The sequence below is a fragment of the Aotus nancymaae genome, unplaced genomic scaffold (genome assembly GCF_030222135.1).
Source record: "Aotus nancymaae isolate 86718 unplaced genomic scaffold, 86718_ANA_hifiasm-v0.15.2.pri h1tg000095l, whole genome shotgun sequence".
In the NCBI taxonomy this organism is placed as follows: Eukaryota; Metazoa; Chordata; class Mammalia; order Primates; family Aotidae; genus Aotus; species Aotus nancymaae.
The window spans coordinates 3,560,761-3,632,701 of NW_026988510.1; the positions used below are offsets into that span (position 1 = coordinate 3,560,761).

The window sequence follows — 71,941 nt, forward strand, 5'->3', positions numbered from 1 at the left end:
GCCTGGCACGTCCGTACGAGGAGCTGGGGGGCTCGCCAGCGCAGCCTGCCCGACTGTGGCTTTCTCCTCCCCGGCAGCCGCGCTCGCGGGAGAAGAGAGTCGCCTTCCCCGCGCTGCCCTTCTGCGGGCCTCTCTGGGTTTCCGCGCGCAGACAGCCTGGCCCGCCTAGGGAAAGAGTGAGTGTGGGACGTGACCCGTGGTGTGTGATTGTGCATTAATGCAGGTAAACGCTCACTGGCAGACCCACTTCTACTTCACACAACCAGCTCAGCCACCGCACACGCAGACACGCTCGCACCGCCCACAGCCTCGAACACCCTTCCCAGCGACCCTCACACAGCTCGGTGCCCCAACCCTCTGACAACACACAGGCCTGCCCACCGGGGAAGGCACACCTTGGTTTAAGTGCACACCTCATGCACGCCTACATGTTTTGCACTGCGCGTTCGCCCACGCATAGCCAGGCGCCTGCACACACAATCATAGGTACCACCGCCCCACACGTCCGCACGCGTCCACGCACACAGGTCCACGCACACACGCATTCTCACATTCCCTTCTCTCCACTTTTTTTTTTTTTTTTTTTTTTTTTAAAGCAAATGGCAGTTGCAGATGGGGAGACCCTGGCCTCCAGAGGAAAGTTCTGTTCCCAGGAAGGGGTGGCTACTGCCGACTGCCAGAGCACATCTGGCCTTTAGCAGAGAAGTGAGCAGGGGAGGCTGCCCAGCTCTTAAGCCAGCTAGGGGTGCAGGGCGCACCCTGCGGCTGGGCTCTCTGAAAGTGGAAATCTCTCCCTTCCGCTCGCCCCTCCCCCACTCATGGGGTGCCATCAAAGTGAGGGGGTCTCCAGAGCATGAAGTTGGGGAGCCCTTTCCCAGCAGCTTTCTTCACTCTTAGGCCCTCTTCGGTTGGGAAAGCCAGGCAGCAGGTCCCATCTTTGGCTAATCCGGAGATCCATTTTTCCTCTTTTTCCACCCTCCTTTCTGCCACCCCCCTTTCACCAGCTCTGACAGCAAACCAAACCTCGCAGAACAGCAAGTCCTGAAGCCCAGGGAAAGAGCAGGCCCAGTAGCCCGGGGAGTCTTGGCAATGCCAAAAGTGGAGGCTCTCCCCAACTGCTACTCTCTACTGCGAGTGTGTGTAGAAGTGGGGGCATGAGAGGAGGGGAATGAGCTCCCAGCTCTGTAATTTGGAGGGAACCCCCTGAATTCTGGGGAAAATCACAGCTATAGCAAGAAGGGCTTTCCTTCATACCCAGAGGCTGCATTCTCAGCTCTTAAAATGTCCCTGAGAGGTCTCTCTTAATCCCTTAATCCTACATTTTTAGGGTGGGGAAATGGAGGCCCAGCATGGACGTGGCTTGCATCAGCCAGCGCTGAGAGGTGAACATCTCTCCATCTCTCCTCTCTACCCGCAAGGACAAAATACCCTGGCATTTCTCCCAGGTGCTCTGTATAGGCTGGGAGTAGATAGAGTGGGGCTTAGGAATGCCTCTGCGGTTACCACACCACACAGCCCAGGCTTCCCAGGTGCAGGGGGCCAGAGAGGCCCATTGGAGAACGGATGGTGATAAAATAGCAACGACAAGTACAAATACTGTGATCATAACAGGGTCATCTCCTGCGGCCCAGGCACCAGGCTCTGCTCCTCACTTCATGAACTGCCCTTGTCTGCTCCTAAGCTTTCTCTTGGCTGTCAATCCTTTGAAAACTAGTCCCACCTGACCCCACCCCCAGAAGGCACGTATCTGTGACATTCATAGAATGATTTTGAAGTTTTCACCAAATGCCTGGAGCCCATCTGTGAACCTGTGACGCACTAACCATGAACACAGGACCCTGATTAAATGTCCCAAAGAGACTTGTTTAATATTCACCGGTGCCCCTACCAAGTGAGTATAATTTCCCTCCCCATTCACAGATGGAGCTGGGCGAGGTCACTCCAGGTCCTAGGTCACCCTGCAGAGCCAGTATTCAAACCTGGCCTGATGGCAGAACCAGGGCGTTAGGTGTCCTGACCATCGGGTGAAGCCCTGCGGCGCTCACGGCAGAGGGGCCCCTCTACCGGGAACCACAAAGGCAGGGGTATTTGAACTGTCCCCACGACACAGGGATGACGCAAAGCTCTCTGTGCCTTTGTTTCTTTATCTGAAAAATGGAACTAATGATGGTTCCTATTTCTTAGGGTCGTAGAGAGGGTTGGACAAGCCCAAGCAGGGAAAGTTTAGGTTGTTAAAACAGAAGCAAACACCCCAGGGGCTCAGCTCCAGGGACGGAGGAGAAAATGCAGAAGGGACAGAGATCGCGGGCAGCGTTTTGCTCTTGGATTAAAATCCACGAAGATCGGCCCCCTCCCACCCCAAACCAAATCTGCGCCCCAGCTCCGGCCCCAGGAATCCTGAAATTGGCGGAGCGGGGTGGGGGTGGGGGTGTAAAAACAGGCGCGTCTGCGAGGTCTCCCACTCCCCAGGCCCAAGGTATTTTTACTGGCTAATTGCTTAAGTGAAGCCGCCGGGGCCGCGAGCGCGCCGTAACCCGAGCGGGGAACCAGATCCCGCTCCCGAGGAGCCTGGGCCGGCCGCGCGGGCGGGGCTGGGGGCCGCCGAGACCACCCACCGCGAGGGCAGCCGCCCCGCTGGCCGCCGCCGCTCCCGCTCGGCAGTGACGCTGGGCCCGCGCCCCGCTGGCCCCTGCTCCCTTCAACTCCCTTCGAGGCGAGGTTCAAACGATGCCTCAAGGTAGGGCGGCCAGCCTGACCCGACCCGGGCGCTGAGCGGGAGGGAAGCGGCCTGTCCTGGGGGCTTCGGAAAGGAGGGAAGGAGGATCCGGCAAGGGTAAAGGAAACTTCGAGCCCAGCGGAGGGGCGCGGGAGGGATATTTGTGTGTGAAAATGCAGCCCTGGGGGCTAGGGGACTGTGGGGAAATATCAGGTCCGGCGGGTGGATTTTAAGATGATCTGTGTCCGGGTACCTGAGCGACTTCTTGCACACTCTAGATGTGCACACGCCATGCTCCTGGCCGGTCCTGTAGGCAGAAGAGTGTGAGGTGGGCATCCAGTGCGAGCGGCTGGGCACACAGGGCAGCGAGAAGTGTGCACATACGTCCGTCTCCGCGCGGGACGTTCCGGGAGGATGTCAGTACCATGTGGTGGTTTCACGTGTAATGAACATTCTAAGATGTGAGCAATATAACTTGTTATGGAAGCCAAATATCTGAGTACAAAATGAGGCACTTTCCACAGAATATGAGGAAATGTGTGCACAGCATAATAGTATTACATACACAGACTCCTTCAGATGTGTGCAGGATAGCACGCTACACGCACATGTTACATGTTACTCTGGGGGGTGTGGACCACATAACTCATTCCAGACACAGAATATGGTAGGTTCTGTGGGCACAGAACCTAGGGTGTACGTAGACTGCGCGTGTCCTGCAATGGGTTGTATGCATGGTGCATTTAAAAATGTATACAGTGCAGTGCCTGAGGGAACAGCACTCCACGGGAGATCCGTGGATGCCAAACGAATTCTGGCTACAGCAAATTGCAAGGACGGGGTCCATGTGGTGACCAGTACTGTCCCCACCCAAGCACCGGGCCATGTTTGTACAGGGGTGCATGGCTGTGTGAAGGGAAGACTGTCCCAAGGTTACCATGCCGCCTGACACGCGGCTGTCGTAGTAAGAACACAGTAATGCAGTGACTGCACAGCAAATGTTTTAGGAGGCTGCCTGTGTGCCCTGGCTAGGAGCCTCCAGGTCATCACCAGCTCACAAAATCCCACCACAGTGCTGTAAGGAAGATTCTCTCTTCGATCTCAGGTTCCAGGGAAGCAAAATGACACTCCTACTTTATTTTTGTAGCCATCAAGTGACATTTACCTGCTTTGTGGCTCTGGGAGGGAAGTGTTGGCGGCGCCTGGTGTGGTGTGGAGATGCTGGGAAGGGGTGTGTTGGGTTCCCAGTGGGCCTGTGGGAGGCTGTGTGCTCAGGACATGGAGCCTCCTATCTGCAGTGGGCAGAGGGAAGACGCAGAGGCCCGAGAAATGTACAGAAATGGCAGCAGAAGAGGCCTGGAATCCTGGGGTCCCCCATGCCTGAAAGCTCCTGGCTTGAGCCACACATTTTGGGGTGCTGTCTTCACTTGTACCTGCTGCTGCCTGATCAAAGTCAAACCAAGGTAGTCAGTCAGTAGCAAGTAGCAAGCCAGGCTCCGGGCTCCTCCCCAGACTCTTCATGGGGGTACCCCAAGGTGAGGAGGAGAGAAAGGCAGCACCCCCTGGCCTGCCCAGCCCTGCCACACCCTCTTAGCACAGATGGGGCTGGGAACCCACCTGTGGGGACCATCAGGGTCAAGTCTGGGAGCAGCTGTGACGAGGGTGATCCCTGGCCCCAGCCTCTGGCAGTGAATCCTCTCAGCTGTACAGTACAGAGAGGTTCATAGTTTCGTTAAGAAAAAAAAAAAAACAATAAAAAATAAAAAGAAAAAAAGTGCTTGTGCTGCGGCTGGAGCTTGCCCCCTTCCACCGGCCCCTTTACCCAAAAGCACGCATTTTCCATGACGTTCTTCAATGAAATATTTGACAACGAGGCAGCTCAGGAATCTCCGGCCCTCTTCCCGGTGGGCTTTCAGGAGATTTCTTGCAGCCGCAGTACATGTGGCTCTCAGAAACAGAAAGTGCCTGAGACAGTGAGCTTCCTGGCACTCCCTTGCGGGATGCCTGGCCCATCTGCAGCTGTCTTCCCACAGGGGCAGTGCCCAAAGCATCCAGATAGATTTTTAATCTCTGCTGCCTGGACAGTTGTGCTTGGAAAGATGGCGAGGATACTTTCCTTACAGCATGAATGTGTGTATATGGGGCGTGTAAGTTGAGGGGGGGTGTTGAAGGGGCTCCCAGAATTTGTTTCTGAGTGAAGAGTCCACATTGAAGGAGATTGATGATAAAAGGAGGCAGCAGAGAGAGAAAGGGAGTGGGCCTGTGACTCAGTGGCTCTCTGTGGAATTATAAGTCCCCCTGAGACAGGGCAGGAGCGAGGCAACAAAGAGAAGACAGATTGGAATGTGACTGATTTCCAAAAGACAAGCCAGAAGGAAAATGTCGATTAAATTTCAGTGGGCAGGTGTGGTGTAGTTTCAGAGATGCAAGAGGGAGGTGCGACAGGCATGCATGGTCACCCCACAGCGGGGAGGGAACCCGAAGCTGGAAAGATCCCTGGAAATGGGGATCACGGAAATAGAGGTGAAAGGGGAATGCGCTCAGGTTTGTTTCTTAACCAAAGGCAACAATTTGCTCCCAGAAACCTGCCAATGCGGACACTCAACATGTGCCCATCGGTCTCCATTTACAGCTTGTAATGCTCTGTCTTTTCCCATTTAGAGGACGTTGAAATGATGAAATCAAGTTTTCGTTTTGCTTTATTTTGTTTTAAGGGAGAAAACAAAATCCACTCAGCCAAGCAGTGCCAGCCTTGGGAAGGGAGGAAGGGGCTTCACCAGTTCAAAGATGCTGCCCCCAGTCCAGGGTTCCCTGAGAAAATGGAGGTGCCTCCGTCTTCCCACACCCTCCTCCAAGGCTAGTTTGGGTCCTTTTTGTCCCAGCCGGGTTGTAGTTCAGCCGCTCCAGGGACCCCTTGAAGGATTTACACTTGTGCGTGTGCAGACATGCACAGACCCGCCGGCCTGTTTTGTTTGTTTGTTTTGCAAAATCGATTGGAGAGCCAGCTCCTGTGTGCCTGGCGTGGGCAAAGTTGACACAGCTCCTGGGAAGTCAGTAAAGAAGAAAAGTTCAGAATGGAGCCAGGTGGGGTGTATGCAGAACAGAGGCACAGGGAGGCAGAGGGAGCCCCGCCCACCCCAGAGAGAGCCCGAGAATGTTCCCTCATCAGAATTCAGAGACATCTAGAGGCCCAGGGATGGGGGCGAGGCCCCAAGAGACATATGCACAGATTGTGGGAGAATCAGGGACTCAGCACAGTGAGGGAGGCATGGATGGAGGGCAAAGATCTGCAGCGACAGCAACACACACACACGCACAGGCACATGTACAAACATGCATACAACACAGAGAGCACACAAATACACACATAAACACACACAGAACACACACAGAGAACACACAAATACACAGGCATACACAGAACACACTGAAAACACACAAATACACACACAGGCGCACACAGAACACACAAATACCCAGGCATGCACAGAGAATGCACAGATACACAGGCATGTACAGAACACACACATGCACACACAGAGAACACACACATACACAGAACACATTCACATGGATGGATTTCCTTGGTTGGCTGCAGGGCAGTCCCTGAGGAAGAAGTGGGGTTTGGGGTGACCGGAGCCTCACTCCAGAGGGCTTCAGCCTTGGCTCAGAGTTTAAAACCTTGCTTATGCAGGAGAGGCCCCCAGGGGTGGAAAAGGGTTCAGTCCTGCCGCCTGGCACTAGATCTGAGCCCCTGGCAAATGCTTTAACCTCTCGGTGCCTCAGTCTCCTCATCTTACAGTGGGGATAATGTCAGTCCCCGTCCACAGAGCTGATGTGAGGACCAGGGAAGGAACACCCCAAGTGTGTCATGCAGGGTCTGGCAGGGGTCGGGGGTTGGGTACCGTAAACTGAAAGCATGGCAAAATTGTTAAACAAACAAATATAACCATAGTGATTGGGAGCGTGGGCCCCGCCTGGTTAAGACTCCATCCACTCCGCTGCTGTGTGATGTGGGCCGGTGGCTTTACTTCTCTGCGCTTGGTTTTCCTCATCTGCAAAACAAGGACAATGACAGCACCTCCTCTCTGGGTGGCTGAGCTGATGAAATTCGTTATAAATTGTTAGCTGTGGTCGTCATTGTTGGGGGCACAGAGCCCCTTCAAGCCTGGCAGTTTAGGGTCAGGGCCTGGAGTGAGCGTAAGTGGGGAGTTTAAGCTCTTGCGTGCTGGGGGATGAGTGCCTTCTCCTCTGGGTTCTGGGAGGAGCTAGGGGTCAGCAACTGGTCTCCTTGAGCCCTTTGAGAACTCAGAACGACTTCTTAACACCAAGAAGATGTCACAGTCTCAGATGTAGCCCCCATGCCCTCCTGGCTGGGCTTGGTCCTCATTCACCCTCTGCAGTCAACAGAGCCCCTCATCAAGGCACCCCCCGACCCCCCGCCGACCGCATTGCACTGGCTGCCCCAGAGCTGGGTCAGAATCCCACCTGGCTGCCCCATCTGCTGTGTGGCCCCTGGCCAGCTTCTTGACCTCTCTGAGCCCCCTTTCTCTTTTGCAGGATGGCAAGAATAACAGTTCACCGTCACAACAGTCCACCCCACAACACCTAATAACAAAATAACAGTCCACCCCACAACACCTAATAACAAAATAACAGCTTCTAGGCTGCAGTCTTGCCTGGAACCACCACCCCCGAAATTGGGAGAAATCTGAGGCCTTGTGGGGAGGCCCTACCAACTCCCACCACCATTTCCTGGCCTTCACTCCCCTATAGTCCAGTTTCTGAGAAATGACCTTGATGGTGAGGGGTGGGGGTTCCATCCTGAACATCCCCTGGACATCTGCATTCTCTGTTGCTGTTTTGCTGTGGGGTTGGAGGAGGCGCTCATTCACCCCTTGACTGCCCCTCCTGGGTGTTCATGGAGAGTCTTTACTGAAGGCTCTTTTCAAGTCATAGAATTGGAGCAGGAGGACTTTGAGCAAAGCGGGGCCCTTGGAGCAGCTCAAATTTAGCTCCTTGGAGGTCAGAGGGGCCCCTGTTCCCCACTCTGCAAAGCAGACCTGGAAGGGGGATTCCTTGGAGTAGGGGCCCTGACTGGCCCAGGCAGTATCTCTACCTGGGGGGTCATAGCGACTGCTCCACTGCTCTGCAGCCTAAGGCTAGGAGCGCTCTGGCAATGTGAATAACACACGCGTGGTCCCCTTCTTAACGATGGTTATTTTTGCCTCTCAGTGCTCACTTTGTTAACGGCAGCAGCTTTCTACCCTCTAGAATTTAAAAATCAAATGGAGGCAAACGCACAAAGTAGCCACTCAATTTTTCTAGCTCTTTTATTTTGAAATGTATTTTCTTAATGTTTGAAATACACCAAATCTTTAAACGATTTGATCACACACAGATTCTAGCGCCTCTTCGTTTTTAAAGGTAATTTCTGTGGCTCACTTGGTTTTCATATATGCACTTTATTTCTCTACCCCAGTGCCGGTTTATTCTCATCCTGAGGTTTTTTCTTAATAGTTAGCAATTAATTACCTGCAAAAATTCTATCCTTGACATGGGTAGATGCCTAAGGCCCCCTATTTTTAAAAGCATAAACCTCAAAATATTTTAAATAGTTTGTTATATACCCAAGGTCAACATTGATCCTTTTATCTGGCTTCTCCTCCCACCTCCCTTAGCGTTTAAAAACCACTTGGCTGGCACTGTCAACTGCAGGCAAAGCTTTCTCTCCGCGGGGTCATTGTTTTTCCCCCAAAATTGAGCTGAGATCCATTTAATGCACCATGAAAACGAACTTAATTAGGAATCAAATTCACTCTTTTGAGAGACCAGCGGTAAGCGGCCAACACTCCCTCCTCCGCCGCCCCGGCGTTTCTCTGTGTTTTTTGCAAAGCCGCCTCCGCTGGAGAACGTGGCTCCCGGGCAGCCGCCCCTCCACTGCCGCCCACCTGCCCCTGACTTCTCTCTCTCTCTCCTTTTTAAGCAGCCGAGGCGCACTCTAGTTTTGCAAGTCTGACATTCTTTACGCTGCCTTGACGAAAAAAAATTGTCCAGGGCTGGCGTTCGGCCGAGGCGGTGCATCTGACGTCCGGAACAAGCAGCGCGAGGACCTTTCGGCATGGACCTGGGACCCCCGCGGGATCCGGGGACGCCACCCCTTGGGGTTGGCGTGGGGAACTGGCTGCGAGGCGGCTCGGCGGCGGTGGGAGGTGCCAGGCAGACCAGGCTGCTGCTGCAGTTCTCGCTCTGCGACCAAGCGCTCCTTTCCACTGCGATTTGGGCTAAGGATGGGTCCTGCCCGCGTGAAAGCCGTGTTTATTTTACCTTCACCAGCCCAGGGGAGGGGTGCGTGCCTGAGCACCCAGGGTCCAGGGGCGCCGGAGCTGCAAATCCGAAAACTTCTCAGGCTGGGGAAGGGTCTTAGGGCCCCCTCCTACCACGCCTTGTTTGCACTCGCTTCGCCTTGCCTCTGTCAAGGGCGGATTGAGCCTGTTCTCAGGCTGGGGAGACTCGGGGTGCCGGGATAAACGTGGGGCCGGCCCCCTTGGGGAGGCACCTTCTGGAAACCAAGGCCCCCGAGCGTCTCCCGCCGGGACTGCCCCTTGGGCGATGGTGAAACTACCCAGGTCCCAGGTATCAGGATCAGACTCTCATCCCAGCCCCTGCTCGCCCCAGCCAGTAGGGGTGAGGGTTGAGGGTAGGAGACCTCGGTGTTATTCTGCGGATGCAACTTAGATTGCCACTAGAGGGTGACGCCTGGGTCGGAATCCGAGGTTCACGAATCTGGGGTGCCTTGAACTTGCTTCTCCCCAGAAAACCCAAGAAATGCACTTTACAGTGCGAGATTGGCTGGGACGTGTCTGCAGGGGCAACGGGAAATAGCAAATACTACGGATTATTTGCTAAGGGAGGAAAAGCAGATCGAAGGTCCATTGCACATCACTACTAAGATTCAGGGCCTGAATCATCCAGGAAACCGGCTTTGTACTCCATCTGCCTATGCCAGTGTAGACAGAGTCTGAGGCCAGCGCCAGCTGATTTTCCATTGCAGTCCCCGAAACCCTCCCAATATTTAAATTTTGGGCGAGTGCAGGCCGAAATTGGGGGTACAGGCGGTGCGGGGGTTTGGGGGACGAGCAGATGTGAGACTCCCGGGTTACTGTAGTAAGCTCTGTTTGGGGCGGGGTGCACCCGCGGAGACCCTGTGCCGCAGGAGGGACGCGTGCACAGGCGCGTGGGGGTGGGGTGGTGCTGAACCGGGAAATGCAGACCCCTGAGAACCGCCAGATGGTCGCTGTACCCACTTAACCCGGCGGCAGAGACCCCTCCCCATGATTGCTCTTCCTCCACCGAAAGCCCACCCCAGCAAGCGTGGGCCTCCAACCCCAGGCCGGAGGTTCCAGGCAGCGTGTCACCTCCCGCCCCCTTCCCCCGTCTCCGCCTCGCGTCCGGCTTAACGAAGACCGCTCCGGTTCCAACTCAATTAGCTCGCTGCAGAGGCCGCCGCCGGCGTCGATCTCCTCCAGCAATTAGTGCCGCGCCGGCTGTGGCCCGGGCCGGGGGCGGGGGCGGGCAGGTAAAGACCGAACCAATTTGCCTAGAGGATTTATCAACAAGTGGCTTAACTAGGAATTTGCGTTGACAACTCAGCACCTCCGTCGGGGCTCCGGCGGCGGAGGGCCGAGGTGACAGGCTGAATGGAGCGGGGGTGGGGGGATGGGGGCGTCCTGGGGAATGGGAAGCCCGAGGCTTCAAAGCAAACCCGAAGCCACCTCGGCCAAGCCCCTTGCGCGGCGTGGACTGAGTGGACCCGAGCACCCGGGGCGCCGTCGGGACTCGGGGCCCGGCAGGCGGGCGAGCACGGGCCGGTGGGCGCTGGACTGTCTTTCCCGACGAAGTAGGTGGCCATGTATATTTTTGTTCAAGTGGTGTTTATGTTAATGAAAAAAGGATGGAATTACAAACAGGCAGCCGATCGCGCCGCGGCCGCCGGAGACTCGCCGCGCTCTGGTCCCAGGCCCAATCAAAGGGCGCGCGCTCTCGGCCTCTCGCTCTGGGACCTCCAGCAGAAACCTTCTCCCCCCTCCTCTAACTGGGTGAAATTGTCCTGTCCTCTCCCACAACTTTCACCAAATCGAGAACTCTGTTTGCAATCAGCCCCCTCACCTCGCTCCCCTCACCAACCCTCGGTAGCGCAATCAGGTTTGTGGATAAGAAAAACCGTAATTGAAGTCCCGCAGCTCCTTTTTTTTTAAAGGAGCATTCAGATAACGCTTCCGGGAACCTCGGTTGCGGCTAGAACACAGTCTCCCCTCTCCCCTTCACCTCCCTGCTCATTTTCATTTTCACTTTTTTTCTTTCTTTTGAATAATATAATCAGCCCGGATTTTGACATTATTTCCTGGCCAGCTGCCCTTTCCCCACTCCACCGGGGAAAGCAATTAGATTTTTTAAAGCCCCATCCAGCCCTTCCATCCCCAGAGAACATTTTTCCTCTCCCCCTTTTCCGGAACCCACTGCAGTCTTTTCCTCCGTTGATAGGAAAGGACCCTCCTCCTTTGCTTTGGTTAGAGGAGAACCGCCAACAGGGGAGACAGCCCGACCTGCAGCCACGGGAGAGAGTCCGACCCACGCGGCTGGGTGACTTGGGCGGTGGCTGTGGCCCTGGGACAGGGTCGTTGTTACCTGGGCCAGGACAGCTGGGCTGATGCGGGCACCGCCCTTCTGCCACCCCAGCCCCGCGCTTCCAGGTCGGGTCTGCTTCCCAGACACCGCAGAGCTGCGCCTCCACAGACAAGGTGAACAGGAGACTCAGCGGGTGTCTGGTCCAGGGGAACTTTCAGGGCTGTGTCTGCTATTTTCCTAGATGACCTTTGCCTGGGGAGACTTAGGTTATCCGCTCTATTTTCCCTCGTGGTCGTCTTAGTCTGCTTGTATCGATGCTGCTTCCTCCCTTTCTGGCTAATTCTGCCCGGGTGTGGGTTACTGGACCTGGGCCGCCTGCAGAAGGAAGGTAGGGCCCGGAGAACACCTGGCCTGGGGTTTCCTGGGGAAAACTGGACCTCCCGGCAACTCTGGGGCGCCATATCCCATGTCCTGTTCTGAATCTCTGCTTTCCCTGTTACTACAAAGGAGACCGACACCGCTTCAAAAACACTTTGAAGGCGGTGCTCACCAGCCTGGTAATCGGATTAGCACCCCAGCGGTAAAGAGGCCAGTCCATCCCAGGAAACAAAACTCACAAGGAAGAGGAGACGTCGAGGAATTTGTGTTCACAAACGCACGATGGAGATAGTTACTAGCCGAAACTAAAGTCCTGCCTGTAAACTTTCTCCCCACTGGAAGGAGAGTTGTGCTGAGGGTGGTTCCTTCCAACTCCTCCGAGGCTGACAAAGCGGCACTGCTCACAGCGTATGGAGTGAGTTACATGGGCGTTTCTTTGAGGACTTTCTCCCACTTTCTCCTGTCTGCCACCTCAGAGGAGACCAGCAGACCCCTTGATTGGGGACCGGGAGCTTGCTGCCCCCAGTCAAGGGTCAGCCTGGGGGCTGCTTCCAGGGCCTTGGGTAACAGAGTGGGTCAAGCAGGGGGAGGGCGAAGGACTGTGTTTTTAACTCCCGATCAAAGGATATTGAAGTGGAAGGTGCAAACCTAGGTGTGTAGGTGCATTTTTCGGAATAGCAGTATCATAGTTTCCATCAGATACAGCAAATCCCTAACACATCTCCCTCCCAAATGAGAACGACCCAGACAGAATGAAGTGCACCTAAGTCACAGTTATCGGGCACACCGTTCTTTCAGCGAGCTATGATTTGGCAAACCCGTGCGTACCGCTGACACTCCCTTGACGTGTTGTGTAGCCTTGACATTGAGCAGCCCCGAGAAAAATCTGAGAAGAGACAGGGGTGGGTGCGCTAACCGCCGGCGCAGCCCTAGGCCTGAATGTGCCCTCTCTCCTCCCGGTGGCGGAGGCTACAGGCTCCGGCTGGCCCATGTTTTCCGTAGGGAAGCGCTGGAGTTGCAGAGCCCGGGGTGGGAGGCCCGGTGCAATTGCTCCGCGGAGCACCTCCAGCTGGGCCAGCTGCCATGCTCAGCTGTGAGCGGTAATTTGTCCGCCAGCGCGGGTTTCATTCTCTGAAGAACCTTCAGCAGGTGTCAGGGCTGGTCCTCATTCCTGCTCCCTCTGGGCCTTGGCCTGGTCGGAGGGATAGACACAGATACGCTTCACACCTGTGTTTAATATGTCCAGTTGGTGGGATGGCGTGCGCCCAGGTAGCCGGCACTGCATTCGTTCAAGGGGGTGGGGCTGGCCTTTTCTCCGGGTGCTTTGAAAGGAAAGCCGGCAAGCTAAAGAGGGAGCAAGTCTGGAAAGGGGCGCTTCCCAGGGGTAGGAGGCTCCCTAATCCGGCCACACCGGTGTGTGCCAGGAGCAGGTCTAGCCATAGACTGCACCCAGCTGCTCCAGGGCGCCTGCGCTCTCACGCGTCTCAGCTCCCCGGGCGCTGCGGGAGCCGCTTTCTCCACCCGCACCACTTTCTCTGGGGCTGGCAGATGCCAGATGCTGAGCCCTGAACTCGCCTGCGAGCTGGTAGGGCCCCTTCCGAGGTCCCAGCCATTTATTCCATCCTGCAATTAAACCCGAGGTCAAATATCTCCTTAACGACGCTATCAGGCCAGTGGCTCATTATGGCGTATATTTAGCCAAAAAATATGGGTTGTAGTTAGGAGGAGATGAAAATTATTGTGTTCTGGGAATGAATCCTTTTAGCAGAAACCAGAGCTGTTATTTCCCACGAGAGCTAAGTACAGGCTCAGTCTTCTAGGCGGCCCCAGCAGGATCAGCCGCTCTTCCAGGCCCTTTCCGGCTGTGCCTGCTCCCCCGCCACGGGCCTGACACTGGCGCGCGGCCTCCGGCCACTTAGCACACAAGAAGGAGCGGAGGAACAGCATGGCTGTGGAGCCTGAGGGGCTTACGGATGGTGTTCTGTCTCAGTTCCCAGGTTCAGAGCTCCCTGCAGCCGGCTCACCTGGTTTGTGGTGGGAAAGCCTTTGGCAGGATGGTAACAAGATGATATGCTAGCCGGGTCTTGCTGTGAAACTGTCTTGAGCTTGGTAGAGTCAGTACATCTGGCTTCTAGGGAGGCTGTACTTCTGGCTGCCATGGGTGGGTTAATTAACCTCTCTTCACTTCAGTAACCTCTTCTGTGAAATTAGGGAAAGGCCGTGGCTTCTCCCAGAAAGCTTAGGAGAATTAAATCCGACGTTAATGTGAAACCCGTAGCCCAGTGTCTGGCACAGAAAAGTTTAGTCCATGGTGACTAAATGACAAAATCACGATGATGCTGATAAAAATAAGATTTTGGGCTGCTGATATGAATGAATGAAACCAGTCATGTAAGGGGCTGTGATTTGGAGTCCAGGATTGGACAGCATCAAATTTGGGTGGGGCTCAGATCATCCCCAGCTGTGCCCGCCAGCTTGGGTAACTTTTTTCCCTTGCACAGGATTCCCAGTTGCCTGCAGGGTTGGACAGCCGTAGGTTCAGGAGGAGCCCAGATGGTTACCCCGGGCAGTACCTGCCCCAGCAACCTGCTCAGAGTTGCCATGTTGCTGAGATCCTGCTTGTTGGTGATCAGCACTGCTCACCATGAGTGGTTCACACGATCTCGTTTTCTGCTGCCGCCCCCTGCCAACGTCTTGGATGTCGAAGTGGCCCCAGTTGGAACCAGAGGCCTCCAGACACACCAGCGATGCTCAGCTTCACCCAGGCAGTGCCGGGGGGATGGAGATTGTGTGGACAGGGACATCCCCAGATTTCCCCTCTCAGGAAGTGGCTGGGTGACCCACAACCTACAAATATTTGGAGAAAACAGATGAGGGAGTCCCCAGTCTAAATGTTTGCCCAATGCCTTCAAAGGGGCAGATTCTTTATAAGGCTAATGAGCCCCCCAGGCAGGACAGTTGTGTCCTAGAGGAAAGTGGCCATGTCCCCTACCCCCACTGGCCAAGGCCTAACTTTCTTGGCTTCCAAGCTGGGCAAGACACCAGACCTTCCTTCCCTCCCCCATATATGTCCTGCTTAGAGATTCTGGGAGTTCCTGCCAGATAGATGCGGGCTGTGCTGGGACAAGAACAGATTCTTCAGACCCTCTCCTCTGGACACACACACACACACACACACACACACACACACAACCCCCAACAAGTACCCTGACACCACCTTCTTAGGGCAGCCTCCTCATGTCCATCTAAATACAGAGACAGCAGCGAGTCTTGGGTGGCTTCCTGAACTTCGGTTCTGGCAAGGAGAGGGGTGCCCGTGGCCCTTTCTGGAGTTGCTTGCCTCTCTGAGAGGGAAGCACTGGGTAGCAGTGCTCTGTGCTCGTGGCATGTCCTGCTCCATCTCTGGGTCTCTGTTTCTTCTTCTGGGAAGTAGAGATTCTTCGTTAGCTCTTTAGAGACCGAGTCTTCTGCCTGGAGCACTTGACGTTGCCATACTTTTTAGTTTAATCATCTTGCCTCTCTCTGGGGTGTCACCATCGTCACCACCACTGCCACCTTTGTGAAACACACACCAGCTGCACACCTCACCAAGGCAGGTAGTATTGTTCTGCTTTTCCAAGTGAGGAAATTGAGGTTCAGAGAGGTTGAATAACTAGCCCAGGGACACACAGCTAGTGAGTGATGCCACACTTGTTACCTCTCTGCATCCTTGGTGCTCATGGATTGGTGATTAGAGATCTGAGTGGAGAATTTGTTCTAAGGTAAGCCTGGCCCCCAGGCTTTTCTGATGGCTCCATGGCTGGGGCAGGGGTTCAGGGGAAATGCAGCAGGTTTACTTATGTAGATCCGCCATTTAACCTAGAGTTTCTATTAAGTGATGCTGCAAGATGTAAGTTTTGTGGGTCGATTATTATAAATATATGGGTTATTGCTCTAAAAAATGTGCATTCAGGGCTTGAGTTTCATTGCGTTGCATCCTTTATTCCCCAGGAACTCCAAGGAGGGAAGATGGGCTGCAGGCAGCCATGGCCTGGACAGACCCCTGGGTGCCTCCGCTCGTCTTCCTTACCCGCAGGTGCGCCTGAAGCTCCAGCTTAGACCAAGCCGGGGCCGTGTCTGAACCAGGCATTGCTGCTTAGAACTGGCTTCCCTGCTACTGTTCAGGTTGTTTTGTTGCTGGGAGGGTCCCCATCTGAGATGACAAATGTGACATATACTCTTGGAAGCACTTGGCCTATTAGTCACAGCAAGAGAATCTCCCACCCAAAGGTTTTATTTCATTAGAAGCTTGTTTACCGTCCGGCGAGCTGGCTGCTCCGACGAGGAGCCACCAGTACAATACCCCGATTGTGCCCTTCACGACCTCAAAATTGCAGTTCTTACACAAATCAGTTCTTGCTGTGAGAAAGATTTTCTCTATGCTGCTTCCTCTCCAGGAGTGAGATTGAATGCTTTCCTTGTGTCAGGCTCAATCAAGCAGTGGACGAAATAACGGGAGATACAGGAGGATTAGCCTCGCTCAGGCAGTCTTTTCCCTTTGGGGATCATACTTGCGCTTGCTCTCTGGGTTTAACAGACGCTTACAGCTGACCTACAGGGAGCCTGGCACTGGGCACAGCCAGCCAGCGTCTGGCCACAGGGAACCCTCACTCAGTTTGGAAGGCAGTGTCGTGATGTTTGTGAGGCACTCACTCCCTGCGGTCAGGCACCAGGCAGAGTGCTGAGCCTGTGATCTCACACAATCCCCGAAGCAGCATAACGAAGGGCACTTCAGATGAGGACGTGGAGGGGAGGAGAGGCTGTGACTCACCCAAGGGCATACGTCAGTGAGTAGTGGAGCTGCATCTCATGCAGGCATTCGATTCCAGAGCCCGAGTTTGCAGGGCACCTGGTGTGTGCTCATTGCCACCACTGACGTTGCACATGAGATGCAGGGCACGTGTGCAGGATGAAGGAGCGTCAACAGTAGTGCAGGGGTTTGGGGCCGGGCTGGGCCATGTTAAGCTAAATGACTAAATCTACACATCACATTTATGGTCAGCAGTGGACTGCAGAGCACCCTAGGATCACTCCTGAAGTTCTAACAGCTGTTTTCCAAACGAAAGGACGGGCGTGCCTGTTTGTAGTTGTGTTTTAGTGCTTGTGACTCATCTGCAGCGTCTGTTCCTCATAAGAGCACTTTTCCAAACAGGATTTGTGAAGAGGTGACCCAAATTTAAAGACAATGTTGGATGCAAACCGATTTGCCAGCAATTGCGTCACCATCAAAACCAGCTCTGTCCGTGTCTTCCGAGGATACCAAGTGAAATACGTACAGATGGGATTTACGTCTGAAAAACCAAGGCAAGAGTCCGTGGGAAGGGACGGAGGTGGAACAGGACTGGACCAGAACAGGACTGAACTGGTAAGTGGTTGTTGCTGAGTACTGGGCAAATGGAGGTTGGTTATACTATTTCCTTTACTTTCATATATTTTATTTTTTCTGTAATAAAAACAAATTAAAAGTGTCTGTCTTGATCTCATGGGGTGGGGGGGCAATGTTGCTGGGTTTTAGAGTGGGACAGGAAGCTCTCCAAAACCTAACGTTGCTGGATTTTGGAGTGGGACAGGAAGCTCCTTAATTACAAAAGAAAGCCGGGCATGGTGGTGCATGCCTGTAATCCCAGCACTTTGGGAGACCGACGCAGATGGATCATGAGGTCGAGAGATCGAGACCATCCTGGCCAACATGGGGAAACCCTGTATCTACTAAAAATACAAAAAGTAGCTGGGCGTGGTGGCACATGCTTGTAGTCCCAGCTACTTGGGAGGCTGAGGCAGAAGAATCACTTGAACCCAGGAGGCAGAGGTTGCAGTGAGCTGAGATCACACCACTGCACTCCAGCTTGGTGACAGAGCAAGACTCCATCTCAAAACAACAAACAAATGGAAAAAGAAAAAACAAAAAACAAAACACCCCGCAAACACCGAGAGGAAGGGAAGGGAATCCTGGACATTTAAAGCAACAAAGAAACTCGATATGGTCTTGTCTCCTCCTCTCAATTTACAGCGAGAAACTGGAGACCAGAGAGGGTGAGGGGCTTACCCAGTTGGCACAGTCATGTTAGTGGTAGCACCAGGACTAGATTTCCTAACTGACATAGACCACTGGTCCTTTTAAAAACCATGTCATGCAGCAGAAAAACCTAATTTAGTGTTTGCTGTTTGTCTGGCTCCAGTTGGGCTGCCACAACAAAGTACCATTGACTCAGCGGCTTATAAACAGCAGGTGATTGTTGTCTTACAGATTTGGAGGCTGGAAGTCCAGGATCAGGGTGTCAGCACTGCTGAGTTCTCTTCCTGGCTGTGGGTTTCCATCTTGCCGTGTCCTCATATAGCAGAAAGAGCTCTCCAGGGTCCCTTTTATAAGGGCACTCATCCCATCATAGGACGCCACCCTCATGACGGAATCACCTTCCACCAAGCCCCACCCCTCCACACACACCAGCACACTGGGGGTTAGGATTTCAACAGAGGAATTGTGGGGACACAGACATGCAGTCCAAAGCACTGTGAAGTCATGTAAGACAGGCAGCCAAGGAAGTCTCATGCAGCATACCTGGGTAAAAGGGTGAGCAGCACGGCAACCCCCCTGGACATTCCACGTATCCAATATCTTGTTTGTGATGAGAGCTTCTAAGTAGTGAGCTGGAATTTTTCATTTTCTTAGGCTGTTTTGGGATTTGCGGACATATCTGTAGACGCTGTGACCGTACACGATAGTCACACCTCTTCATCTTTTCAGACACCTCAGATGGGGGCAGGTGACATGGCTAACACACTACTGGAGGTGTTTGAGAAGATAGGATTTGATACAGGGCATGAGGTGCTTCCAAAATCACTGGAAAGGCTGGAAGAGTGTGTTCCACACTGGGCTTCCAGAAATGACTCTGGGAGCAATGTAGGATTGGCACCAAAGAGCTGTAAATCAGTGAGAGGCAGAAGGTTGTCACTGGAACTGCTGGGTTCAAGAATGCAAGCAAGCCGGGCGCAGTGGCTTATGCCTGTAATCCCAGCGCTTTGGGAGACCAAGCCTGGGAGTTCAAGACCAGCCTGGGCAACATAGGGAGACCCTGTCTCTACAAAAAAAAAAAAAAAAAATACCAGAACTAGCCAGGTGTGGTGGTGAGTGCCTATAGTCCCAGCTACTTGAGAGGCTGAGGTGGGAGGATTGCTTGAACCCAGGAGATTGAGGCTGCAGTGAGCCATGATCACCCTGCTGTACTCCAGCCTGGGCAACAGAGTGAGACTTTATCTCAAATAATAATAAATAAAATAAAATGAAAAATAACACAAACAACTCTGGCTGCAATCCAGGGTCAGGAGGGCTCCGTTCACTGTTCCTTGGCACCCCAGGGTGCCTGGATGCTGGAATGCTACCACAGAAAACCTCGAGTTTCCATGCTGTGACACCAGCTGGTCTCTGCCCCAGGTCTCCTGTGCCCGTGTCTAATTGGCTGAATCTCATTCATCTCCAGTCCCTTGGTTACAAGGGAGCCTGGAAATTTTTTTTTTAATTCACTTTCTAGACTAAGAAGACACATCCAAAAAGTGAGTGATTGCGCCACTGCAACCCAGCCTGGGCGACAAATTAGCTGGAGGTGTCAGCTGCTGTCTCCCTGCGCCTCGTCCACTTCGTATCTCCAGCACCTAGTGCAGTACCAGGCACACACTATACATCAAAAGGAAGCACTAGTCTGCATTAATCTTCATCAGTGCATCCATCTCTCTATTGTCTATTCATGCAACAGGTATTTAGTAAGCCCCAGGCATTGCCCTCATGGTTAATGAGGAGCTGTTATTCTGGGTGGAAGAGGCAGACAATAAGCAACATGAAAGGGCAAGTCCACAGGAAAGATGGTTTCCAACAGAGCTCAGTACAATGAAGAAGGTAAACCAGGTAAGGAGGTAGAGGGTGATGGCATGAGGAACACACCTGCCCTGGTGTCGTTTGAGCCAAGGCTTGCATCATAAAGAGTCAGACAGGAAACAATGCAGAAGAATGTCCTAGACAGAAGGCATAGTGCATGCAAAGGCCCTGGGGTCATAGCAATGTGGTGTCTTCCAGGATCTGGGAGGAGGCCAGTGTGCTGGGATTGGGGGAGCAGAAATCTGAGAAAGCAGAGAGGGTGGAAAGTAGGGGTGGGAAGAGTGGGCAGGGGCTGTGGTGATCCTGCCAGGCTAGCGAGCCAGGAAAAGCATGCATTTTATTTTAAAAGGGATGGTTAAGCATTGAAGCATATTAATGAGAATGACATACTCTGTTGGTGCTTTAGAGACCATGTCTGCAAACTCTTTGATGCTTCTTCTCTGGATGATGAGGTCTTGGACTCCTTCCCTTGAGTTGGGCAGGCCTTTGAGATCTTTCGGACGGCTAGACTGGCAGAAATGACACTGTGTGACTGTCAAGATCAGGTGAGCAGAGAAGCTTCTGCTTGGGCCCTTTCTCAGGATGCACACCTTGGGAGCTGCCTTGTAGGGAGTCCAGCTATCCTGAAGCCCCCATGCAGGAAAGCCCATGTAGAGAGAACACAGAAAGGTAATAGAGAGTTCCAGAAGCCTCTGCCACTCTAGCCTCTGCTGTTTGGGTATTCCCAGCCCAGGTGCCAAACAGGGGAGGGAAGAAGCCTTCAGATGACCTCAGTCCAGCCCTCCTTGAGGACTGAGTACATGAGAGATTCTGAGCCAGAGCCATCCAGCCTTGCTTCTCCAAGAATTCCTGACCCATGAGAACTGTGAGAAGTAATATAAGACTGCTGTTTAAAGCCACTGGGTTTGGCATGATTTGTTACGCAGTCATAGATAACCAGACAAAATTTGATTTATATTTTAAGGTAGACTTTTTATTGAAACATCACAAACATACAGAGAAGTCCACATATTGGCTCAATGAGCTTTCTCAAAGGAAACACACTCTATGGGCAGTGTGCAGATCCAGACATATCATCTCCATCCTCCGAAAGCCCCCTCCTGTCACCGCCACTCACAGGTCACTCATCTTCTGACTAGGAGCCACAGAGAGAGTCCTGCTTAATTTTGAACCTGGTATAAGTGGGATCATACAGAATGTGCTTGGCTTCTTTCACTCTGCGCTGTGTTTATGAGAATCACCCAGATTGCTGCATGGAGCCATAGTTCATTCCTTTTCACCACCATGCAGTATTCCATTGTTGTTGGGACACAGGCTGCTTATTCCTTTTACTGTTGAGGGAAACATAGTTATTTCCAGTTGGAGACCATCATCAGTAGTGCTGCTATGCGTATTCTAGGATGTGTCTTGGCTACCTTCTGCATGCATTTCTGTTGGAGATTGTTTCAGCTCTCTCTAACGTGTAACAACAGACCATTCTAAAATTGAGTCCTTAAAACAATAACCATTTTCTTTTTTCTCAAGATGCGGTGCATGGGATAGGCTCAGCTGGATAGTTCTTCTGTTTCATGTGATGGTGCCAGGGCTGCAGTCATTCAGAGGTTCAAGGTGTCCTGCTCATGTGGACATCAGCGGTGCCGGCTGCTGTTGGGAGCTCTGCTGGACTTTTGAGCAGAACTCCTCAGCTCACCTCTTTGTATCCTAACCATGTGGCTTAGGCTTCTAACAATACAGGGGCTGGATTCTAAGAGGAGGGACGTAGAAGCTTCCAGCCTTCTTAAAGCCAGGCTTCAGGTGTCCCAGGCCATCACTGTATTGACCGGAGCATTTACAGGCCAGCTCAGTAATTTTTCCACCTCTGGGCAGGAGCGGTGGCATGTGCTTGAGGTAGGGGTAGCATTGTTGGGGACCATTTTTGGAGCTGTGTGCCAAGGAGTAAATTCCTGAGCTGCATTCTACCTGAGGAAGTGCACTGTGCTTGCTTGTGGAGAGTAGGTTGTGTGCTCGGAGTCCACCAGGGTTTAAGAATCAGCTGTGAGCCCTGCTTCCCTTGCCTTGGCCTGTGCATTAGGGCTATGTGGTGACAGCACTGAGCCATTGTGAATCAAAGCCTCTCCCTCTGCCTGCATATGGACATGCCAGAGGAGCTGGCTTGATTTTGGTCCTGGGCTCCCGCCTGTGGGCTGGATTCCAGGGGCACTCCTCATCCACAAACAAGACTATGGCAGGTGCAGTGCCTCCATGGGAATGGCCCACACTTCACCCTAAAGACAGGTCCTGCTGTTCAGCAACAATGTGAGTGATGTGGTGACAGCTCCTCACATCTGTCAGCATGAAACCATTTGCAAATTTCTTTTCGGTACACAGTCCCATTAGCCAGTCACGTCGCCACGACAGCTCCTCAAAGCACCTTTTGGTTTGCAGTTGTGTAGCTTAGAAGTAGGAGCCTGCACAGCTTCAGGACTTCACAGGAGGAATACACTTTGTGCTTCGAAAAGTCAATTATGGGAATATCCTGCGACCTGCTGCTCTGAGCCTGTGCACCTCGGGTTTGTCCCCACAGGTGCTATGTACGAGGATAGTCATCAGCATGTGGTTTGGGGAAGCCTAGCACTGGAGGCCACCTAGATGGTCCTTTCCAGGGGAGTGGGTGAGAGCCCCACAGTGCATGCATAGGAGGGAAGCCTATGCAGCAGTGAAAAGCATTGAAGGAAAGGTGTGTTCTGTTTCCTTCTACAGAACTCGCCCTTGGCCGGGCTTGGTGGCTCACACCTGTAATCCCAGCCCTTTGGGGGGCTGAGGCGGGTGGATCATGAGGTCAGGAGTTCGAGACTAGTCTGGCCCATATAGTGGAACCCCATCTCTACTAAAACTACAAAAATTAGCCGGGCATGGTGGCATGCGCCTGTAGTCTCAGCTACTCGGGAGGCTGAGGCAGGAGAATTTCTTGAACCTGGGAAGCAGAGGTTGCAGTGAGCCGAGATCGTGCCACTGTACTCCAGCCTGGGTGACAGGGTAAGACTCTATCTCAAAAAAAAAAAAAAAAAAAAAAAAAAAAAACTAGGGTAGAGGCACTAGAGCACCATAGATACAAACTCAGACTCTGAAGGTCAGTGTCTGGGTTCAAACCCAAGCCCCCTTGCCAACTCACCATGAGTCTTCCAGGTCACCTGATTTCTCTGTTTACATCCTCAAAGGTAAGTAGTCAGGAAAGGGGGCTTGCTGCATGGATGGTTGTCACTCTGCTTCACAAAGTGTAGTCCCCAGAAACAGGTGGAGGAGGGAAGGGTCCATTTAGAAGCCTGAGTACCAACTGCTGTGAGTGTGCCAGAGCCACTGGCTAGTGAAACCTAACTCAGACTTGGTGGGACAGCAGAACTAGGGAGATCGTTACATCCTAGGACAGAACAGATGCCTGTTGTCCTGGCTTTTTATCCAGCTTAGACAAAGATGGGCAAATAAAGTAATTCAGAAAATGATAGAGACTTACACAGAGAGAGGCACAAACAGAAGGCCACATGATAGTGGAGGCAGAAATTGGAGAAATGCCTTTGCAAGCTGGAGAATGCCCAGGATGCTTGCAACCCTGGGAGTGTGAACCTGGAACACTCTCTCCCTTAGAGATTTTAGAAGGAGCCAGCCGGCATCACCTTTTGGAGCTCTGGCCTCCAGAACTGCCCAAGAAAACGTTTCTGCTGTTGGGGGACATCCAGTTGGTGGTCATTTGTAATGGCAGCCACAGAAAAGGAATACAGATTTAGGCATCTAATTTGCATATATAGATGTGCATGTACATTTGTTAAATGAAAGATAAAGCATTATGACTCAATGGGCAACTATACCATTGATTAAATTTCGTTGGTTAAAAAATGACAGATATCATCCACACATTTTATGTGCTGATAAAGAGAAAAATCCAAGACTACATAGGGTTTCTCTTGTTTTAATTATTTTATTCTTTTAAACAACAATGTGGCTAAAGCAAACAAATTATATTTTTTTTTTCCTGAAACAAACAGAAAGGGTTCAATGCACTTAAATGATCAACCATTCCCACTAGCTTGGAGACAGGGCTGAGGCTGCAGGCAGTGATGTGTGTGGTGTGCATCTGTGGGGTTTGGGGTTTTGCTTATTTGGAGGGATGGGAGTAGGAGCCTTTCCGAGAAATGCACACCCCTGAGCTAGTTTCTGGGCCACAGTGCTGGCTCTCTGCTGACTGGTTCATGGTGCAATCTGGGTTTAGGGGCAGCTTTGCTGCAGGCAGGAGCCTCGACCCTTTGGAATAAGATTCCACTTCTGAGACCCCATCCGTCCTTGAGACTCAGGACATGCCAGCTGGAACCTGCAACCCTTCTGTGTCAAGCAAACAGCAGTCAGGTCTTTGAAATTCCCCAATGTTCCCAGCACACCTGCATTTGGGAACACTGTTCTCAGTATTCTCTGTGTGCTTATATACTTACTGCTCCAGAGTTCCAGCATGCCAGACTATTGTCCTCCTCATTCTACGTGGGAAACTGAGGCACGGAGAGGTAAAGTCACTTTCCCGCTGTAGCACGTAGAGGATTAAAACTCCAGAGCTTCACCATCCAGCTGAAGGAGGAGGAAGGGGGCTTAGCAGCCTGGAAAGGGGGCTGGCCCACTGAACTCGCCCTTGGCTTCATCTCCACCTGTACTTGACCGGCTCCTTTTCCCCTTTCCACCTTCCTGGGCTTCAGTTCAAGTGCCATTTCCTCAGAGGGGCCGTCCCCACCCTCGTGCTCCCCGTTGTGCTCTCTGCATGGTACCCTACTTGTCCCTGAAGTTCTCCTGCTTCTTCAGTGTCCAGTGCCCCTCTGGTCAGGTCCTGCGGGCGGGGAATATTCAGTGCCCCTCTGGTCAGGGTCCTGCGGGCGGGGAATATTCAGTGCCCCTCTGGTCAGGTCCTGCGGGCGGGGAATATTCAGTGCCCCTCTGGTCAGGTCCTGCGGGCGGGGAATATTCAATGCCCCTCTGGTCAGGTCCTGCGGGCGGGGAATATTCTTTCTTGTTCCCAGAGGTTGCTGCCTCCACAGCACTTAGCAGAGTGCTGGCTCCCAGGTCCTGGGTGTGCATCCTCGTGGACCAAGCACACACTGCCAGTGGAGACACGTGGGACTTGGGCCCCGACCTCGCTGCTGACGTTTACGTCCAAGTGTGGAGTGCCAGGCACAGCATGTTTAACCCTCAGTGGGAACAAGACATTTGCCCCATTTCATTGTGAGAAGAGGCCAAGTCACCTTGCCCAGGTCACACAGCAACAGGTGAATCGAGAGTCAGGCACCCCTGACTCCTGAGCCCCAGGCTGCAGCCTGGCCTTAGGGCTGGGAAGACTTCAGGAAATTCCAAGGGAACAGTTACTCTTTTTGTTAGGAGTCAATAGCCATGAGACCAGGTTGCTGGATGCCTGGGATCTTGCCATCTGGACGTTTAGACAGAGGCTCCAGAAACGAGGCAACAGGCATGAAGTCACCCCACAAATGTGAGGTCATTCAAGCAGGACACCCCATGAGAGGGAAGTGGGTCCTTCCCCTGCCTCAGCCCGTAAGAACAGGACAGCAGGGCAGAGGAATGAAGAATCCCCATCCAAGGGCTCTGCAGGGCTTCCACTCCATCCCGAGCCATCTCCTTGGGCCTCTGGTGAGCACATGTGCATGGGACACTAGAGCCCTATTTTTTTTAAGCCACGGTGGTCAGGTCTCTCCTACAGCAGCTGCAAGTGCTTGGTAACTAACACGTTGCTTGAATGTCTGACTCCTTTTGCATTTCCTTGAGAGGCAGCAGTTCACCCCAGGAAGGATTAGGATGTTATGGTTGGAATGCAGAGAGAAAGGATTTGATTTCCAAAACAGGCTATTTGAGTCTGTGTCATCCCAATAGCCCCGAGGTCTTGAGGAGACAGTCCTGCATTCTGACCACCCGCCTTTTCCGTAGCAGGAGTCAAGACCTCTGCAGCAGGTTGAGTTTCACAGAACCCGCAAGTAGAGGAATCCATGCCTGCGCCTGTAGCGGGAATCCTTCAGAAGGGAAGGCTGAGAGGAGCAAGGTGAGGCTGGGTGGGTGTGGCAGGGCGGGGTGAGGCTGGTGTTCTCAGGGTTGAACCTCATGGGGTAGATGCAATCTGAGAACCCAGGGGCGTCTGAAGACTCTGGGACCACCAAGCAACTACCCTGGACTACTCGTCCATGCTTTTTACATAGAGACACACTCTCCTCTGCAGGAGACAAAAATGTCCGAGATGGCAGAGAAAAATGTCACCGTGGTGCAGGAGAGTGCGCTGGGGCGGCCAAAGAAAATTACCCCCACAAACTTGGTGGCTTAAAACAACAGAAAGTTATTTTCTCATAGTCCTGGGGGCCAGAGCCTGAAAGCAAGCTGTCAGCAGGGCTCTATTTTCTCTGGAGTCTCCAGCGTGGCTCCTTCCTGCCTCGTCCAGCTCCTGGTGGCTCCAGGCACTCCTGGGCTTGCGCGGCCTCACACCAATCTCTGTCTCTGTGTCTTCCTCTTCTCTCTCTTATAAGGGCACTGTCATAGGACTCAGGATCCTCCCCAAACAAGATGATCTCATGTTGAGATGCCTAACTGATAATACGTGCAAAGACTCCTTTTGCAATGAAGACCTCATGCACAAGCTCAGGGTTAGGATGTGGCCATCTCTTCTTGGTGAGTAGTGAGTGAAGGCTACCATTCAGCCCACTACACCCAGCAATAGCTGTTCCATGCCCTGCAGCTGCACTGAGATGACAGAAGCTGTTGTAGGAAATTCTTCCATTTTCTTTTCCTGGAAAGCAAAACTAGTGCAGGAGGAGAACAGGAGAGAATAGATGTGTCTGGAGTATGGGCTTGGCTGCTACCGTGCAGATCCAGAACAGCACAGATCTGAATAAGAGAAAACTAAGTCTCGCTCGTTCACAGCACTCCAAGTGTGCAGTGTGCAGGGCTGAGTGGTAGTCCCCTGTGCCAGGATCCGAAATCTCTGTCTTTCTGGTTCCTCTGCCAACCATAGGCTGCTGTCCCCATCTGCGTGGTTTACCTTCAAGTCCTCTTTCTGACCAAAGAGAGAGTTGTCCATGGCTAATGGTGAGGTTGGTGCACACTGCCACGGCTGAGAGGCTCCTCCTGGTGCCATGTATTCTTACTGCCTGTATTCTATTGGTTGGTCAGTGTTTGGGCTGCCACCCCAGTATATCCCTTCCCTTGAGGGCATGACCCAGAAATTATACCTATCACTTCCTCTTCCACTCACACCCCATTGGCCAGTGTTTGGTCATATGACCACACTAGCTGCAAGGGAATCTGGGAAATGTAGCCTTTATTGGCGATGGCCATTTGCCTGGCAGAAAATTCTAATAATGGATATTAGGGAAATGGATAACTGGGTGATAACAAACATTCTCTGTGAAGGAGGGGTCTGGCTTTCTGGGACTAGGCTCAGCATCTCCAGACTCTTCCACTGACTGGGATATTGCTGCAGAAAAGCTGATGGGTCTTTGCCTGGAAAAGCCCTAGATCTTATGGTGGCTTGAATTCATAGAGAAATGCTTGCTACAGTGCCTAGCACCAAAGTGTACAGTCGATGCAAAAAAAAGCCAGGGGCAGTGACTCAGGCCTGTAATCCCAGCACTTTGGGAGGCTGAGATGGGTGGATCAGAAGGTCAGGGGTTTGAGACCAGCCTGATCAACATGGTGAAACCCCATATCTACTAAAAACCCAAAAAAAAACTTTTTTGGGGGGACCAGGCTCAGCATCTCTTATTTGCCACTCAGCAAGGAAGAGTATGTGCTAAGGGCCAGAACATGTGCTAAATGTGCCAGGCATCATCTCTGCAGCTAAGCAGTGTGTGATATTATGAATAGACAGACACAGACACAATGCTATCGTGCTAAACTGCTATGTTAAAAATAATGTGAATTGGCCAATAAGGATATGAAAATAGGTCCAGCCTCACTAGAACTGTTGAGAAAATGTGAATACTAATGCCCCAGACACCTTTTCTGGGTGTCTAAAGGAACTGAAAATGGGGCAGAGCTTGGTGGCTCGCACCTGTAGTCTTACCTACTCAGGAGGCTGTGGAGGGAGGATCTTTTGTGCCAGGAGTTCATTGCTGTAATGGGCTGTGATCACACCACTTCATTCCAGCCTAGATGATAGAGATAACCCATTGCTTAAAAAAAACAAGAAACGAAAAGACAGAAACTGGATCTCGAAGAGATATTTGCACACTTAAATTCACAGCAGCACCGTTTACAACAGCCCAGAGGTGGAGGCGACCCAGGTATCCATTGATGGATGAATGGCGAAACAAAAGGAAATAACATTTTTCACCCACTGGACTAAATCTATTATTGCTGAGAGTATCAGCAGCTGAACTCTCCAGGTTAAGTAATTTGGGAACAACCTTAAAATTGTAAATGCATGAATCTTGTGATACAGCAGTGTCTCACGTGGAAGTGTTGAGAAACGAAAGGAGGTGACGAGTTGGCTTAAATGAGACAGTGGAACCCCTTAGCACTCTGCCCAGCAACCAGCTAGCACTCAAGAAGCGGCATAGAACTTTATCATTCCAACAGTGATGAGAAGACCTCCCCTCACACCTCCCACCCAGCTTAGTCATAGGAGCGGTATTAGCAATCAGGGTTTCCAGAGAAACAGAACACACACACACACACACACACACACACACACCCAGGTTCACATGGCTATGGAGGCTGGCAAGTCTGAAATCCACAGGGCAGGCCAGCAGGCTGGAAACCCAGGCAGAAGCTGATGCTGCAGTCGTGAAGCAGAATTCCTCCGTCCCAGGAATACCTTGGATTTTGCTTATCAGGCCTCCACCTGATTGGGTGAAGCCCACCCACATTGTCGAAGGTAATCTGCTTTCCTTAAAGCTGACTGATGGAAGAGGTTAAGCGCATCCACCACATACCTTGGCAGCAACATTGAGACAAGTGTTTGATTGAATCACTGGCACTAGAGCCTGGCCGTGCTGACACATAAACCTGCCCATGGCAGGAGCTGAGGTTAGATCACACTGTGCCCGACTGGGTCCCTCTTCCCTGCAGGCCCAGGCTCTGCCTGTGTCCCAGCCTTGTAGCACCACCATGTAGGGATATACTGAGGTGCTGACTGACACTTTAAGGTTTTTGTCGTTCTCTGGGTCTGAGCTTATCAATGGGACAAAAAGTCAGAGCCTTGGCCTTTTGCTGGCCTTTCAGCCACCTGGCAAGCCCACAGGTGGACAGCCTCCTCCAGAGAGTGGCACCTTGCCATGGGTGAAAGAAGGGCAGAAAGGGAGGATGAGCATAGCAACACCCACTGGGCATTTATTATGCACCAAAGGGCTGGGTGCAGTGGCTCACACCTGTAATCCCAGCACTTTGAGAGGTCGAAGCGGGCGGATCACAAGGTCGGGAGTGTGAGACCAGCCTGGCTAACATGGTGAAACCCCTTTCTACTAAAAATACAAAAAAATTAGCTGGTGTGGTGACAGGTGCCTGTAATCCCAGCTACTCATGAAGCTAGGACAGGAGAATTGCTTGAAACCAAAAGGTGGAGGTCACAGTGAGCTGAGATTGCACCGCTGCACTCCGGCCTGGTCAACAAGAAACTCTGTCTGAAAAAAATAAATAAAATAATAAATAAATACATATTATGCCCCAAGAGACTTTCACCCACTTCTGAGTATTAACTTCTTTAAGGATATAGTTAGATATTATTACATTATTACACCCATTTTACAGATGAGAACACAAAGACCCCCAAAGGTCAGGTAACTTGCTCAGGTTTTCATGGCTAGAACAGGGAGGGCCAGGATTTGAACGCATGCCCTCTGGCTCTATCTACATTCTGTTCTCTTGATCCCAGAGTGCATGCCATCATATGTCACTATCTGTCCCTGTGTCAGCCTTGGGGCTGACAGTTGGGAGCAGGACACACACCCGGGAGCCTTTGCCTCAACCTGAATTCCTCTTTTGACAAATGGAAAACTCGTTCCACTCTTGCTGATGCATCTTCTTATCCAGAGCATAATATAATCCCCATCTCTTCTCTCTGGAATGTTGGGAGAATTTGTGTCTGTCAAATGCTTTGGAGAAATGTGAAAAGAATGTTTAAAATGTCAGATCCATTTTTTCAAAAAAATCAATTTTAAGTTTGCCTTTGGGATAACCCTAAGACAACATAAAATCTCAAACTTTCATCCCACTGGAGTGAATGAAAATAATTACTCTGTCAGGTTTTCAGTGATCACGGAATTGCCCTGGATTTTAGATTCAAATTCCAACCAGTAGAGAACTGCGACCTTGGAGAGAATTCTGAAGAAATGCTGCAAAGGCACAGGTCTGTTCCAAGGCAGGGCCCGGGCCTTGGAGACAGCAGAAACTTTGCAAGTGGCATCTGCAGTCACAGCAATTCTGACAGCTCCTCTGGAGGGGTCTGCTAACTAGACTCTCTGCAAACTGGAAGAAATTAGCTCTGACCACAGACCATCTGACAGGCCCGTATTTAATAATACTTCCCAAATGTGTGAAGCACTTAGTTTTAGAATAACAGGAAGAATGGAATCGCCTGGAACTACAGATTTGAGATTTGTTCTGGCCATCACACCCTTTTGGGAGCCTTGCTCCTCCGGCGGCCAAGAGGGGTGGCCGAGGCCTGGTGCTGCTCCTCTGTGGCCCCCGCGCCAGGGCTGGCCTGTCTTGGAGAAGGGTGACATTGAGGCTCTGTGCTCTGCACCCCTGGCCTTCTCGAGGCGGAGGTTGGGTCTGCCTGGGGAGGGAGCCCACTTGCCAGCTTGGGCCTGGAAACGTGAGTCTCCACAGATTCCACCAGGCCGTGGGGACGGCTGCAAAATTGCTCCCTTCCTTCTCAGCTGCTCCTGGACAGCTCCAGGAGGCCTTTCCGACAAGAGAGCATTGTGCCCCATTGGAGCCCTCCCCTGTCACAAAAGGGGCCTTTCACGGCTGCGATTGGGGAGGGTGGAGACCTCGAGGCCCGCTCATTAACCAGCTCTGGGCACAGTGGCTGCGGCTCCAGCTACTGCTACCTGGAACGGGCCCTCCTTGGAGACAGACCCTTTATTTGACTTCCAACAGGGAGCTCTCCTAAAGGAGGCCACTTGTTTGCTGGGAAGAGAAGTGGTTGCCTACTTACCAAACAGATGATACAAAAGGCTCACATATCCCTTCTGGAATAAGGATTGTGGAGGGATAGATGGGCTTGTGGTGTGAATGGTTTTCAGAAGGATATGCAAGAGATTGACAACCCTGGTTGCATGTGGGGAGCTGGGTAGTGTGCAGAAAGGACAGGAGGGAAAGAAACTTACACTCTGTCCTTGTGGACTTAGGCATATTGGACTATGTGAACAAATATCTAATTCAAAAATATCCTCACCCTGCAAAAGGCTAAATATATACTCCCCTCTCAGAGACGGAGGGTGGGTGGGGATGGGAAGTCCTGCTGGCTGCCCCTGGAGGCTGGGCATGGCACGTGTGTGTGTGTGTGTGTGCGCGCGCGTGTATGCGCGCGCCTGTATGTGTGTGAGAGAAGATCTAAAATGTAATTGCTTTCAGTGGAATACAGCCCCACTGTGTAATTAAACCAGGGGGCTGTCGGCTCCCAGAGTTTAAGCGACTTCATGTGCGTTTGGTGATTATGCCCCTCTCCTTGGATAAAAGTGCTGCTTCTATTTTAGCCATACAAAATGATTCCCAGACCAGGATGAAGGGTCACCTTCCCTGCCTACCTCGGCATGAGGCTCCCTCCAGCTGGCAGTCCCAGAAGCCCAGCCTTCGGGAACTCCAGGAACCTCCGCCACTGCCTCGGCCAGAGACGGCATCGCAGCTCTGGGTTTGTCTGGACTGCCGGGGCCACTGTGTGTTGCGTCATCCAAGGACTCCCGTGCTGGGCTGAGCCAGTCTTCTATTGCTGGAGGCGTAAGTGTCCCTGCTCTTTGATCCACCGCTCCCCTGTGGTTTCTTCTGTGACCCATGGATGATGTGGAGGAGTGTTCCTTCATTTCCAAGTCTCTTGGGATTTTTTTCTAGATATTTTCTTGCTGATTTCTAACTTAATTCCATTGTGGTCAGGGAACATATTCTGGACGTTGTCTTCTGCAATGGATTACAACTCTTTTTATGGGCCAGCATATGGTCTGTCTTGAGGAATGTTTCACATGCACTCACAAAGAGTGAGTGTTCCATGATTGTTGAGTGAGTGTTCTATACGTTCTGTTACGTCAAGGTGCTTCCTAGTGTTGTTCCCGTCTTTTATGTTTTTACTGATTTCCTTTGCCTACTTTGATCAACTACTGAGAGCAGGATTTTAGCATCTTCAATTATGATAGTTGATTTCTTGGTTTCTCCTTTTTTACTACAAAATTTTGCTTTATGATCTTTTCAGGCTCTGTTATTAGGAATATACACATTTACCTATTCACATAGGTTAATGTACATACACATGTATATTATAATGTTAACAAATATACATAAATAAATTTAACATACATTAATATGCATTAATTGATGCATATTAATACACAAATATGCATTTATATGTTAATGTATAGTAATATACATTATACCATTATAAATTAATATATGTTAATATATTAACAAACATTAATATATTTTTATATATGACTATTTATTAATATACATTAATAAATGTACAAATAAATGCATAACATTAGTAAATATAAATATGAATGTCTTATTAATTAACATGTAATTAATGCATTATTATAACATTATAGTAATATATAATTATAGAAATATATAATATAAATATAAAATATTTAATAATATATTAATTATAACATTAATAAGTATTAATGTTTTATTAATATTTAATCAATAATGTGTACATGGATGAAATTATGTATACATCATATATATATAATATATATGTACATATAGTACACAGACACACATGTAGAGAGAGCTCACTCCCATCTCTGTGCTCCATTTACTCCGTTTTTAGTATCTCCTCCTCTCTGCCCCCTTCCTGGATAACCACTTCTAGTCTTCTGGGATTACTTTGTGCACATAAGAGAAAATGCAACTGCAGTGGACCCTGAACGATGTGGGTTTGAACTGGTTCAACATGGGTTTGAATCCACATATCCATTTACATGTGAATTTTTTTCAACCAAACAAGGATGGAAATACAATGTTCATGGATGCACACACAGAGGGCTGACTGTTGGTATCGTGGGTTCCACAGGACCAGCTGCAGGACTAGTATATGCACAGATTTGATATAGTCAGAGGTCCTGGAACCAAGTCTCTGAGTACAGCAAGGGATGTCTGTATGTATATTATTCCTCCTACACGAAAGTTAGTGCATCATACACACCCTTTTGCTTCCTCCTAACAATATACCTTGGTACTCCTTCCCTATCAGCCCCCAAAGAGCTTCCTCCATCTTGGTGGCAGCTGTGTGAAATTTATACCATTTATTTGACCAAGCCCCACTGACTGACCTTTGGCTGGTCACACTCACTGGCTGTTACATCATGCAGCCTCTGTCTGTCCCACCTTCCAGATCCCCACCACCCTGCTTTTCTTGTCCCCACACCACACCCCAACCCAGGAACCAGCCAGGTAAAGGGAGGACCCTTTCTCTTTAAGAAGGTGGAGCAAGAGGATGGTGGCGAGCAGTCATCATTTGACATTTCCTTCTTTCAGGCACAGATGCCTTGGAGTTGTGTTTGCTCACATGCAGCTATGCCCTGCAGCCACCATGGAATGCTCGTGTAAGGAGCCCTTCTCTGCACATACCCTGACACTGTGATGGCATCTTGCAGCCGCTGCTTCTACCCAAGGCACTGCAGTCTAGTGGTCGGAAGCCCGAAGCCCAGCTCTGCCAGTGATGTACTGTGTGCTCTTAGGTAATCACCTTGCTTCAGGACAATGGGATAGTAACAGCTAAGCTATGTACCCGGCACTGCTAATGAGAGCATTGCATATTTAGCCTTATTTACTTAAAACAACATTTTGAGGTGGGTCACACGATTTTCTCCATTGTGTCTTTCTGAGTCGGAGGTTAAGTAACTTGTGCAGGATCACACAGTTCAGCAGAACTAAGATTCAATCTTAACAATCTGGCTCTAGGTTATTACGAGGGTTACATGTATCAGTGAGCAGAAGGCCCTTGGACAAGGACCCAGTACATAGCATGTGCTCATTAAAGCTTAGCTGTTGTCATTAGGACTTGCCTAAGGAATTGGGATATGGCTGGTCTTGCCTAGGTAGGGAGGAGGGAAGACTGAAAAATACTACTCACACTTAGAAAAATCAAAGATTCCAATTTACTCTGTCACTTTTTTAAAAGTTCTGTATTCACAGGAGAGGAGGAGGAAGAGCAGCTCCCACTGGGATCAGGTGGGAAGTGAGCCCGGGTCACCCTGTTATTACAAGCCCCGCCCGAGGAGCCTGGCTTCCCGTCCGGCCTCTGGGATCATGCTAGCACGGGGCTCTGTCAACGTGAAATGTGCAAATGATTTGGCGTCCCCCTCCCTTGCTTTTCTTTGCAGCAAACAGAGAAGCAAAGAAGTTAGCAAGCTTGTTTTGGCAGAAGAAAAAACACAAAATGCCCAACCACAGATTCTCAAAAATATTGCTAAGCACTAATTTTGCTAACATGTTAGACAGCCCTCGGATCTAGGCAATCTTGTTCCTCGGCTGGGAAGAGTTCCCGCAAGCCATGTGATCCCAAATCCACCCTAGGGATAATGAGAAAATCAGTTCCGGCCTTCCCTGGCCTTCCAGCCAAGCTGAACCAGGGCATCCCCTGGTACTTCAGCCCAGGGCCCACCCAAAGGATGCTAGCTGGCTTGCAGAGGCCTCAGCCCTGCCCTCTGGACTCAGGTAAGACCCAGAGGTTTCCATGACCTCAAAATAATTGATCAGACAAAAACTCACTGCCCAGGTCAAAGTCACAGCACCAGAAAGCCAACCGGAGGACGAAGACAAGGCTCCTTGTTGCCACAGTCCCCTGACCCTTCAAGGTCAGCATCTCCATCAAAACAGGCTCAGTACTGAGGTAAGAAGGAGAACATCACTGTTAAGAAGGTAATGAGTCACAAATGCTATTTTGATGATTTTCTTTGAAAGAAATACACATAACCTAACCAATTTTAATTAAAGATCTTGTCTTTGTAATCAGTCAGCCACAAATGAAGGCAAAACTGCTTTCATGTGGCATGATATACACAGAGCTGAACTAGTTTTCCCATAAAAGGGCAGGTTCTTTTTTTCAAATAAGAAAATAGTTTGTTCCTCACAATACGGGGGATGCAACAGAAAGCTGTCTTTTGCAAAGTATAACATTGCAAATCCTCCCATGGAAGCCACGTGTTGATGCTAAACCAGCGCGAACATTTGCCAAATGAGCATGCCAGCCGGGATTATCCTGCCCTTTGAGATTAGACATGTGATCCTGATTTTTAAGTGAAAAACGCAGCCCAAGACCAAATAAACATACCTACAAGCACATCGAAAGCTCAAATGGTTGAGAAATGATTGTAACACACCCCGGTGTGTATTTCTGAGGAAGAATCAACATGAACATGGAAACTGATGTTTTGAGTTTTGGTTTTAAAACTACAACAGAACTGAAATACTGCCCCTAACTATGTCCACTGGAACCAGTGAGGAGATAATCATTTTCAGTTAAATATGCATATAATTTAATAACCCACAGAAGGCAAATGCATTTGAGGTGGCCTGAACACAGTCAGGAGTTCTTATCAGCAGTGTTGAATCCTGCCTTTATTGGAGAAAGTTGCCCTGTGACCCACTGTAACCAGAGGGCATCCTGAAGACCACTCCCCCATCACACTGCACTGACTGGACTCCTATTTAAGCATTTTCAGGCAAGTGACTGTCTCTTTCGCCCAGGCTGGAGTGCAGTGCACGATCTCGGTTCACTGCAACCTCCGCCTCCTGGGTTCAGGTGATTCTTCTGCCTCAGCCTCCCGAGAAGCTGAAACTACAGGTGCATGCCACTGCACCCAGCTACGTTTTGTATTTTTAGTAGAGACTGGGTTTCACCATATCAGCCAGGCTAGTTTCGAACTCCTGACCTCGTGATCCACCTGCTTTGGTCTCCCAAAGTGCTGGGATTACAGGTGTGACCCATTGTACCCCACCATATAAGCAGTTTTAAGCTTTAGTCATAGAATTTCCATATGACACAGCAATTCCACTCCTAGGTATCTACCAAGAGAATGGAAAACATATGCCCACATGAAACCTTGTCATAAATGTTCACAGCAGCTTTATCTACTGTGTTTAAAAAGGAGAAACTCCCTAAATGCCCATCAGCAGGTACACGGATAAGCAAGTTGTGGTCTGTGCACACAATGGAATATTATTCAGTCATAAAAAGGAATGCGGCACTGATCCACAGCTACAACACAGGTGGAAAGCTTCACTGGGAGTGCAGGCAGCCTGACACAAAAGCATGAATGCTGTCTGATCCCACTTGCATGAGGTATCTAGAGTGGGCAGATTCAGGAGACAGAAAGTAGATTTAGGGTTATCAGGGGTGGGGAGGAGGAGATGAGGAGCTCTCATTGTTAAATGTTTACGGAGTTTCTGGGATGATGGAAATAGTTGGTACTAGATGGCGGTGATGGTTAGAAAGTATTGTGAATGCAATTAATGTCACTCAATTTTACACTTAAAAATGGCTAACTGGCAAATTTTATATATTTTATATTTATATATGTTTATATATATATATTTAATATATATTTGATCACAAGTGTTTTGTTTTTTTAATGTGGTGAGCTGTGATTTTCCTTTTCAGGACACACAAGCCAGTGTTCTTCTTGTGGTGGCTTAATACACACTTCAGCTCCTCTCGCCTTATGACCAAGCTGCTTCATTGTCTGAAACACAAGCACAGCATCTGTCAGAGCCAAGGGGCCACCTCGGAGCTGGGTTTCTGCAGAACCCCTAGCCTGGGTGTTTTGTACTGACCACGCCCCAAGGAACCTGTATAGAGCTGTCTGCTTACACAGATGGACGATGCCCACTGTTCTTCAGGAATACAGACTCGTGCAGACCTGACACGCTTCTGTGAGTGGAGACGTGTCTGCACAGAAATCTTACTGTTGTACCTGTCCGACCCTGGTCTCCTCTCTCCAGTCTCCTGCGCCCACATTCCAGGCTGTTCTAGGCACTCCTTTCTGGAATGCCTGGGAGCATCTGGAGACCTCGCTGGATGCAGGGCGGCTGAGCTGCTCTGGCCATGTGGGTGGTCTGCTTGGCCTCGGGATGGGCCCTCCCCACAGCCTGAGTGGGCATTGCAGGCATGGTGAGGGCTGCTGGTGGCTGCCACCAATCATGCTTTTAGTATTTTTTTTTTCAACAATACATTTAAAAAATGTTTGCATAACTCTAGATTCACAAAAAAAATTGAGCAGAAACTATAGAGGTTCTACATGCCCCTTTCCCAATCCCCCCACCTTCTAGTTTTTTCTATCATTTATATCTTGTGGCACTTTTGTTACAATTGATGAGCCAATATTAATAGGTTATTATTCACTGAAGCCCACAGCTTACCTCAGGGTGGGCTCTCGGGTCTGCACATTCAACGGGGTTGGACAAACATATGAATACATGTGTCCCAGCCAGTCGTGGTGGCTCACACCTATAATCTCAGCACTTTGGGAGGCTGAGGCAGGCAGATCACCTGAGGTCAGGAGTTTGAGACCAGCCTGGCCAACATGGTGAAACCCCATCTCTACTAGAAATACCAAAAAATGAGCCAGGCATGGCGGCACATGACTGCCATCCCAGTTACTCTGGTGGCTGAGGGATCCTGGAGGCGGAGATTGCAGTGAGCCAAGATTGCGCTATTACGCTCCAGTCTGGGTGATAGAGTGAGACTCTGTCTCCAGAAAAGAAAAAAACAAGACATGTGTCCCCATCAGAGTGTCATATAGAGTAGTTTCGCTGCCCTGAAAACACACTGTGGTCTTCCTATTCACCCCTCCCTCAACCCCAGAGACCACTGATCTTTTGACCATCTCCATGGTTTTGCCTTTTCCAGAATGTCATATGGTTGGAATCATGCACTATGTAGCCTCTGCAGATGGGCTTCTTTCACTGAGCAATGTGCATTGAAGGTTCCTTTATGTCTTTTCAAGGCTTGATGCCAAACTGTCTTCCAAAGTGGCTGCAGCATTTTGCATTCCCACCATCAATGAATGAGAGAGTTCCAGTTGCTCCACATTCTCACCAGCATTTGGTGTCATCATTGTTTTGGATTTTAGCCATTTCATAGGTGTGTAGAGGTGTCTCATTATTTTAATCTAATAAACATCTTATTGAAGAATAATGCACAAGCAGAAAATTTCACAGATAAAAAGGAACAGCTTTTTCAGCAGTCACCCACTGGATACAGCCCTGTGTCCAGCACCCAGGCCAGGAAACAGACACTAACAGGGTCCAGTGACCCCCTCAGGACCCATATAGAACCACTTCCAATAATTCATTCTTGTCTTAGGTAATTTGCCTCAGGAAAGTAGAGAGAGAGAGAGAAATCAAAAGATAGAGAGTCTCACAGAATGAATGAATGAATGAAAAAACTAATGAAGAATAACAAAGCAGAAATGTCAGCTCTTTATGGTTGCATTTATTACTACAAATAATTCTGGAAACATGTTATTTACACAGAAATAAAAACAGAGATGTGTTGATTCTGTTCGATGACAATGGGGCTCCCTGAGGCAATGGATTCATTTATTTGTATGAAGGCTAATCTGATAAAAATGATTCCCCAGAGCCATGCACAAGATAAGAATTTGGAGTTGCTGGTGCTCCTTTGGCATCTGGCCAGGACCTCCCTGGCCAGTGTCGCTGGATGCACCTGCCGTCTAGCCCAACGCCCAGCCTGCCATGGGCTGGCCTCATCCTGGCCCCTCACCTTCGCCTGTTCTTGGGTACTTGCTGGCATTCTGAAAGGGGACAGTCTGAACCTAGGGACAGGAGGGGGCTTAACATCTGGCTGAGGAATATGTCAACCATTGGGGCAGGAAGACAGGACAAGTCATCCAGTCCTGAGCCGAGCTGAGAAGTGTCTCAGCAAGTCCAAAGTGACTGGTGAATTTCTGCAGGTGCAAATTTTCAAGGATCCTAGAATCAGGTTTTTACTAGTCTATAAAGTCAGAAGTCTAGGCCGGGCATGGTGGCTGATGCCTATAATCCCAGCACTTTGGGAAGCCGAGGCTGGTGGATCACTTGGGGTCAGGAGTTTGAGACCAGCCTGGCCAACAGGGTGAAACTCCTTTTCTACTAAAAACACAAAAATTAGCCAGGCGTAGTGGCAGGTGCCGGCAATCCCGGCTACTGAGGAGGCTGAGGCGCCATGACCTGCTGTGTAGGTTTTGATTATCCTCAGCTGGAAACAGTGGAAACCCCAGGTCACAGTAGCTTAAAGAAGGTAGATTTTGTGTTTTTCTTTTTCACTCTGAAGTCTGGAGGAAGGCAGGCCAGGGTAGAGAGGTGCATCTCCCTCGAGCTGTCCTGAGATGAGGTTTTTCTGTCTGTGGCTCTACCACGTGGGGCCTCTGTTCCCAGGAACCTTCTCAAGATTGGCGCCTTCAGCTTCAGCCCTCACATCTGCCATTTCAGCCAGCAGGAGCGAGGAGCACTGAGAGGAGGAAACCCAGGGGCTTGGGCCCACTGCGCTTCTGTTTTTGAAGGAAGGGTCCCCCACACCGTGTGTAGTCTTGTCGGCCAGGGTGCAATCACATGGCCACAGCTAGCTTCAAGAGAGGCGGGAAGTGCAGTTTCATGCCTAGGTGGCCACATCCCTGACCAAACACGGGTGTTTATTACTGTGGAGTGACAGCGGACAGGGCGGGAAGCCACGGTCCTGGCCACACCATCCATGCACTCCTAGGCTGCAGCTCAGCACCAGAATTGTTAGAGGTTCTCTGTAAACAAGCAAAGCTTGAACGAGCGAATGAGCAAATGAATGAATGGCCAGGTGGAGCTATTCAGACACGGGGCTTCTTTCTGGAGGGGGTCTCGCGGGACTGCGTGTCTCTGTGAAGCAGCCGCAGAGAGCCCTGCTCTGACTGGAGCGTGTGAGGAGGCCTTTGGCTGCTTTGGTTGGACAGAAGCCTCGGGTCGGAGGCCTGAGGTGGCCTCCAGGGAGGGATTATTCCTCCCCCAGTCCTTGCCTCTCCCATCTGAGCATCCGGCCGCCGCCTCTGACTTCTGCAGTCCCGGCCCTGCCCAGCGTGTCAGCAGGTAAGCCCATCCTTGGTCTGCATTTCATTTATCCCGAGTCAGCGGGACCCTGCATCGTCTTTTACAATCCAATGAGCAGCAGACCCCCGCCCCACCGCCCCGCCACCGACAATGGGGAGGCTCGAGGCCGTTGCAGGGGAGGTCAAGCTGCTTGGTAGCTGGAGAGAAGGAAAGAAGGAAAGAGACAAGGGGAAAGGGGAGGGGAGGGTGACTGGATGTCCTTGCAGGGGCAGAGGAGGGATGCTCTTGAACTTGGCCAGAGGCAGGAAGGGCGGGAACCACCCACACACTTCCCCCACGTGGCATCGCAGCTGCGACTCCTTCAGCCCTTCTCGGGGCCTCAACACGCTAAGGATTCGTGTTCCTCTTCCCCTGGCAAAAAAAGGGGGAGGCGTCTTTGTCTACACCTGCCACCTCCAGCAGGGGTAGCAGGGAGAGTAATCTCCTGAGTGCTGAAAGGGACTTTGAAGCTCTCATGCCGAAACTTCTCTTTTGATGGAAGAGGAAACTGAGGTACAGAGTGAGGTCCCAGGAGAGGTCGGGTTAGATGCACGACCTCTTAACTTCCTAGTCACTGATGGAAATTGTTGGGTCCCCCCAGAAGGGCCTGTCTCGAAGGACTTGTCATCTTGCCTCCATGACGTTTGGACCATGAGCCAAGTGCAGTATTGGATGTCAGGATTCCACCTGCTCCCCATCGGGAGGCTCTGCGTGCCTTGCTTTATTATTTCCTCCACCCTGTTTATATCATCACAGGGAATCCTCTGAGCAACCAATCATTCCTCCTCGAGATGAGGAAACTGAAGTACCAATGAGTTGATAAGTAACTTTCTTGAAAAAAACACCTTCCAACCCTGGGACATCCCACCCTGGTCTGCTCTGGAGGCACTGGCCTCCTACATCATGGTGCTTTTCATGGCTTTTGCACTGCAGGCAGCTCTTCCTCAGCTGACGCCTGGCATTAAAGTCACCAGGAGGCATCGCCAAGAAAATAAGCTTCTTTGAGTCTCAAAGAACTGAGTGACCTGCCTCCCTCAAAATCAGAGAGAGAAGGCTGGACTGAGGGAGGGTAGTCAGCCTGGCTTCCAGCCAAGAAGGGGGACACTGTGACTGCAGACACTCTGAGCTTCTTTTTTTTTTTTTTTTTTTTAAGGTGAAGTCTCCCTCTGTCATCCAGGCTGGAATGCAGTGGCGTGATCTTGGCTCACTGCAGCCTCTGCCTCCCAGGTTCAAGTAATTCTCCTGCCTCAGCTTCTCAAGTAGCTGGGATTACAGGTGCCCACCTTCACACCTGGCTATTTTTTGTATTTTTAGTAAGGACAAGGTTTCATCATGTTGACCAGGCTTGTCTGGTACTCCTGATATCAAGAGATCTGCCCACCTTGGCCTCCCAAAGTTCCGGGATTATAGGTGTGAGCCACCATACCCGGCCTGAGCTTTGCATTTAAAATGAAGTTTATGGTTATATGCTGATCACCTTTCTGCAGACCAAAATCATTATTTTAAAAATTCTAAGTAAAATGCAAAACCTTCTCCAGACCTACAGGTCCGATGTAGCCTCCGCCATCATTAGCTGATCCGAGACCCCCAGCCCAATGCCCCTTGTGGTGTCCTCCCCACCAGGACTGGGGTGGGTCTCCCAGCAAGTCTCCTGGTTTAGTGGGACAGGCTTCTGAAGTTGACCTCTTGCTAATTATCCCTCCCGGTGACTCGGCCTGATAACTGTTGCATTTGGAAATAAATGACACACTTTTCCTACATCTGCTCCAAATTTGCATTTCAGAAATGAGAGCCCCGAGTTATGTGGTATTATATGGCAATCCGGGCCGGGCCTTGGAGTATGGAACTGATTGGATATTTTGCCTAAATAAGAGGAGTTTCAAGCTCTTTCCAGGAAATTGAGTGGAACACCAAAACTGACATCCAATATTAAATGTTCTATTGGTAGAGCTGTTATGTAGAGTTCCCTGGCATCCAACATCTGGGAGCAAAATTTATAAATGGAGAAACTGAATACCTGGTTGGAATGATGCTCATCAGAGCTGAGAAATTAAAATATTACTGTATACACTCCAAGTCAGGCCGCTTGTAAAGGTAGAGCTATTAAAATATGATTAGCTGAGCTGTATTTTGCCTCAGAAATGTCATACACCATTAAAGTTGAGAAGACTTTGATGCACATACCCCTGGCAAAGGCTCTGCCCAGTCAGCATCAATGGACTCAAGAAGGTTCTCTGCAAATATACAGTCTCACCGAGCGAGAAGAGAGCCCACAGGAGCCACCCTAGACGGCAGAACTCCTGTGGCTGCTGGGACACCCAGCGCCTGCGATTTCGTCTGGCCAAGCTCACCAGCGTCTCACTGTGGGATGTTTCTGGCCAGGGCAGGTTCACTGAAGTGTGGGAGATTGGGCAGGACTCACTGCAAAATTTAACTGTGCACCAAAAATCTTGAGAAATAATACTTTAATATTAAAAAAATATCAAACTGGCAAACTGCTGCTTGCTGCTACTGGCTAGACTGTTATGAGAAAGAAAGTTTTATTGAAACCAGGGCCAGGATTAGGGGGTGGCCAGCAAGGCAGAATCATGCAAGGTCAGGGTCAGGTTCTGTGTTTATTTACAATTTTAACATTTTGTTCACTATAGTTTTTTCTAGTATTAATTTTGATATAAAAAACTATCACATTCAAGACCAGCCTGGTCAACATGTTGAAACCCTTTCTCTACTAAGAATACAAAAATTAGCCAGGCATGGTGGTGCACGTCTGTAATCTCAGCTACTTGGTGAGGCTGAGGCACGAGAATCGCTTGAACCTGGGAGGCAGAGGTTGTAGTGAGCTGAGATGGTGCCACCGCACACCAGTCTGGGCAACAGAGCAAGACTCTGTCTCAAAATATATGTGTGTGTATATATATATAATCTTCATCATTGGGTTTTTGGGACATCGATTTGAATTTGTGCCAGAGACAAATGCCTCTTGGGCCTCACCCTAGTCCTGACTCTGGCTGCGGATCAGTTTGGGTAATGCACGCCCAATCCCATTCCCCAGATGAGGTCTCCAGGTTCTCAAGCTCAACTCCTTCCCTCCCTGCTGCGTTGAACAGAACTGGGGCCTCCCTCTCACTGCAGGAAGGAAAATGAGCTTTGCAGTTGCAGGGCTGGGGTGGCAGCCTCTTGGCCAGGCCCCACTGTAACTCCCTACTCCCGTCATGGTGACTGTGCTCAGAATCCCACACCCAGAGAGGGTGCAGAGGGTGCACCAAAGGACACACGCTCTCAAGGAGAACGTGGGCCCAACCCAGAGGCCACCTGCCCCATTGTGATCCTGGCTCGATGGGCTTGCTGGGTATCCACTTTTGTGGCCATTCTAAAGTGCAGCTTTGAGGCAGTGCTCCCTTCTCTCCCAGGCCAGCGGAGGGCTCTGGGTGCTGGTTGCTGCTGGCTTTTGGGGACCACAGCCCAAGGTCTTGGGAGTCATGCTGTGCAGCCTGCGGGGTTCTTGGAAAGTCAGTATTGATCTTGACAATGATGTAGGCTGACTCTGCAGGATGGGGTAGGGTGTCCTAGACCTGGTGGATGGCAGGACAAGACCCTTCCATCATCTGCTGCTGTGTCTGCGCAGGTGGTGGCACAGCTCATCCAGCCTCCATTGCCTTGTCTGCTGCTGGGTGGGTGGTAAAACTTGCCTGGCTTATGCCCTTGGGGTTCAGCTTGGTGAAGGTGCCCCAGCTCGGAAGGGGTGCACACATATCAAGGATCCATGTTGTCTTGCACAGATGGGTTCAAAGATGCTAAGCATCTTCTCCAAGATCACACAGCTGGTGAGTGGGGGTGAGTCCTCAGGAAATCCCAGCCCAGATCCTCCCCGCTTCTTCTAAGTTAGTGTTTCTCCAACTGGAGCCTGACTTGGGATACACCAGGGGGCTTGTTAGAGCAGATGGCTGGGTCCCACTCCCACACTTCCTGGTTGGGTAGGTCTGGAGTGGAACCCAAGAATGTGGATTTCTAACAAGTTCCTGGGTGATGCGGGTGATTCTGGGAACTCTCTTTGGAAGTACTCTTCTAAGGGTGATTGGGGAGGGGGAAGAAAGAAGAGAAAGCCCAGGGCGAAAGCAGGGAAGGCTGGTACCAGACTGTGTCCCCTTCTTTGCAGGGGAGGGGCACCTGGGCCAGCAGTGTTTCCCCAGTGCTGACCCTTCCTCCTGTGCAAGAAGGTGCTTTAAAAAGCTGATTCCTGGGATCCTTCCCAGATCTCCTGACACAGAAGTGAGATGGGGGCATGAACACTCATCTGTGACCCCCTCCCAGGTCACCCGCAAACCAGAACTGCCCGCAGTTGTCACCCAGGCTCCTCTTAGCAACACGAAGGGCGGGCCAGGGCCATTTTAAGATACCAATTCCTGAGCCCCACCCCAGGGCCACCTGAGCCTGTGTTTCTGGGGCTACCGTAGGCATCTCTAGCTTTTCTGGTGCTCTGGATCATTCTAATGCATGGCCAGGATTGAGAAAGTCTGAGCTTGAGGGTTTTTTCTCTGAGCAGCAATCATCTGAGAGAAAATGAACCACGCTGGATTGAGCTTCCCAAGGACAAGCTAAGGGACAGCAGTTGGTGATAGCTGGTGAACAGCAGCTGGGCGCATGGCCATATGGAAGGCGGGCAGATTTAAAGAGTCATCGAAGAAAGTTGTATCTGGGGACATGGGGCGAGGCGCTGTTATTCTCTAGAGCTGGTTTTCCCTTCAAACCACTGAGGCCTGGAATGGGCCCAGATATAATAGAATTGACCATACTGCCCACTTATGATACAGACCACGCAGCCTCATAAACTGCCTCAGAGACCTATAAACCGAAATCACAGCCCGTCGCCCCCGCCACCACCCCTCCCTACTGGGCCATTTGTTTGGCTTGGCTGAAACGGAGTTCTTGCTCGGCGCTGTTATTACTTCGCTGTTTTTCACGGTGACTCACCTCCGCGTCGCGGCTTTCCCCTCGCTGCCTGTGAAGGAAGGAACCCTCTCTGACATCTGCATCGTCAGAGGTTCGGCAGGGCGGTCGGAGCCCTTCTGCCTGATGGGGCTGCTGTCTTATCATCCTGGCGGCCTTGGCCTTCTGTGTGAGGCACACGGTGTGAGTTTCATGGGTGGGTTTCGGGTCAGGGGTGGGATCCTCAAGTTCTGGAAGGACTGCAGTCACCTGGGGAGCTGCTTCTGACTGAACCTGGGCACAGCATTTGGCCAGGCCATGAGTTTTGCTCAGCAGAGCCTGAGGAGGAAGGGGAATGTTGTTAACCTTAACCACTGGGCAAGAGGAGGTGCCTCAGTGTGGGGCAAGACGGCCTTGGCTGAAATCTGAGTTTGCACACAGACCTGCTGAGTGTCCTTGGATTAACTACTTAAAGGAAAAAAATACCCTTTCACCGTGCCTCAGTTTCTCCATCTGTAAAATGGGAATGCTAACCATAGTGCCCCATAGGGTTGTTTTAAATATAAAATGAAGTCAGCCACAGAGAGCAGTCTTGCAACAGTAAGTGCTCAGAAGTATTCACTTTACCAGTACATCTTGCCCGCCCTAAACCCATGGGTTTTTTTTTTTATTTTAATTTTTTATTTTATTATTATTTTTATTGTAATTGTACTTTAAGCTCTGGGGTACATGTGCACATCCTGCAGGGTTGCCGCGTAGGTACACACATGCCGTGGTGGTTTGCAGTCTCTGTCCCCGCATCGACGACATCAGGCATTTCTCCCAGTGTTTTCCTTCCCTAGCCTCCTCTCCCCCCACTGTCCCTCCGCTAGCACCCCACCCCCCAACAGACCCCAGTGTGTGATGTTCCCCTCCCTGTGTCCCTGTGTTTTCGTTGTTCAATACTCGCCTATGAGTGAGAACATGTGGTATTTGGTTTTCTGTTCTTGTGTCAGTTTGCTGAGAATGATGGTTTCCAGATTCATTCATGTCCCTACAAAGGACATGAACTTGTTTTTTTTTTGTGGCTACATAGTATTCCATGGTGTATATGTGCCACATTTTATTTGTCCCGTCTCTCACTGGTGGGCGTTTGGGTTGGTTCCAGGTCTTTGCTATTGTAAACAGCGTCGCAATGAACATATGTGTGCATGTGTCTTTATAATAGAACAATTTATAATCCTTTGGGTATATACCCAGTAATGGGATTGCTGGGTCAAATCAAATTTCTATTTCTCAATCCTTGAGGAGTCACCACACTGTCTTCCACAATCATTGAACAAATTTACACTCCCACCAACAGTGTAAAAGTGTTCCTATTTCTCCACATCCTTTCCAGCATCTGTTGTCTCCAGATTTTTTAATGAATGCAGTTCTAACTGGCATGAGATGGTATCTTAATATGGTTTTGATGTGTATTTCTCTAATGACCAGTGATGATGAGCATTTTTTCCATATGTTTGATGGCCGCGTAAATGTCTTCTTTTGAAAAGTGTCTGTTCATAGCCTTTGCCCACTTTTTGATGGGGTTGTGTGTTTTCTTCCTGTAAATCGGCTTTAGTTTTTTGTAGATTCTGGATATTAGCCCTTTGTCTAATGGGTAGATTGCAAACATTTTTTCCCATTCTGTTGGTTGCTAGTTCACTCTAATGATTGTTTCTTTTTCTGTGCAGAAACTCATAAGTTTATTACATCCCATTTGTCTATTTTGGCTTTTGTTGCCATTGCTTTTGGTGTTTTAGTGATGAAGTACTTGCCTATGCCTATGTCCTGAATGGTACTGCCTAGGTTTTCTTCTAAGGTTTTTATTGTGTTAGGTCTTATGTTTAAATCTTTAATCAATTTGGAGTTAATTTTAGTGTAAGGTGTCAGGAAGGGGTCCAGTTTCTGCTTTTTGCACATGGCTAGCCAGTTTTCCCAACAGCATTTATTAAACAGGGAATCCTTTCCCCATTGCTTGTTTTTGTCAGTTTTGTCAAAGATCAGATGGTTGTAGATGTGTGGTGTTGCTTCCGGTACCTCTGTTCTGTTCCCTTGGTATATATCTCTGTTTTGGTACCAGTACCGTGCTGTTTTGATAACTGTAGCCTTGTAGTGTAATTTGAAGTCAGATAGCATGATGCCTCCAGCTTTGTTCTTTTTGCTTAGGATTGTCTTGGCTATGTGGGCTTTCTATTATGATTATTATTATTATTTGTTGTTGTTGTTGTTGTTTGCAGGCATCAGGTTTCACCTCTGGATCCCAATTAATGTAGCCCAAAAGCATCTGTTTAAGGTTTCAACAATGCAAATTTGGAGCTCCCTATAGAAATGCAATTGTCCCTTGGTAACGCGATGGGCAGACTCAGAACCTAGCAATTTCTAGGTGAATAAAAAGAAGGAGGAATGAGAGGACACTCCAGGGAAAGGGAGCTGCACAGGCAGAGGTGCTTTTGTGAAGGTCTGATATTGTTAAACACTGAAGTGGAATCACTCATCCATTTGTTCACCCATTCACCCACCCATCTATCTACCCATCCATGCACTCAACCACCTGCCCATCCACCATTCCATCCACCCATCCATTCATCAATCCACACACCCACCCACCCATTTATCCATTCACTCACCCACCCGCCTGCCTGCCTATCCACCATTCTATTCACCTATCCATCCATCCATCCACACACCCACCCACCTTTTTATCCATTCATTCACCTACCCACCTGCCCATCCTCCATTCCATCCACCCATCCATTCATCTGTCCAAACACCCATGCCCCCATTCATCCATTCACTCACCCATCATTTGCCCATCTACCATTCCATCTACCCATCCATTCATCCATCCACACACACACACACCCATTTATCTATTCACTCACCCACCCATCCACCCATTCATCTATCCATTTGTGTAAACAGCATTCATTCAGTGCATCACGATTAGAAGTCACCTAGTCATATGCCCCTCATTGAATTCTTACAACGATTCTCCAAGAACTATTATTACTTTCTTTGGACATGTGCAGAAGCTGAGGCACAGTAACTCATTGAGAGTCACATGATTCCAACTGGCAGCACTAGGATTTGACCTATCAGGCTCATGGACCTCCCCATACCAGTGCTTGGGGCTGTTCTCTTCTTCCTTTGAGAATGACTTGGCATTTCCAAATGGAGAACAGAAGTGGGTGATGCCTCCATCACTTGTGTGATAATGGCCTCAGAGTATGATATCACTGCCCCCTGAAGAGTGCTGGAGAGCCCCCCCAAGTCTGGGACTTTCCTTCCTGGGGAGGTGGGATTTGGACCTGGGATGGCCTCAGGGGCCCTACCTGCACTGGAATCCAGGGAGGTCAATTTTGAGGCTGAACTCAGGGCCTTTTCCTGGAAGGAGCATGTCACACCCATCAGAGTCTTGAGTAGTCATGTCTGGAAACAAAACTGCATTTCCTGTGTTTACCAAAGCTGTTATGTAGGATGAGCAAAGACCTAGGTCACCCTGTGTGCCTGTGCATATTCCAAGTGACCAACCATCTCAAGAAGTAATTTAGGGGTGGTAATGGAGAATTCAAGGTGAAGATGTTGGGGTAGGGGCCAAATCAGAGGCACCCTTGGGACCAATTGCGACTGACCATCTAAAATGATGGAAGGCAAGTAAAGAATGCTGCTGCCCTCAACTCATTTAGAGAAATGAGGAAGGAGGCTCACTATTAATAGGATTAAATCCAGGACTGGAGTTGAACTCCTGCAGAGCCTGCATGTTCTATAATGAGAGTAAGACCAACCACCATCATCATCACTGTCACTGTCACCACCACCATCATCATCGTCATCATTGCCACCATCAACATCATCACCATCATCACCATCACCATCACTACTACTACCAACACCATCACCATTATCATCACCACCATCACCATCACTATCATCATCACCACCACCACCATCACCATCACCATTACCATCACCACCACCACCATCATCACCATCACCATTATCATTATCACCACCACCACCATCACTACCATCACTATCATCACTATCATTATTACCAGCACTACCATCATCACCATCACCACCACCATCTCCACCATCACTACCATCATCATCATTATTACCACCCTACCACCACCAGCATCACTACCATCACTATCACCATCACCACATCACCATCATTACCATCATCATCATCAACACCACCATCACCATCACTACCATCATTATTACCACCACCACCATCACCACCACCACCATCACCACCACCATCAGCACCATCACTACTATCACTATTAGCACTACCACCATCACCACCACCTTCACCATCACAACCATCATTATCATTATTACCACCATCACCACCATCACCACCACCACCATCATCACATCACCATCATCACTATTACCATCACCACCATCATCACCATCACTACCATCATCATCATTATTACCACCACTACCATCATCACCATCACCATCAGCACCACCATCACCATCATTACCATCACCACCATCACCATCACCACCACCATCACTATAATCATTATCATAATTACCACCCTGCCACCGCCACCATCACTATCACCACCACCATCATCCCCATCACCATCATGACCATCACCACATCACCATCATTACCATCACCATCATCAACACCATCATCACCATCACTACTACCATCACCATCACCACCACCACCACCACCACTATCATTACCATCACCACCATGATCATCATCATCACCACCACCACCATCATCACCAGCACCATCATCACCACCACCACCATTACCATCATCACCATCACCATTATCACTATCACCACCACCACCATCAGCACCATCACTACCATCACTATCATTATTACCAGCACTACCACCATCACCACCACCATCACCATCACAACCATCATTATTGTCACCACCACCACCATCACCACCATTATCATCATCACCACCACCATCATCACCATCACCATCATCACTATCACCACCACCACCATCACCATCACTACCATCATTATTATTACCACCACTACCATCATCACCATCACCACCACCACCACCACCACCATCACTATCATTACCATCACCACCATGATCATCATCATCACCACCACCATCACCATCACCACCACCACCATCATCACCATCATCACCACCACCATCAGCATCACCATCATTACCATCACCACCACCACCATTATCACCATCACCAACATTGTCACCACCACCATTGGTATCAACTTCATAAAAACAACAGTGGCTTCTGCTGTTGTTGGAGTAACTTTTAAGGGTCAAGCATGTGGCACAGTTTATCTCTCTCTGAGGCAGGAGTGCCATCACCCTCATTGCATTAACAGGGAAACTGAAGCTTCCAGAGTTGAGTAACTTTTCCCAAGTCATGTGGCTGGTGAAGGGTGCAGCCTGGACCAAAGGAGGGGCTGTCTGAACCCAAGCATCTCAACCACTGCGTTGCATGCTAGGGCTTGACAGACCCAGGCTTGTGAATTCCATCAACAGATTGAGAAATTGAGGCTGGGAAGAGGGTATTGCCTGCCCAGCTTCTGTCTGAGTAGATGGCAAGGAGTGAGGCTTGTTCATCCCTGTGGGTGGTTTTTCACTTCCCTATACCCTTTTCAGCCTGAGTCATTGTTTAGCCCCCTCTTTTTCCTTCTGTGAGTAGGGCTAACATAGGCTGGCCTGTGCTCATGCGATCCAAGTTCCTGGATTAGGGCATTGTTGGGGACTGAGAGGCAGGATACCCTGTTGGGTTTCAGCCCCTCCTTAGGTGAGTCCCCAGTGTGCAGCCACCTGCTCTGTAAAATGATGAGGGTTAGACTAGAGAACACAGGGCCTAGCCCTGGCCCACAGCAGGTGCCTAGGAAACAGCTGCTGCCTCCTCCTGTCCCTGGCCTTCACCACACTCTCATCCATGCAGGGCTTCCCCAGGGCCAAATCTCCTAAGCCAGTGGGAGGTCAGGCCGTCTTCATGCCAGAAGGCAATAACATAATGATAAATAAAATGTAATGGGAAGTATACTTTGGGTAAATTACTATGTGCCAATAAGGGCTGGTTCAATCCATTTCACAGGTGGGGACATTGAGGCTCAGGGATGTTTACGTTTCCCAAAGCTGCCCAGCAGTGAGTAAAAAGTCTGTATTCCTTTAAGAAACTGCCTCTGCCCTCTCTAGGCTGTCCTTCTAAGCCATCCTTGGTGGTCTGGACCTCCCACAGTAGCCATCCAGGCCACCAGAATGATGGTCCCAGCATTAACCCTGGGCCAGGCTGTACCATCAGGGTGCACACATGGGGGCCCGAAGCCCCATCCACATTATCCTCTTGGTTTAACCAAAGCCCAAGAGAAGCCTTAAAACATGGTCTGACCATTTTCTGGGTCTGGGCAGGATCCAAACTAAATCCCAAAGACCCACAGGGCAAAGAAAGAGAGGAGGTGGGGAGCTCACCCTTCCAGCCCTCCCAGCTGCTGCCTGGAGCCACTTTGTGGGAAAGGCGGCCCAATCCTCCATGGACTGACACTACTGGCCCCTGCGTCTGTGGGTTGGGGCTGACCGACCTCAGCCTAAGGCAGTGGATCACAAACGTGATGGTGCGTCAGCAGCATCAGGGGATGCTGGAAAACACAGATGCTGGGTCTTCCCCCAGCTCACCCCCCGCATCCCTCTCCCGTGGAGCTTCATGATGTCTGGGGTGATGCCTGAGGGTCTGATTTCCCAGCAGGTTCCCAGATGACACCATTGCTGTGGGTCTGGACCCCGACAGCCACCCTGCTTAGTGGCGTCTTGGCCTAGGGAGTCCTGGGTATAGGTGTGTAGGGTATGTCACTGGGGCCCCCAATCACTGTAACAAACAAAGCCCTCCCCTATTCATTTCTAAATGGGGAGCCACAGAAGGCTCCGTTGAGAACGTAAGCAAGGCTTCCAGCTTCCACCAGCGCTGGGCTCCTGGCTGACAGCCGGCACTAACCCACCCGCGTGCACTGAGCCATCTTGGCGGTGGGGCCTCCAGCCTCCATTCAAGCCACCTCAGCTGACACCCAGTGGAGTAAAGACTAATCTTCCTTGCTGAGCCTCAGCTTCTCATCTGTAAAATGGGCCTGCGAACACCATCCCGAATGTGGGTAAAAGACCCCGCACGCACGCGCATTCTGGAGATACCGCACTGACAGCGTTAGTTATGCGGAGAGCAGCTGCCTGTTGAGCGGGCGGGCCCCCTCTCTCTCTCCTTTCTTTGAAACGTGCTGGCCCCTCACTGTGAGTTCTCAGCCCCGTTTCTGGCATCATAAAAGACAGTCTTTCCATGAGCAAGCTTCTACCCATGGCAGCTGGTCAAGAAACTTCCTCTGCTCCCCACCCCCAGCCCTTGCTCATGGAGATACAGCCAAAATGGCTGCTGGAGCTGAGCAGGGTGTGGAACGGCATCATGGCTGCCGAGCTGGCCCTGAACCCCCATCACCGGGCCCTGTACCCTGATGGCCTGGTGGAGAGGTTGGGTGTGGGACCCGGTGGGGGACGTGGCGGCAGCTGGTGGGGGTGGGGAGGGTAAGTGAGGAGGAGGGATGTGCATGAATAATCTGGTGACCTTTCGTCTTCTGTGTTTGGGCGAACCTAAGACTGTTTACAATAAACCTCAGGGAGATTTTTCATCCGTCCAAATGGAACAAAGGTTATGTAAGCAGAAAGACCTCAGGCTCAGCAAACACCTGCTCCAGGGGGCCAAACGGAGGGAGTGCAGGAGAGATGGAGCCCCTTGGTTGACTCATGATCAAGTTCATCATAACAGCGGTTTTATGAAGCTGGAAGGCTGCTGGGAAAGGCCACGAGCACTTCCTGGGGCTTAATCGACCAGGCCACACGCGAGGGAGGGGCCCCAAGGCCCCCGCATCTGCACACATTCAAATGAGTACACAGCCTGGGATCCCCAAGGGGCTGCCCGAACCTAGCTTTTATTTCAAAGTTACCGTGGGTGTCCTCTCTTTAAAAGCCTGCATTTGCCATGGCTGCGGAACTCATGAGCACGCAATGCTTCAAGCCAGGGGCCTGCACGTATTTCAGATGATAGCAAGCAGGAAAGCAGGAGGTCTAGTCAGGAAAAAATCTGAGAGCAATTCATCCCCTTGTTAGTTTTTGTCTTTCAGTTTTATGCCATCCTTGGTGACTTCTAGGGAGTAATTCTGTACCCAGGAATGTTGACTTAAAGAGGCTCGTCTTCCGTATTTGGGTTTTGGTGTATTAGGCTCATAAGAGAAGCCATTTTTGAGAACATAAGATGAGCAGTTCTTGGGTTCATATGGTCTGTGGAATTATTTGTAGAAGAAACTAGCCTGGCTAGCAATCTGTACCCACTAGTGGTTTGTTACGTATGGCTTAAGCCTACTTGCTAGGGTTGGGGGGATTGATTCTGTCCTCACCATTTCCCAAATAGGGACATAGGCTTGGAAGTTTCAGAATTATCTTGACCTCTGGCTTACACAGTATAAGGCCAGAAAGAAGGGAGGGTATGGTTTGTCCAAATATCTCTCTCTCATTTTCATATTCTCTGTTAGTATTTGACAGATTATGTTTTCCAAAATACCTGCAACAAGATTTTCCATCCCAAAGTCTTCTTACAATGCCTCATCTGGAGGAGGAGCTGTATGTTTCCCTCTGCTTGAATCTCAGAGAGCCTATGACCACAGGCAAAAGTGCAGCTATGTGACTTCCCAGAGCAGGTACTAAAAAGACACACAACTTCTGCCTGGTCCCGTTAGAAACACTCATTCTGAAAACCTAGCCATCTTGTTGTGAGGAAGCCCTAGAGGAACCAAGGCTCCCAGCCTTCAGCTGGACTAGCTCCCAGCTGACACTCAGCACCAACTGGGCAGCCATGTGCTGTGCCATTTTGGAAGTAGACCCTCCAGCCCCAGTCATTCTACCTCTGCTCGTGCCCATTGGAGTAGAGATGAACCTTCTTGCTGAACCCTGCTCACAATTCAGATTTGTGAGCTAAATAAGCACTGGCTATTTTAAGTCACTAAGTCTGGGGCTCACTAAGGTCACTAAGGCTTGTTTCATGATACAGGTATTTCAAATGAAAGCATAAAAATAACAGCACTGTCTGTCATTCAGAGAGCACTCCTTACCTGCCAATCACAAAGACACGAGCTCTGCATGCATGATGTCATTCACGCTCACTGACACCCAAAGGGGCAGATGCTGCTCTTTTCTCTGTTTTATAGAAGGAGGAAGCAGAGACTCAGAGACATTAACCCACTTGCCCAAGAGCACATAGCTGGGAAGTGGAAGAGCTGGGTCTGTAGCTCTTACTTATCTTTGGCTTATCTCATAAGATAAGCCAAAAATGGCCTATCTTATGAGCCTAATACACCAAAACCCAAATACGGAAGACAAGCCTCTTTAAGTAAACAGGGTGTCCAAGTTAGAACCCAGTGGGCTTCCTTTCTCTACTCAGCCATCTTCAAAGTTGGTGACCTGAGGGCTAAAAACTCCCTTAGTCTTCAGTTCTGTTCCCTCCCTGCAGTATGGCTACTTTGGACCTTTCAGATGGTCCCCCAAGTCATCCACCATTACTCCCAATCCAGTCACAGGCCTGGACACCACCCCCCAACCCCAGACCCTTGCACAGGCCCCCAACCAAACCCTTGCTTCTGGTGTATTTCCAGCCCAGAATGGCCTCCCATTTTAGGAAAACTGCCCATCCAAAGAGGCCCACTTCACAGGCCAACTGGTCTTCAAAACTTCTCCTGGTGTTGGAAAAGGTTACATCGCACAGAGCTCCAGAACTGGGAAGGCCTGAACTAGCTACCTTTGGGGGAACACCCTGGCCTGTAACCTGCCTGAAGGCCCCTTTACTTTGCTTCATCTGACTTCCCATCCTCCTGGCCCATGCCTCTAGCAGGAGCCCCGTGGTTGGAAAGCTCTGTGATGGTCCTTCTATGAATCCCAAAGCCTGTGTGCTCCCTGCCTGTGCTGGGCTTCGTGCCTCAGCACTGGCAAAGCTGCACCCATGTACTATCACCTGCAACCCCTGGCCACTCCCATATCCATTCTCCCTGTCTCTCATTGCAGTAGGACCCCCTCCCACGCTCTATGGTTAGCTGGCACATGACCTCTGAGAATAAAGATGATGTTGAGGCTGGGCGCGGTGGCTCAAGCCTATAGTCCCAGCACTTTGGGAGGTGGAGGCAGGTAAATCACGAGATCAAGATTTCAAGACCAGCCAGGCTAATGTGGTGAAACCCAATCTCTACTAAAAAATACAAAAATTAGCTGGGGGTGGTGGTGGGCACCGGTAATCCCAGTTACTTGGGAGGCTGAGGCAGGAGAATTGCTTAACCTGGGAGGTGGAGGTTGCAGTGAGCCGAGACCACACCATTGTACTCCAGCCTGGGCTACGGAGCAAGATACTGTCTCCAAAAAAAAAAAAAAATGACATTGTCCAGAGTTTGAGACCCAGCCTGGATAACATGGCAAAACCTTGTCTCTACTCAAAATTAGCTGGGCATGGTGGCAGGTGCCTGTAATCTCAGCTACTCGGGAGGCTGGGGCAGGAGAATTTCTTGAACCTGGAAGGCTGGGGCAGGAGAATTTCTTGAACCTGGGAGGTAGAGGTTGCAGTGAGCAGACATTACGCCATTGTATTCCAGCCTGTGTAGTAAGAGCAAAACTCCATCCAAAAAAAAAAAAAGAAAGAAGGAAAGAAGGAAAGAAAGGAATGAAGGAAGGAAGGGAAAGAAAAGAAAAAGAAGAAAGAAAGGAAGGAAGGGAGGGAGGGAAGGAAGGAAGGAACGAAGGAAGGGAGGGAGGGAGGAAGGCAGGTAAGCAGCCTGCATGAAGCTCTCAGTGCTGAGGCCTGAGTTTTGTTTTACGTCTGCAGAGATCGCAGAGGGTATTGCCTTTGGTTTCTGAAGGCAGCGATGGTGGTATTGACTCTAACATCCTTCTCAGTGCCGTCACAGTGGTATTCACATTTTTCAGGCTCACGGTAAAGTTGATCTGCCCCTTAGCCAGAAAACGATTACTATGCACACACCAGTTCTCAGGGGGCTCAGACACATGAGTTTGCACCTTGTCTTGAAAGTGCTTGAGGTTCACTGTGGCCTGCTCAGGAAGACACCCCGAAGCAGGTCTTTGTCAAGGGCAGGTGGTTCCACGGAGCCAGGTGGTGGCAGGATGCTGGAGGTGACAACCTTACTAACTCAGAAGAGAAACGTTGCTGCTGCTGTTTTGCGGTTTGACCCGATGGGTGTATATATGATGTTTGAAAAGCTCTGTTAGCGCTATTTCCGCCTGTCATTCTAGCAGCAGGGCTGCTAGGGCCTTGCGTTGGGTCCTGCAAACCTTTCCCAGCCCTTGCCCGGCCACACTCTGCATCTGAGGGGCATTCTGAGCCCTGCATGTGGTGAGAGCTTGAGGAAGCTGTTGTGTTTGGAAGATGCTTGTCTCAGAAGTTAGATTGGAGGGCTTTTCACCTCCATGGAGACCTAGGTCTAAGCCTGCCCCTCCAGAACTTTCTCAGTGCCTGAGAGGGAAGAATGCCCTTCGTGCAGACTCAGATGCCACCCTGCGGGTGTTGTGATAACCAACAGCTCGATTGTGCCCTCTGGGTTTTTTGTATGTAAACTGTTGCGCTTTTAATATAAAAAAGAAGAATATTGTTTTAGGTTAGGTCTTCTAGAACTGGGTCCTACAACGAAGATCTGAGTGTGTCAGTTTATTTGGGAGGTATTAGGGGTTGGCAGTGTTTCCCCAAAGGATATGTCGAAGTGTCTTTATGCAAAGCAGTCTATAGTCGACACTTTGAAAGGCAGGGATTTTTTTAAAAGTAAACTTTATGAAAGTATAACCCACACACAGAAAATTTCACAGCCTTGCAGTACTGAGGCAGGGATTATGATCTGATTTGCAGCTACGTGCACTGGGAATGATGATTTCTTAAGCATTAATATTTGCTAACAATTAATATGTGTTGCACAAATTGCAGTTTGAATTTCCCGTTGATGGAGGCTCTCTGTGATAACCACTGGTCTCATACACCAGGCCCCACGAGGGCAGGGGCTCCTTTTGACTCTTCTTCCCATGCAACTCACCTTTGCCTTATTGATTTAATTCTCACCTCGACTCTGTGAGGATACTGTTACTATTTTTTCCATTTTTCAGATGATGAAACTGAGGCTCAGAGAGGTTAGGACACTCGTCAGATGTCACATCGCTGGGAAGTAACAGGGCCTGACCCAAAGTCAGACACACTGGAATCAACAGCCCAGGCTCCGAGCCGGTTTTATCAGCTGGCGGTGCAGCCCATGGTTTAGGACGGGGGATGAGATCACATCACTGGGCTGCTGCTTCCCAGCATGGGGAGCTGCACAGGCGACTTTGCTCTGACATCATATTCAAAGCACTGCTGAGCTCTGCGTGTGAAGTGCCAGAAAACGCCCGCATGTGAAAGCGGCCGCCGGCATGCCCTCTTCATGTTTTTGCCCACTCTGCTTTCTACTTTGGCCTGGCGCTAACAACCCCAAGGCTTAGCAGGCTGGCGCTGAGCCAGGTGTCCCTGTGGCCCGCACGAGGGCTCTGTCCCTTACAGCTGCCGTTCTCATTTCATCCTGACAGCCACTTCCTCATCCTGGCTGGTGGAGCCCAGCACTCACTGCCCATGGAGCTAATACATCTGAGCGATGTGAGTGTTTATTCTCCCTGTTACCCAAGGATACATATTCTTCATGTTCATTCACATCTATGACACATGTTCACAGCGGAAAAATTAGAAAAATCAGATAAGCAAGTTGTAAAAGAGATTTTGAGTAATCCCACCATTCAGAGGTACCTGTTATAAATACTCAAACATCCTTCATTCCTGTCTTTGACGTGCCTTTCTGTTTTTTGTTTTGAGACAGGATTTCACTCTGTTGCCCAGGCTGGAGTACAGTGGCTCACTGCAGCCTTGACCTTCTGGACTCAAGTGATCCTCCTGCCTCAGCCTCCCAAGTAGCTGGGGCTACAGGTGAGTGCCACCATGCTCAGCTAAGTTTTTTTTTTTTTCCCACATATGGGGTTTTGCCATGTTACCTAGGCTGGTCTCTAACTCCTGGGCTCAAATGATTCTCCTCCCTTGGCCTCCCAAAGTGCTGGGATCCCAGGTGCGAGCCACTGCACCCGGCCTTGATGTGTCTTTAAAAATATGTTTTGCTGCATTTATTTTGCATTTATACTTCTTAAAGCATTATGTTTATTATTTTATTATCTCTTTACACGGTTCTATCAGGTTTACATGCCACATCCCCATTTTACTGAACCGAGGTGAAGTAGCTTGTTCAAAGTCACATAGTGAGTGATCGAGCTGTGGTTTATACTTAGCTGGCTTGATTGCAAGCCATGTGCACACATCCACACTGTTACACACACATGCATGTGCACGCATGCATGCTCACTGAAAAAGTGGTAATCTAGACTCAACTTAAATATTTTTTTCTGTAGTGCTAGAGCAGAAATGTATTTCCATTTCACAAAATAGAAGATGCTTGCATTTCCAGTCTCTGCCTAGGAGCTAGGACTGTTTTTACTCAGTCCCTCAGCTTTGGATACCCAGATAAACATCACTGCAGAAAATGCCTTAGAGTTGAATCTCTTTGCACACATCTTTAATTATTTCCTTTCTATAAATCTCTAACAGTGAGTAAGCCAAGTCACTGTTTATTCTTACTTGTAGCTTTGGTAGATATTGCTAAACCAACTTCCAGAAAAGCTGAACCAATTTACATGTTCACAGGTTACGTTTGAGTGGGATCGACGGGGTTTTAAAACATCTTTCTGAACTAGGGCTCTGGTATCTTAGAGGCTTTTTTGGCCACTGAGACCCAGATGATGTTCCAAGCGGAATATTCCAATTCTCTAGGAAGCCAAGCCAGCAGCCTGGGATGCCCGGAAAGGAAGGAAGGGGAAGGGAGGGAGGCGGGGCGAGGCAGCTGAATGCTGCACAGACTTCTTGAGAAAGATTCTTCCCCAGGATTCATTTGCTGTGTGTTTGGTCTTCCAAATTATTCCTGCATGAGCCTAGCATTTATAAGGAAGAGAGAGAATTTACCCTGTCAGTGTTTGGAATTAATTATATCTGAGAGCACCAGAAGATCTGTCTTAAAGCCTTAGAGATGATTTCATAGAGGAGTGTCTAAGGGACCGAACATGAACTCACGAAATGTTCCCACTTAGAGCAAGGCAGGCAGAGGGGATTCATCAAAATGCCTGCCTCCTTTGGCTAGGACCCCGTCACACACCTCCCTGAGTCATTCGTATATGGCCCCAGAGGCTCGCTGACAATGTAGGCACAAAATAAAGAGGTTTTCCACATTGTTCCTTGGAACAGGCAAGTGGAAGACAGTGTGGTGCACGGGAAGAACACAGGCTTGGGAGCAAACTCAGAATCCCGTCCGTGTCTTGCTGGCTCAGGGGCTCTGGGTGATCTCTCACGTCTCAGTTACCTATTGTCCTGAGCTGTAAAGATGAGCAGCAACTGGCTGCGAGGTGCCTGGGATGCTCACCAATGGTGCCTCATGCTCATTTTTATCCTAAAATCAAGAAAGGAGCAAATAAGATCCCTGACGGATCTTCATCAGCCACAGATGAAGACATTAACTTCAATGCTGCATGGCCTCTTTCCTCTGTGATCCAGAATCTTCCCCACAATCTCACAGGACCCCCCATTTTACAGATGAGGCAATTCCAGATGCAGACCTGCTAAAACCCCAAGCCCATGCTCTGTCTGGGGAGACGCCCTCCCTGAAAAAAAAAAAAAAAAATGTAAGAAAATGAAAATTTAAGACTGGGCGTGGTGGCTCATGCCTGTAATCGCAGCACTTTGGGAGACCGTGGTGGATAGATTACTTGAGGCCAAGAGTTTGAGACCAGCCTGGACAACATGGTAAAACCCTGTTTCTGCTAGTAATAAAAAAAAATAGCATTGTAATAAAAAAAACAAAACCTGGGTGTTGTGGTGAACACCTGTAATTTTAACTACATAGGAGGCTGCGGCAGGAGGATTCTTTGAACCCAGGAGGTAGAGGTTGCAATGAGTTGAGACTGAGCCTGGGTGAGAGAGTGAGACCCTGTGAAAGAAAGAAAGAAGAAAGAAAGGTAGGAAGGAAGGAGAGAAAGAAAGAAAGTGGACGGAGGGAGGGAGGAAAGAAGGAAAGAAAAAGAAAAGGAGGGAGGAAGGAAGGAAGGAAATAAAACTTCATCTTCAACTTAATTTTGAGGAGTGGGCAGGCAGAGTTGGGGGGCCAGCAGCTCTGCTGATCAGCCCCTGGAGATACACTGGGGCCAGTCTGAGCCCTGCTGGAGGACAGTGTCTGACTGCAGGGTTTTCTTTCAAGAAAAGCAACCAGAGGACACATTTCTTTGAGGCTGTATCGTGTTGGGCAAAACTATGAGATGCTTATTAATGTTTGAAATTTCATAATTATTTTTAATTAAAAAGGGTGTTCTGTGAAGCGACGTCTGTTTCCCATAACTGGCGAGCGTTCCCCAGACGGCCATTCAGCCACCTCAAGAATCAATGTTTTCATGACCCACGACCCCTTTTTCACGGAGGAGTGTCTCTCCTACAGGTCGCTCCCCAGGATGAGAACAATAAAAGCAAATCTATAACAGCAAAGGCCCGAGGTTAATGTCTTTAACAAGATAATGTTACTTTAGGGAACTGTAACGCAAATCATTCTGAAATTCCGTATATTCGCTGCAGCTCCAACTGTTACGAATCCAGCTGCACGTGCTGCCGGCGTGTCTGGCCACGGAAGGGCTCGCTTTGTATGTTACTTATTTTGCTCATGTGTCTGTCTGTTGGTTTAATACTGTAATCACTCGAAATCCCTGTAAGACGTGCGGCAGGCTGTGGATGTGGCTGCGGAAGTTCTTACACGTCAAGCTGTGTGCTGCCTGCGGCATTTCCTAGACTAATTGATGCCCATGATCCAGTGGAATTGAGGTTTTCCCAGGATGGCCTTCTCTGCACGAGTATGAGGTGTGGCACGTCCTCCCGCAGAGCTCGCGTCTCCACGCATACGATCTGAGCGTGACAACTGAAAAGTCAGCCCCTCAAGCAGATGTTTTGGTACGCGGTGCCAAACATCTGGGCCTTTGGAACCGGGGAGGGTTGATGGAAATGTTCAGGTTTAATCTAGATTTTGGCATCAGGTAAACACAGGCTCACACTCTGGAAGGTACATTCAATGTATCATGGATGTGATATTTCTTGAAATCATATATACTCTACTCAAACCACGCCCATCAGAGAAAAATCTCAGTTGCTGAGCAGAAGAGTATGGGAAAGGAGAGAGCTATTTAAATACTCGTGCTGGGAGCAGAAGCACATCACGGGGCTTTCCTGGCCCCTGTGTCACCATGACTCAGACATCATGGTAGGCCAAGACAAAAAACCCACCTGATGTTGGAAAATGTAAATTCAAGCCATGTGGGACAGCACAGCACACTTACCAGGATGGCGGTAGTAAAAGATATGAGCACGTGTGCAGAGTGATGGTGGGGACCTGGGGCAGGAAGGACTTATAGCCGCCAGGCCGTTACAGTGCAGGGTGAGCAGGGCCACTGTGGAGCTGGCATTCCGGGTTGGGAGAGGCATAGGCGGGCCTCGTGCACAACCTGGGATCTTTCGGATGCCCTGTTTCAATCGTTGCATCATCCCTTTTAAAAGCAGTCCAGGGCTGGGCCCAGTGGCTCACACGCCTATAATCCCAGCAATTTGGGAGACTGAGACGGGTGGATCACCTGAGGTCAGGAGTTCGAAACCAGCCTGGACAATATGGTGAAACCCTGTCTCTACTAAAAATACAAAAATTAGCTGGGCGTGGTGGTGCACGCCTGTAATTTTGGCTACTTGGGAGGCTGAGGTAGGAGAATTGCTTGAACCCGGGAGGCAGAGGTTGCAGTAAGCCAAGATGGTGCCACTGCACTCTAGCCTGGGTGAAGAGCAAAACTCCATCTAAAAAAAAAAGAAAGAAAGAAAGAAAAAGAAAAAACAGTCCAGCAAGCACTGTCAGCTGCTGAACTCCTCACTTATGCTTGGGTCCCAGCTTCTGTTCCTGCCTCTGCTATCCAGGCTGGGAAGGTAAATGCTCTCTCCCAGCCTTCATCATAGCTGGAAGGGCCACAGACCCTGGTTCTGAGTTCCGGCCCCTGGTTCTGAGTTCTGGCCACTGAGGCTTAAGAGACACATGCTAGGGAAACATCTAGAAAAGCCACAGCTTTGTGTGTGTGTGTGTGTGTGTGTGTGTGTGTGTGTGTATGTATGACAGAGAGAAAGAGAGAGAGAAAGAGAGAGAGATGTCCCTTTTGCTCTTTCTCCTTCTGGAATGCAGGGGTACTGTCTGGAGCTGTGATGGCCATTTGGCAACCATGAGGGAAAGGCAGGAAAATGTTCAAGATGCTGATGCTCACAACCCCAAGCCCTTAGACCAACACCAGCAGCCATCTGTTTCCACGAGTCAAATATGAACATGCCCTGGATGATCCGCCCCCCAAACTTTGCAGCCTCATCCACTTATTTCTTTCTCTGGCTTGCTGCCATGGGACACATGGACTATTCTTGCTTCTTCAGACTCTGTTTCTGCTCTGTTTGTTTCTCCTCTGCTTTCAACTCTTCATGGGCAGGTTTCTCTTCCTGCATAGGATGCTTTTCCTCCCTCCTTTTCGTATTTAGGTTCTTCTCTTTCTGCAGGCATCACCTCCTCCATAAAACCTTCCGTTGTCTGGCAGACAAGGCCAGTTCCTCCATTTGCGCACCCTTCTAGCACCATGCACCTCCTGTTCCCTGCTGCAATATTTTGTGGCGTTATTTTGACCAGTGCCTGTTTCCTCTGTTAGACCATGAGTTTCACAGAGGCAAGGGCTGAGCCTGGTTCACTCAGATTGTATTCTGGAGTGAAGAGTAGTGACTGGCACAGAGTAGGCATTCAGTATGTGGTAGATGAATGAATGAATGAATGAATGACATAAAGCATGTGCAAGACACATAGGAAAAGGTGATGCTAGAAAGTAGACAGGACCCAGGCTGTTCACAGTCTTCTAGGTCCTGATGTGAAGCCTGGATCTTCCCCTGAGAATGATGGGGAGGTGAGGGTGGGAGTGGGGATTGTGAGCAGAGAGATGATATAATGAGATTTTCCTAGCAATGAGGTTACTCCTTGTATTTGTTTGTTCTCATGCTGTGGCTAAAGATATATTCAAGACTGGGTAATTTATAAAGAAAGAGGCTTAATAGATTTGTAGTTCCATGTGGCTGTGGAGGCCTCACAATCGTGGTGGAAGGTGAAAGGCATGTCTTACGTGGCTGCGGACAAGACAGAATGAGAACCAAGCAACAGGGGAAACCCCTTATCAAACCATCAGATTTCATGAGACTTACATGCTACCACGAGGACAGTATGGGGGAAACCACCCTCATGATTCAGTTATGCCCACTGGGTCCCTCTCTCAACACTTGGGAATTATAAGAGCTAAAATTCAAGATGAGATTTGGGTGGGGACACAGCCGAACTATATCACCCCTTCTTGGGCCATTTTAGTAGGTGGCAGAACTACTAAAAGGCAGATAAGAGAGTGTTCCTACTTTCCTGTGCTGTATAACAAACCACCCCAAACTGAGAGGCATACAGCAACCGTTTTATTTTGCCTGTGGATTCTGTGGGTCAGGAATTGAGGCAGGGCTCAGCTGGGCAGTTCATTTGCTCTTTGTGGCATCTACTGAAGTCACTCAGAGGCACTCGGGGAATATGGGCTGGTCTGGAGGATCCCAGGCAGCTTCACTCACATGGCTGGGGCCAGGTGGTGATAAACTGGGACTGTCTACTGGAAGCACCCAGTGTTCCCTCCCAGCTTGGTGATCTCAGAGGAGTCAGACATCATACAGGGTACCTGAATCCTCCAAAAAGAACAGGGGAAGCTCCATGGCTTCTATTCTATGTCCCATTCTGTAGAATGAAGCAATCACAAACCCACTCAGATTGAAGGGGCGGGGCACAGAATCCATGTCTCAGGGGAGGGGTGCCATAGAATTTTGGAGTCACAATTGAAAACCACCACAGGGAGAAGTTTAAGCTTGGGGGCTGCTGAGGTATATCCCCTTCCCACAGAACCATAGGGCCATGCGGTCACCGGTCCAGCTGACTCAACACAGAGGATGTGTTCCAGCTGTCTCCTTGGCACAGGAGATGTTCGCACCATCCAGGCTGATGTTGAATTTCAGGAGCCAATAATTAAATGTGAAATTAAGTCCCAGGTTTCGAGATGGCAAAAGGATCCACAGCCATGCAAGTTACTTGAAGGGCAGAATGAAGGCAGGGGCTGAAGCCTGCACCCACCAAGATGGGTTTTTGTCCCGCTTGACCATGAATCTTGTATGTGAAACTTCCTTCACAGAGCCTCAGGAGCACTATCTGTAAAATGAGTGTTTCTTACGCAATCCAGATGAATCTTCTTTCTTCCTGTTGCGTGCCAAGGAAGAAAGGAGCTGGCTGGGTTGGTTATTGAGTTGGTGGTTGGTCTGGACTTAATGGGGGCTACATTTATCACAACTACAGAGGAGCGGTAATAACAATAACATTGAGCGCTATGGGTCAGGTCCTTCGGTTCCTTGCACCAGGCTCCCTTGTGGATTTAAGGACTTTATACCTGCAAGAAACTTAGGATGTAGACATAGCTATGATTATAAATGATTGGTGAGGTCCCCAGCCATTTAATAGGTGACATGCCAAGGAAAAGGGATGAAGTGACTCACTTAAAGACACTGTGGGTAGCCTGGGGGTAGCAGGGCTGGGCTCGCACCCAGACATCAGGGCTCCAAAAACTCAGAGCTCATCTGTGTATCTCATTATAGACACACCCAAGGGAGAGATTAAAAGTATGTAACAACAGTTGTGGGTATGGAGCAGTTAGGAAGAACATCAGCTGAAAACATTTGGCATTAGGATGTATCGCTCTGTGTTCATATCCAAATCCACTTGTGTCCATGAACTTATAACCATATCTATGTCAACATCCAGCTACATCTCTGTCTCTCTCAGACTACATCATCCATCTGTGCCTGTGCCTATATTCCTATCCATCCATGCCTGTATCTGTCTATATTTATATCCATCCATGCCTGTATCTGTTTATATTCCTATCCATCCATGCCTGCATCTGTCTATATTTATATCCATCCATGCCTGTATCTCCATCTCTGTCTCCATCATCCATCCCTGCCTGTACCTATATCTGTATCTATCCATATCTGTGTCTGTGTCTGTATCTATCTCCATCTACACCATTCATCTATGCCTGTACCTATATCCACATCTGTCTATCTATCTATATATCTATCTTCTATCATCTATCTATCTATCCATCCATCCATGTCTGTACCTTTGTCTGTATCTATATCCGTCTATGCCAGTATCATCCAGCTCTGTTTGCATCATCCATCTATGCCTGTAGCTATATCCATATCTATCTATATCTGTATCTATCTATCTGTCTGTATCTGTGTCTGTATCTATATCCATCCATCCATGCCTGTATCTCCAGCTCTGTCTCCATCATCCATCTATGCCTGTAACTATATTCATATCTATCTATCTATCTATCTATCTATCTATCTATCTATCTGCGTCTGTATCTATATCTATATCCATCCATCCATGCCTGTATCTGTTTATATTCCTATCCCTCATGCCTGTATCTCCATCTCTGTCTCCATCATCCATCTGTGCCTGTACCTATATCCGTATCTATCTATATCTGTATCTATCTATCTATCTATCTATCTATCTGTATCTGTGTCTGTATCTATATCCATCCATCCATGCCTGTATCTCCAGCTCTGTCTCCATCATCCATCTATGCCTGTAGCTATATCCGTATCTATGTATCTATCCATATCTGTATCTGTATCTATATCTTATCCATTGATAGCTGTGTCTGTATCCATATCCATCTTAGCATCTATATCCATCTTTCTGTTTATATAAATATCCATCTAAGTTTGGACTCCCCTCAGAGCAGATCCAACAGGGACTTGGTGCAGGGAGTTGTTTGGGATGTGATCCCAAGAGATGTAGTGGGTAAAGTGAGGCAGGGCAGGGGACAAGCTGAGTCAGGAGCATTGGCAAGAGGATGAGCACGGTGGGTCACAGGGGCTTAGTCCCAGTGGAAAGCTGGGGGACCCTGGAAAACATGCCCCAGCCTTGCCTTACTATGAGTTTTATCTCAGTTTGGGGTCCCCCATAAACTCGCCCTGAGATGCAGAGAGAATGTTTAGGAGGTGGTCCAGAAACCAGGCTCATGGGTACACCAAGACAGCCCTGATTGCAGAAGCAATGCATGTTGGAGATTGGTGTGCAAAAGAGCACGGGCAGCAGCCCATAAAGGGTTTGTACTGAGCAGGTCACATCTGTGGGTGGCTGTGGCTTAATCCTGCTAGGAAACTCTGGGAGCCTCCCAGAACAGAATTATCCCACCTGGTGGGGAAGGGAATTGGGGTATAGATGCCCCAGCTCCCATAAATCAATGTTTGAGGTCAGCTCCTGGGGCTGGGTGTTAGTTCCTTGCTATTTCTGATCTGGCTCACAGGTGGGCATGGGAGTGCTTTGGAGGCAGAGAGAGCCAACAGTCCCTGAAATGCAGGAGCTGGAATTGGAGATTGGTTCCTGGTTCATAGAAAAGGTGAGGCCAAGAGGATTTGGGACAGGGAGTACTGACAGTGACTACAGTGACTACTCAGGTTTTTTTTTTTGAGACGGAGTTTTGTTCTTGTTGCCCAGGCTGGAGTGCAGTGGTGTGATCTCGGCTCACTGCAACCTCCACCTCCTGGGTTCAAGTGATTCTCCTGCCTCAGCTTCCCAAGTAGCTGGAATTACAGGCATGCGCCACCATGCCTGACTGATTTTGTATATTTAGTAGAGACAGGGTTTCTCCATGTTGGTCAGGCTGGTCTTGAATTCCCAACCTCAGGTGAATCCACCCACCTTGGCCTCCCAAAGTGCTGGTATTACAGGCGTGAGCCACCGTGCCCAGCCTACTTCAAGCTTTTACTCACTGACTTCTCACTGCGTGAATGAGAGATGCCCTCCGGAGTATCCGGTCCCTGCCTCTGCTGGGCTGTCCTGTGTGTGGGCTGTTCAGATTGACGTTCTCAGAAGATACCCCTTAGGTGAGGAGCAGAGAGATTTGCGGCCAGAGCTGGGTGGGGACTGAGTATCTGGGCTGTAAGCGCAGTCAGAGGTGTGAGGCGTCGAGACATCCTCCATCCGTGTCTAGCTCTGTATCGTCATCAAGATCAACTCAGGCCCAGAAAAAAGAGCGGAAGTTGAACCTGCAAGGCCTGTCTGTGGATGCTGGGTCTAAGGCAGTTTTAATTTTCCTCTTTGGGTTCTTAGAAATTTTCTGAATTTTCTCCAATCAACATGCGTCGCTTCTGTAATCAGCACTGTCCTGCTGTGCCCCTGAGCCTGGCTCTGTTTTCTGGAGCCTTTGAGGAGAATCTCGAGATCATCTTATCTTATCTGTGCCCAGCTGGTGGCAGAAGCCTGCCCTTCAGCCTCTTGGGTCTTGTTTTCCTCATCTTTAAGATGAGGAGATCGGATTATAAAGATCCACTATACATTTTAAATTTCTTTTCATCCATGTAGTTCTCAACAAGTCCCCAGACTGAAAAGTTTTAAGGCAGCAAAGATTTCAGAACAAGAAAAATATTAATGTCAGAAAGTGCAAGATGCCTTCCAAACATCCTGGGCAAACATGAAGCCGTTCTCCACCCGCCCTCCCTCCGAGACCAGCCCGCAGGTTCTGCTCCCACAAGAAGGATATTTATAGAGCATTTTCAACCAATGTTCATTGAATCTTGGCTTTTCCCTCCCCCACCCACCAAGTACCTGAGGTGTAGAAGTGAATTTATAACAGGAAGCCTTTGATTCTGGAGCCTTTATGTTTTTGAAGGCCTCCAAAGCAGAGCTGTAAAACAGCCGTCTTGTTTTAAAGGAATGTCCCAGTCTCCATGCGGGGGTTGGCACCCTGTCTTCCTTAGCAGAGGAGGGGCGCGTCTGTGTGCTCAAAGTGAGGAAGCGCCTGGCCCGTGGAGGAAGCGGGTGTCTGGTGTGAAGGCTCCTCACCGTCCAGCATCCGTCCCTCCTCCTTGGCCACAGCCTGATCCTGAATTCTGACCATGGGGTGAGATAAGCACAGAGGGGCCTCAGGGCCTTGGGGCCTGTATCCTCAGCCAGCAACCACAGCTGGACAGCCCAGACGTGGGGCCACCCTGAGTGTGATGTCCCTGTTAGATTTGGGGTCAGCATGCCTCCATATCTCTGTTCATGCCTCCATATCTCTGTTTTTCCATCAGTTTGATAACTGCTTTTATTGTGTGAAGGGGAAGAAACACGATTGCATTAATCACAAGTATTGATGGGAAGAGGCACTCAGATTTCAAAAAGGTTCAAAGGGGCTCAGTATGCATCTTAGAACTGAGGAAATGAGATCAACGGAGGCTGGGTCCTGAGAATTCTAGATCTGCCCAGAGGGGTTGCCCAGCGAGTCCAAGCCCAACCCCCTCCACTCCCACTTAGATGGCTGATACATCTTCCAGTGGACTTCCTAGCACCTAGCTGACTCCCCCAAACACAGTGTCTGCTGTGACCCCAGTCACCTTGCTCTCGGACTTCTGGCCTCCAGAAGGTGAGAGGATACATTTCTGTTGTCTAAGGCACCCAGTATGCAGTAGTTTGTTCCAGTATCTTTAGCAAACTAGTATAGGAGACGATAAAATGACTGTTTTAAGCACTACATTTTGGGGTGATTTGTTACACAGCACTAGATAGTGGGGATACTCCCTCACAAAGCCTCACCTCCTTGAAGGTACGTGGCACACAGTCAGTAGATATTTCCTGTTTGAACACACAGGCCAAGGAATGGATGATTGGCAGCCACTGGCTTCGGATAATTCCCTGGACAGCTCCATTGTTTAAGGCTCATCTTCAGAGAGTAGAGTTCTGGGCAGCAGCAAGTGAGAGCTACAAACTCAGACACGATGTGAGCTTCCATCATGCGCCTGGGAACCAGAGTGAAACCCAGTGCGGTGATGCATTTCCTGAGTGAGGCAGTGCCTGGAAAACAGGAAAGCTAGGGCCTATGCATCTTTATGGGCACCCAATATGGGATTTTGGAGGATGGAGGCCTGAAAGCCAAACAATGCATGTGGATCATTAAAAGAGAAGAGGGAAGCCATGTGCTTTTACATTTAAGTGAGACATACAAATGATTGGAGGCCAAAGGCATCTCACGCTGATGCAAAAGCTAAAAGACAGCTCAATGTTGAGTTCTGGAATGCCTCTTACTCTGGGCAGAGCCATGGCAAAGAGCAAGGATTGCAGGATCGTAGACTTTCAGGAGACTTGAGGGGTCCTGAAAGCCCCCAACCTTGCCTCCAGGCAAGTAGATACCCACCATCCAAAACTAAGGTGTTTTTTTTTCTTTTTTTTTTTTACATTTCACTTTATCCCCAAAAGTATCCTCTCTGGAGGTCACTACTGTCTTCAGCACTGGCTGAATTGTGAAGGTTGGGAGTTGCTAATCCACTTCTATTGGAAAGGCCTCAACTCAGACATAACACATATTTGGGTAATGGAATTAGCTATCACTTATAGGAACTTGATGTGTCCTGGATGCAGGTATCAGTGATAGAGGGGTCTGGGAGAGGAGATGGAAGCCAGATGAGATGGTCCTGTCTCAAGAGCACGCAGCTGGGAGGTGCTGGGTGGGGTTTGAGCTCAGGCCCATTGGACCTCGGAGCTGCAGTCTCACTGCTGAGCTGTGCACATAGATGTTACAGCCACCATGCGCAGGTCCATCTGGCATCAAACGCTTAGTAGGAGCACAGGGAATAAACGCTGGGGCTGCTGGGCTCAGCAAGCCATGGGGCCCCTGGGGCTGGAGGGGCCCTTTCTTCCAACCATCCTCTACCCATCCACTTGGCAGTGCTCATTTTATTTAATTTATTCTGTATTTTAATAATATTAAAAACGCCTTACCTTCCTCCCATAGGCCTCTACATTTGAAGATGATAGTTGACTCAAAACCATGCTACCTCTGTTGGCCAGCTTTTCCTATGGAACTTTTCTATGTTTCCCTATTTTCTTGGCACATGCCCTTGGGATTCTTTCGTATTGTTCAAATGCAATATGCTTCTTCACGTAGTAAATTATAAGCATGGGCTGGGTATATGGTGGCTCACGCCTGTAATCCTGGCACTCTGGGAGGCTAAGGTGGGAGGATTGCTTGAGCACAGGAATTTGACACCAGCCTGGGTAACATAATGAGAACCCATCTCTACAAAAAGTTTAAAAACTAGCGGGGCATGGTGGTACACACCTGTATTCCCAGCTATTTGGGAGGCTGAGACGGGAGGATCTCTTGAGCCATGATTGCACCATTGTATTCTAGGCCGGGTGACAGAGTGAGACCCTGTTTCAATATAGGCATACATGTGCATATGTATATATAAGCATGGCTTGGTTCTTTCATTTTCTATTTTAAAGGCCGTGTAATATCTCACCACGTTGGTGTTGATGATGCAGAACCCCAGCTGCTGGCTTCTGGGCATCTCTCTTTTCTCTAACCTGAAACCATTGGCAGGAATTTTTCATGCATAGAACTTTTTAAAATTCTCGTTGGCTCATTTCCTTTGACTATATTCCTAAAAGCGAGACTTTACTAAGTCGAGATATATGACTATTTTTTTAATCGATCTTAATATAAATCTTTAAATCATTTCCCAAATGACCGTAAGAATTTACACCCCCGCTGGTGATGTAACAGGCTCCCAGATTCCCCACGGCAGCTGCCGGCTCTGGAGGTCACTGCTGTCTTCAGCAGTGGCTGATTTCACAGGCGTAAAGGGCCCATGGGTCTGCAGAGTCAGACTCGTATCTGTCCAGGGAAAATATTATTATTTTTTGTCTCTGTAAGACGATGTTCAGATCTTCTAATTTAAGCCATACTAACTTATTAAAATCATTATTTTTTATTTTTATTTATTTTTCTCCATATCAGAAATGCGTTTCTTCAGCTCAATAGAACATGGAAGTCTGAAAAAAACCTTGCCTTCTGCAAAGGATGTGAGCTGGCTGGCAGCCAACAGTTGGACTTACGGCCCCCTCGTAAATACCTCCCCTTCCCGTTAGGAGCCAGGGTTCTGCTACGGAGAGGGTGGTACCCCTGATCTGTGAGGAGCGGGGACCCTGAGGCTGGCTGCCCAGCCAGCCGGCCCCAGCCCCCGGCCATCGGAAGCTCTTTGAGTGGAGTGATGGTATCTTTTCTCCTCGGCACCAGGGCCCCAACGCCGAATACCCCGTCCAGGCTGCCTCTGAAGAATCTTTCTATGTTCATTCACTGGTAAAGCCACGGGCAGCATGAGCTCTGGCGAATCCTCCATTTGGCCAGGTGTCGAGCCCATCTGCCCCCTCCTTCTGTGTCCACTCTCTCAGCCACCCACTCCAGCCCTGAGCCTCCTGCCCACTGCCTCAGGCCCCCCACGTGGCCCACTGTTTTCAGGTGAGGAGCAGAGGGCAGGGCAGGGCTCGAGGCTGCCCTGTTGGGGAAGGCAGCCTCGTATTGCGAGCAGCTCGTGTGCGCAGGGTTTAAATTTTAAAATTTTAAATTTTAAATTTACCTTGATGTCATGACGCCAAGCTGACAACTGCTGTGTGCCTACTGTGTACATCAGTCCTGAGTTTCACAGCCTCCTGCCTGCTCCTCTAGCACCACGTGGGAGGCGAGGAGGCAGTGCAGGCTTCCAGAAGGTTTACGGGGCAGGGAAGTGAAGGCTTGGTGCAAGCTTGAGCCTCTGGAGCAGAAGGGTCAGAAATGAGATGGAAACACTCCCTGAAAGGGTTTGTGCCTGTGTGTGTGTAGGTGTGAGAGTGTGAGTGAGCATGTAAGTGTGTTGCTGAGTGCAGGGGTGTGTGTGTGTAGGTGAGAGTCTATGTGAATGTGCCATTGAGTACATATGTGAGTGTGACTG

The 71,941-nt window shown here is 49.7% G+C and overlaps 1 long non-coding RNA gene across 4 annotated transcripts; it reads left to right on the plus strand.

Annotated features, from left to right (window-relative positions):
* Window positions 1–16,921: 16,921 nt before the first annotated feature.
* On the plus strand, window positions 16,922–38,359 carry LOC105726581 (uncharacterized). Of its 4 annotated transcripts, none has more exons than XR_010339998.1 (9): window positions 16,922–17,126; window positions 19,291–19,661; window positions 20,038–20,176; window positions 21,156–25,692; window positions 26,168–26,309; window positions 31,340–31,580; window positions 33,333–33,535; window positions 34,576–34,689; window positions 36,460–38,359. It is a non-coding gene; the product is annotated as an uncharacterized LOC105726581 (long non-coding RNA). The 4 variants fall into 4 exon arrangements; XR_001109570.3 differs by having other exon boundaries at window positions 25,584–25,692; XR_010339997.1 differs by having other exon boundaries at window positions 20,038–25,692.
* The last annotated feature ends 33,582 nt before the right edge of the window (window positions 38,360–71,941 follow it).